Source organism: Camellia sinensis, chromosome 10, assembly GCF_055761805.1.
Source record: "Camellia sinensis isolate YWXY chromosome 10, ASM5576180v1, whole genome shotgun sequence".
In the NCBI taxonomy this organism is placed as follows: Eukaryota; Viridiplantae; Streptophyta; class Magnoliopsida; order Ericales; family Theaceae; genus Camellia; species Camellia sinensis.
Genome location: NC_138970.1, coordinates 188,465,404 through 188,537,492, shown reverse-complemented (window position 1 = coordinate 188,537,492; position 72,089 = coordinate 188,465,404).

The following is a 72,089-nucleotide window of genomic DNA, read 5'->3' as shown; positions in this document are numbered from 1 at the left end:
TTTACATATCTGCCGCTGTGCAGGAGAATCCGTATAGGTGTTCGAGTGTTCGAACCGTAATGCGCAAGAAATGGTATGGAAACCCCGTATTTACATATCTGCCACTGTGCAGGAGAATCCGTATTGGTGTTCGAGTGTTCGAACCGTAATGCGCAAGAAATGGTATGCAAACCCCGTATTTACATATCTGCCACTGTGCAGGAAAATCCGTATAGGTGTTCGAGTGTTCGAACCGTAATGCGCAAGAAATGGTATGTAAACCCCGTATTTACATATCTGCCACTGTGCAGGAAAATCCGTATAGGTGTTCGAGTGTTCGAACCGTAATGCGCAAGAAATGGTATGGAAACCCCGTATTTACATATCTGCCACTGTGCAGGAAAATCCGTATAGTTGTTCGAGTGTTCGAACCGTATTGCGCAAGAAATGGTATGTAAACCCCGTATTTACATATCTGCCACTGTGCAGGAGAATCCGTATAGGTGTTCGAGTGTTCGAACCGTGTTTCGCAAGAAATGGTATGTAAACCCCGTATTTACATATCTGCCACTGTGCAGGAGAATCCGTATAGGTGTTCGAGTGTTCGAACCGTAATGCGCAAGAAATGGTATGTAAACCCCGTATTTACATATCTGCCACTGTGCAGGAAAATCCGTATAGGTGTTCGAGTGTTCGAACCGGATTGCGCAAGAAATGGTATGTAAATCCCGTATTTACATATCTGCCACTGTGCAGGAGAATCCGCATAGGTGTTCGAGTGTTCGAACCGTAATGCGCAAGAAATGGTATGGAAACCCCGTATTTACATATCTGCCACTGTGCAGGAGAATCCGGATTGGTGTTCGAGTGTTCGAACCGTAATGCGCAAGAAATGGTATGTAAACCCCGTATTTACATATCTGCCACTGTGCAGGAGAATCCGTATAGGTGTTTGAGTGTTCGAACCGTGTTGCGCAAGAAATGGTATGTAAACCCCGTATTTACATATCTGCCACTGTGGAGGAGAATCCGTATAGGTGTTCGAGTGTTCGAACCGTAATGCGCAAGAAATGGTATGGAAACCCCGTATTTACATATCTGCCACTGTGCAGGAAAATCCGCATAGGTGTTCGATTGTTCGAACCGTATTGCGCAAGAAATGGTATGTAAATCCCGTATTTACATATCTGCCACTGTGCAGGAGAATCCGCATAGGTGTTTGAGTGTTCGAACCGTAATGCGCAAGAAAGGGTATGGAAACCCCGTATTTACATATCTGCCACTGTGCAGGAAAATCCGTATAGGTGTTCGAGTGTTCGAACCGTATTGCGCAAGAAATGGTATGTAAACCCCGTATTTACATATCTGCCACTGTGCAGGAGAATCCGTATAGGTGTTCGAGTGTTCGAACCGTGTTGCGGAAGAAATGGTATGTAAACCCCGTATTTACATATCTGCCACTGTGTAGGAGAATCCGTATAGGTGTTCAAGTGTTCGAACCGTGTTGCGCAAGAAATGGTATGTAAACCCCGTATTTACATATCTGCCGCTGTGCAGGAGAATCCGTATAGGTGTTCGAGTGTTCGAACCGTAATGCGCAAGAAATGGTATGGAAACCCCGTATTTACATATCTGCCACTGTGCAGGAGAATCCGTATAGGTGTTCGAGTGTTCGAACCGTAATGCGCAAGAAATGGTATGTAAACCCCGTATTTACATATCTGCCACTGTGCAGGAAAATCCGTATAGGTGTTCGAGTGTTCGAACCGTAATGCGCAAGAAATGGTATGGAAACCCCGTATTTACATATCTGCCACTGTGCAGGAAAATCCGTATAGTTGTTCGAGTGTTCGAACCGTATTGCGCAAGAAATGGTATGTAAACCCCGTATTTACATATCTGCCACTGTGCAGGAGAATCCGTATAGGTGTTCGAGTGTTCGAACCGTGTTTCGCAAGAAATGGTATGTAAACCCCGTATTTACATATCTGCCACTGTGCAGGAGAATCCGTATAGGTGTTCGAGTGTTCGAACCGTAATGCGCAAGAAATGGTGTAGAAACCCCGTATTTACATATCTGCCACTTTGCAGGAAAATCCGTATAGGTGTTCGAGTGTTCGAACCGTATTGCGCAAGAAATGGTATGTAAATCCCGTATTTACATATCTGCCACTGTGCAGGAGAATCCGTATAGGTGTTCGAGTTTTCGAACCGTGTTGCGCAAGAAATGGTATGTAAACCCCGTATTTACATATCTGCCACTGTGTAGGAGAATCCGTATAGGTGTTCGAGTGTTCGAACCGTAATGCGCAAGAAATGGTATGGAAACCCCGTATTTACATATCTGCCACTGTGCAGGAAAATCCGCATAGGTGTTCGAGTGTTCGAACCGTATTGCGCAAGAAATGGTATGTAAATCCCGTATTTACATATCTGCCACTGTGCAGGAGAATCCGCATAGGTGTTTGAGTGTTCGAACCGTAATGCGCAAGAAATGGTATGGAAACCCCGTATTTACATATCTGCCACTGTGCAGGAAAATCCGTATAGGTGTTCGAGTGTTCGAACCGTATTGCTCAAGAAATGGTATGTAAACCCCGTATTTACATATCTGCCACTGTGCAGGAGAATCCGTATAGGTGTTCGAGTGTTCGAACCGTGTTGCGCAAGAAATGGTATGTAAACCCCGTATTTACATATCTGCCGCTGTGCAGGAGAATCCGTATAGGTGTTCGAGTGTTCGAACCGTAATGCGCAAGAAATGGTATGGAAACCCCGTATTTACATATCTGCCACTGTGCAGGAGAATCCGTATTGGTGTTCGAGTGTTCGAACCGTAATGCGCAAGAAATGGTATGCAAACCCCGTATTTACATATCTGCCACTGTGCAGGAAAATCCGTATAGGTGTTCGAGTGTTCGAACCGTAATGCGCAAGAAATGGTATGTAAACCCCGTATTTACATATCTGCCACTGTGCAGGAAAATCCGTATAGGTGTTCGAGTGTTCGAACCGTAATGCGCAAGAAATGGTATGGAAACCCCGTATTTACATATCTGCCACTGTGCAGGAAAATCCGTATAGTTGTTCGAGTGTTCGAACCGTATTGCGCAAGAAATGGTATGTAAACCCCGTATTTACATATCTGCCACTGTGCAGGAGAATCCGTATAGGTGTTCGAGTGTTCGAACCGTGTTTCGCAAGAAATGGTATGTAAACCCCGTATTTACATATCTGCCACTGTGCAGGAGAATCCGTATAGGTGTTCGAGTGTTCGAACCGTAATGCGCAAGAAATGGTATGTAAACCCCGTATTTACATATCTGCCACTGTGCAGGAAAATCCGTATAGGTGTTCGAGTGTTCGAACCGGATTGCGCAAGAAATGGTATGTAAATCCCGTATTTACATATCTGCCACTGTGCAGGAGAATCCGCATAGGTGTTCGAGTGTTCGAACCGTAATGCGCAAGAAATGGTATGGAAACCCCGTATTTACATATCTGCCACTGTGCAGGAGAATCCGGATTGGTGTTCGAGTGTTCGAACCGTAATGCGCAAGAAATGGTATGTAAACCCCGTATTTACATATCTGCCACTGTGCAGGAGAATCCGTATAGGTGTTTGAGTGTTCGAACCGTGTTGCGCAAGAAATGGTATGTAAACCCCGTATTTACATATCTGCCACTGTGGAGGAGAATCCGTATAGGTGTTCGAGTGTTCGAACCGTAATGCGCAAGAAATGGTATGGAAACCCCGTATTTACATATCTGCCACTGTGCAGGAAAATCCGCATAGGTGTTCGATTGTTCGAACCGTATTGCGCAAGAAATGGTATGTAAATCCCGTATTTACATATCTGCCACTGTGCAGGAGAATCCGCATAGGTGTTTGAGTGTTCGAACCGTAATGCGCAAGAAAGGGTATGGAAACCCCGTATTTACATATCTGCCACTGTGCAGGAAAATCCGTATAGGTGTTCGAGTGTTCGAACCGTATTGCGCAAGAAATGGTATGTAAACCCCGTATTTACATATCTGCCACTGTGCAGGAGAATCCGTATAGGTGTTCGAGTGTTCGAACCGTGTTGCGGAAGAAATGGTATGTAAACCCCGTATTTACATATCTGCCACTGTGTAGGAGAATCCGTATAGGTGTTCAAGTGTTCGAACCGTGTTGCGCAAGAAATGGTATGTAAACCCCGTATTTACATATCTGCCGCTGTGCAGGAGAATCCGTATAGGTGTTCGAGTGTTCGAACCGTAATGCGCAAGAAATGGTATGGAAACCCCGTATTTACATATCTGCCACTGTGCAGGAGAATCCGTATAGGTGTTCGAGTGTTCGAACCGTAATGCGCAAGAAATGGTATGTAAACCCCGTATTTACATATCTGCCACTGTGCAGGAAAATCCGTATAGGTGTTCGAGTGTTCGAACCGTAATGCGCAAGAAATGGTATGGAAACCCCGTATTTACATATCTGCCACTGTGCAGGAAAATCCGTATAGTTGTTCGAGTGTTCGAACCGTATTGCGCAAGAAATGGTATGTAAACCCCGTATTTACATATCTGCCACTGTGCAGGAGAATCCGTATAGGTGTTCGAGTGTTCGAACCGTGTTTCGCAAGAAATGGTATGTAAACCCCGTATTTACATATCTGCCACTGTGCAGGAGAATCCGTATAGGTGTTCGAGTGTTCGAACCGTAATGCGCAAGAAATGGTGTAGAAACCCCGTATTTACATATCTGCCACTTTGCAGGAAAATCCGTATAGGTGTTCGAGTGTTCGAACCGTATTGCGCAAGAAATGGTATGTAAATCCCGTATTTACATATCTGCCACTGTGCAGGAGAATCCGTATAGGTGTTCGAGTTTTCGAACCGTGTTGCGCAAGAAATGGTATGTAAACCCCGTATTTACATATCTGCCACTGTGTAGGAGAATCCGTATAGGTGTTCGAGTGTTCGAACCGTAATGCGCAAGAAATGGTATGGAAACCCCGTATTTACATATCTGCCACTGTGCAGGAAAATCCGCATAGGTGTTCGAGTGTTCGAACCGTATTGCGCAAGAAATGGTATGTAAATCCCGTATTTACATATCTGCCACTGTGCAGGAGAATCCGCATAGGTGTTTGAGTGTTCGAACCGTAATGCGCAAGAAATGGTATGGAAACCCCGTATTTACATATCTGCCACTGTGCAGGAAAATCCGTATAGGTGTTCGAGTGTTCGAACCGTATTGCTCAAGAAATGGTATGTAAACCCCGTATTTACATATCTGCCACTGTGCAGGAGAATCCGTATAGGTGTTCGAGTGTTCGAACCGTGTTGCGCAAGAAATGGTATGTAAACCCCGTATTTACATATCTGCCGCTGTGCAGGAGAATCCGTATAGGTGTTCGAGTGTTCGAACCGTAATGCGCAAGAAATGGTATGGAAACCCCGTATTTACATATCTGCCACTGTGCAGGAGAATCCGTATTGGTGTTCGAGTGTTCGAACCGTAATGCGCAAGAAATGGTATGCAAACCCCGTATTTACATATCTGCCACTGTGCAGGAAAATCCGTATAGGTGTTCGAGTGTTCGAACCGTAATGCGCAAGAAATGGTATGTAAACCCCGTATTTACATATCTGCCACTGTGCAGGAAAATCCGTATAGGTGTTCGAGTGTTCGAACCGTAATGCGCAAGAAATGGTATGGAAACCCCGTATTTACATATCTGCCACTGTGCAGGAAAATCCGTATAGTTGTTCGAGTGTTCGAACCGTATTGCGCAAGAAATGGTATGTAAACCCCGTATTTACATATCTGCCACTGTGCAGGAGAATCCGTATAGGTGTTCGAGTGTTCGAACCGTGTTTCGCAAGAAATGGTATGTAAACCCCGTATTTACATATCTGCCACTGTGCAGGAGAATCCGTATAGGTGTTCGAGTGTTCGAACGTAATGCGCAAGAAATGGTATGTAAACCCCGTATTTACATATCTGCCACTGTGCAGGAAAATCCGTATAGGTGTTCGAGTGTTCGAACCGGATTGCGCAAGAAATGGTATGTAAATCCCGTATTTACATATCTGCCACTGTGCAGGAGAATCCGCATAGGTGTTCGAGTGTTCGAACCGTAATGCGCAAGAAATGGTATGCAAACCCCGTATTTACATATCTGCCACTGTGCAGGAAAATCCGTATAGGTGTTCGAGTGTTCGAACCGTAATGCGCAAGAAATGGTATGTAAACCCCGTATTTACATATCTGCCACTGTGCAGGAAAATCCGTATAGGTGTTCGAGTGTTCGAACCGTAATGCGCAAGAAATGGTATGGAAACCCCGTATTTACATATCTGCCACTGTGCAGGAAAATCCGTATAGTTGTTCGAGTGTTCGAACCGTATTGCGCAAGAAATGGTATGTAAACCCCGTATTTACATATCTGCCACTGTGCAGGAGAATCCGTATAGGTGTTCGAGTGTTCGAACCGTGTTTCGCAAGAAATGGTATGTAAACCCCGTATTTACATATCTGCCACTGTGCAGGAGAATCCGTATAGGTGTTCGAGTGTTCGAACCGTAATGCGCAAGAAATGGTATGTAAACCCCGTATTTACATATCTGCCACTGTGCAGGAAAATCCGTATAGGTGTTCGAGTGTTCGAACCGGATTGCGCAAGAAATGGTATGTAAATCCCGTATTTACATATCTGCCACTGTGCAGGAGAATCCGCATAGGTGTTCGAGTGTTCGAACCGTAATGCGCAAGAAATGGTATGGAAACCCCGTATTTACATATCTGCCACTGTGCAGGAGAATCCGGATTGGTGTTCGAGTGTTCGAACCGTAATGCGCAAGAAATGGTATGTAAACCCCGTATTTACATATCTGCCACTGTGCAGGAGAATCCGTATAGGTGTTTGAGTGTTCGAACCGTGTTGCGCAAGAAATGGTATGTAAACCCCGTATTTACATATCTGCCACTGTGGAGGAGAATCCGTATAGGTGTTCGAGTGTTCGAACCGTAATGCGCAAGAAATGGTATGGAAACCCCGTATTTACATATCTGCCACTGTGCAGGAAAATCCGCATAGGTGTTCGATTGTTCGAACCGTATTGCGCAAGAAATGGTATGTAAATCCCGTATTTACATATCTGCCACTGTGCAGGAGAATCCGCATAGGTGTTTGAGTGTTCGAACCGTAATGCGCAAGAAAGGGTATGGAAACCCCGTATTTACATATCTGCCACTGTGCAGGAAAATCCGTATAGGTGTTCGAGTGTTCGAACCGTATTGCGCAAGAAATGGTATGTAAACCCCGTATTTACATATCTGCCACTGTGCAGGAGAATCCGTATAGGTGTTCGAGTGTTCGAACCGTGTTGCGGAAGAAATGGTATGTAAACCCCGTATTTACATATCTGCCACTGTGTAGGAGAATCCGTATAGGTGTTCAAGTGTTCGAACCGTGTTGCGCAAGAAATGGTATGTAAACCCCGTATTTACATATCTGCCGCTGTGCAGGAGAATCCGTATAGGTGTTCGAGTGTTCGAACCGTAATGCGCAAGAAATGGTATGGAAACCCCGTATTTACATATCTGCCACTGTGCAGGAGAATCCGTATAGGTGTTCGAGTGTTCGAACCGTAATGCGCAAGAAATGGTATGTAAACCCCGTATTTACATATCTGCCACTGTGCAGGAAAATCCGTATAGGTGTTCGAGTGTTCGAACCGTAATGCGCAAGAAATGGTATGGAAACCCCGTATTTACATATCTGCCACTGTGCAGGAAAATCCGTATAGTTGTTCGAGTGTTCGAACCGTATTGCGCAAGAAATGGTATGTAAACCCCGTATTTACATATCTGCCACTGTGCAGGAGAATCCGTATAGGTGTTCGAGTGTTCGAACCGTGTTTCGCAAGAAATGGTATGTAAACCCCGTATTTACATATCTGCCACTGTGCAGGAGAATCCGTATAGGTGTTCGAGTGTTCGAACCGTAATGCGCAAGAAATGGTGTAGAAACCCCGTATTTACATATCTGCCACTTTGCAGGAAAATCCGTATAGGTGTTCGAGTGTTCGAACCGTATTGCGCAAGAAATGGTATGTAAATCCCGTATTTACATATCTGCCACTGTGCAGGAGAATCCGTATAGGTGTTCGAGTTTTCGAACCGTGTTGCGCAAGAAATGGTATGTAAACCCCGTATTTACATATCTGCCACTGTGTAGGAGAATCCGTATAGGTGTTCGAGTGTTCGAACCGTAATGCGCAAGAAATGGTATGGAAACCCCGTATTTACATATCTGCCACTGTGCAGGAAAATCCGCATAGGTGTTCGAGTGTTCGAACCGTATTGCGCAAGAAATGGTATGTAAATCCCGTATTTACATATCTGCCACTGTGCAGGAGAATCCGCATAGGTGTTTGAGTGTTCGAACCGTAATGCGCAAGAAATGGTATGGAAACCCCGTATTTACATATCTGCCACTGTGCAGGAAAATCCGTATAGGTGTTCGAGTGTTCGAACCGTATTGCTCAAGAAATGGTATGTAAACCCCGTATTTACATATCTGCCACTGTGCAGGAGAATCCGTATAGGTGTTCGAGTGTTCGAACCGTGTTGCGCAAGAAATGGTATGTAAACCCCGTATTTACATATCTGCCGCTGTGCAGGAGAATCCGTATAGGTGTTCGAGTGTTCGAACCGTAATGCGCAAGAAATGGTATGGAAACCCCGTATTTACATATCTGCCACTGTGCAGGAGAATCCGTATTGGTGTTCGAGTGTTCGAACCGTAATGCGCAAGAAATGGTATGCAAACCCCGTATTTACATATCTGCCACTGTGCAGGAAAATCCGTATAGGTGTTCGAGTGTTCGAACCGTAATGCGCAAGAAATGGTATGTAAACCCCGTATTTACATATCTGCCACTGTGCAGGAAAATCCGTATAGGTGTTCGAGTGTTCGAACCGTAATGCGCAAGAAATGGTATGGAAACCCCGTATTTACATATCTGCCACTGTGCAGGAAAATCCGTATAGTTGTTCGAGTGTTCGAACCGTATTGCGCAAGAAATGGTATGTAAACCCCGTATTTACATATCTGCCACTGTGCAGGAGAATCCGTATAGGTGTTCGAGTGTTCGAACCGTGTTTCGCAAGAAATGGTATGTAAACCCCGTATTTACATATCTGCCACTGTGCAGGAGAATCCGTATAGGTGTTCGAGTGTTCGAACGTAATGCGCAAGAAATGGTATGTAAACCCCGTATTTACATATCTGCCACTGTGCAGGAAAATCCGTATAGGTGTTCGAGTGTTCGAACCGGATTGCGCAAGAAATGGTATGTAAATCCCGTATTTACATATCTGCCACTGTGCAGGAGAATCCGCATAGGTGTTCGAGTGTTCGAACCGTAATGCGCAAGAAATGGTATGGAAACCCCGTATTTACATATCTGCCACTGTGCAGGAGAATCCGTATAGGTGTTCGAGTGTTCGAACCGTAATGCGCAAGAAATGGTATGGAAACCCCGTATTTACATATCTGCCACTGTGCAGGAAAATCCGTATAGGTGTTCGAGTGTTCGAACCGTATTGCGCAAGAAATGGTATGTAAACCCCGTATTTACATATCTGCCACTGTGCAGGAGAATCCGTATAGGTGTTCGAGTGTTCGAACCGTGTTTCGCAAGAAATGGTATGTAAACCCCGTATTTACATATCTGCCACTGTGCAGGAGAATCCGTATAGGTGTTCGAGTGTTCGAACCGTAATGCGCAAGAAATGGTATGGAAACCCCGTATTTACATATCTGCCACTGTGCAGGAGAATCCGTATAGGTGTTCGAGTGTTCGAACCGTAATGCGTAAGAAATGGTATGTAAACCCCGTATTTACATATCTGCCACTGTGCAGGAAAATCCGTATAGGTGTTCGAGTGTTCGAACCGGATTGCGCAAGAAATGGTATGTAAATCCCGTATTTACATATCTGCCACTGTGCAGGAGAATCCGCATAGGTGTTCGAGTGTTCGAACCGTAATGCGCAAGAAATGGTATGGAAACCCCGTATTTACATATCTGCCACTGTGCAGGAGAATCCGTATAGGTGTTCGAGTGTTCGAACCGTAATGCGCAAGAAATGGTATGTAAACCCCGTATTTACATATCTGCCACTGTGCAGGAAAATCCGTATAGGTGTTCGAGTGTTCGAACCGGATTGCGCAAGAAATGGTATGTAAATCCCGTATTTACATATCTGCCACTGTGCAGGAGAATCCGCATAGGTGTTCGAGTGTTCGAACCGTAATGCGCAAGAAATGGTATGGAAACCCCGTATTTACATATCTGCCACTGTGCAGGAGAATCCGTATAGGTGTTCGAGTGTTCGAACCGTAATGCGCAAGAAATGGTATGGAAACCCCATATTTACATATCTGCCACTGTGCAGGAAAATCCATATAGGTGTTCGAGTGTTCGAACCGTAATGCGCAAGAAATGGTATGGAAACCCCGTATTTACATATCTGCCACTGTGCAGGAGAATCCGTATAGGTGTTCGAGTGTTCGAACCGTAATGCGCAAGAAATGGTATAGAAACCCCGTATTTACATATCTGCCACTGTGCAGGAAAATCCGTATAGGTGTTCGAGTGTTCGAACCGTATTGCGCAAGAAATGGTATGTAAACCCCGTATTTACATATCTGCCACTGTGCAGAAGAATCCGTATAGGTGTTCGAAGTGTTCGAACCGTGTTGCGCAAGAAATGGTATGTAAACCCCGTATTTACATATCTGCCACTGTGCAGGAGAATCCGTATAGGTGTTCGAGTGTTCGAACCGTAATGCGCAAGAAATGGTATGGAAACCCCGTAATTACATATCTGCCACTGTGCAGGAGAATCCGTATAGGTGTTCGAGTGTTCGAACCGTAATGCGCAAGAAATGGTATGGAAACCCCGTATTTACATATCTGCCACTGTGCAGGAGAATCCGTATAGGTGTTCGAGTGTTCGAACCGTAATGCGCAAGAAACGGTATGGAAACCCCGTATTTACATATCTGCCACTGTGTAGGAGAATCCGTATAGGTGTTCGAATGTTCGAACCGTATTGCGCAAGAAATGGTATGTAAATCCCGTATTTACATATCTGCCACTGTGCAAGAGAATCCGCATAGGTGTTCGAGTGTTCGAACCGTAATGCGCAAGAAATGGTATGGAAACCCCGTATTTACATATCTGCCACTGTGCAGGAGAATCCGTATAGGTGTTCGAGTGTTCGAAACGTAATGCACAAGAAATGGTATGGAAACCCCGTATTTACATATCTGCCACTGTGTAGGAGAATCCGTATAGGGGTTCGAGTGTTCGAACCGTATTGCGCAAGAAATGGTATGTAAATCCCGTATTTACATATCTGCCACTGTGCAGGAGAATCCGCATAGGTGTTCGAGTGTTCGAACCGTAATGCGCAAGAAATGGTATGGAAACCCCGTATTTACATATCTGCCACTGTGCAGGAGAATCCGGATAGGTGTTCGAGTGTTCGAACCGTAATGCGCAAGAAATGGTATAGAAACCCCGTATTTACATATCTGCCACTTTGCAGGAAAATCCGTATTGGTGTTCGAGTGTTCGAACCGTATTGCGCAAGAAATGGTATGTAAACCCCGTATTTACATATCTGCCACTGTGCAGGAGAATCCGTATAGGTGTTCGAGTGTTCGAACCGTGTTGCGCAAGAAATGGTATGTAAATCCCGTATTTACATATCTGCCACTGTGTAGGAGAATCCGTATAGGTGTTCAAGTGTTCGAACCGTAATGCGCAAGAAATGGTATGGAAATCCCGTATTTACATATCTGCCACTCTGCAGGAAAATCCGTATAGGTGTTCGAGTGTTCGAACCGTATTGCGCAAGAAATGGTATGTAAATCCCGTATTTACATATCTGCCACTGTGCAGGAGAATCCGCATAGGTGTTTGAGTGTTCGAACCGTAATGCGCAAGAAATGGTATGGAAACCCCGTATTTACATATCTGCCACTGTGCAGGAGAATCCGTATAGGTGTTCGAGTGTTCGAACCGTAATGCGCAAGAAATGGTATGGAAACCCCGTATTTACATATCTGCCACTGTGCAGGAAAATCCGTATAGGTGTTCGAGTGTTCGAACTGTATTGCGCAAGAAATGGTATGTAAACCCCGTATTTACATATCTGCCACTGTGCAGAAGAATCCGTATAGGTGTTCAAAGTGTTCGAACCGTGTTGCGCAAGAAATGGTATAGAAACCCCGTATTTACATATCTGCCACTGTGCAGGAGAATCCGTATAGGTGTTCGAGTGTTCGAACCGTAATGCGCAAGAAATGGTATGGAAACCCCGTATTTACATATCTGCCACTGTGCAGGAAAATCCGTATAGGTGTTCGAGTTTTCGAACCGTATTGCGCAAGAAATGGTATGTAAACCCCGTATTTACATATCTACCACTGTGCAGGAGAATCCGTATAGGTGTTCGAGTGTTCGAACCGTGTTTCGCAAGAAATGGTATGTAAACCCCGTATTTACATATCTGCCACTGTGTAGGAGAATCCGTATAGGTGTTCGAGTGTTCGAACCGTAATGCGCAAGAAATGGTATGGAAACCCCGTATTTACATATCTGCCACTGTGCAGGAAAATCCGTATAGGTGTTCGAACCGTATTGCGCAAGAAATGGTATGTAAATCCCGTATTTACATATCTGCCACTGTGCAGGAGAATCCGCATAGGTGTTTGAGTGTTCGAACCGTAATGCGCAAGAAATGGTATGGAAACCCCGTATTTACATATCTGCCACTGTGCAGGAGAATCCGTATAGGTGTTCGAGTGTTCGAACCGTAATGCGCAAGAAATGGTATGGAAACCCCGTATTTACATATCTGCCACTGTGCAGGAGAATCCGTATAGGTGTTCGAGTGTTCGAACCGTAATGCGCAAGAAATGGTATGGAAACCCCGTATTTACATATCTGCCACTGTGCAGGAAAATCCGTATAGGTGTTCGAGTGTTCGAACCGTATTGCGCAAGAAATGGTATGTAAACCCCGTATTTACATATCTGCCACTGTGCAGGAGAATCCGTATAGGTGTTCGAGTGTTCGAACCGTGTTTCGCAAGAAATGGTATGTAAACCCCGTATTTACATATCTGCCACTGTGCAGGAGAATCCGTACAGGTGTTCGAGTGTTCGAACCGTAATGCGCAAGAAATGGTATGGAAACCCCGTATTTACATATCTGCCACTGTGCAGGAGAATCCGTATAGGTGTTCGAGTGTTCGAACCGTAATGCGCAAGAAATGGTATGTAAACCCCGTATTTACATATCTGCCACTGTGCAGGAGAATCCGTATAGGTGTTCGAGTGTTCGAACCAGATTGCGCAAGAAATGGTATGTAAATCCCGTATTTACATATCTGCCACTGTGCAGGAGAATCCGCATAGGTGTTCGCGTGTTCGAACCGTAATGCGCAAGAAATGGTATGGAAACCCCGTATTTACATATCTGCCACGGTGTGGGAGAATCCGTATAGGGGTTCGAGTGTTCGAACCGTATTGCGCAAGAAATGGTATGTAAATCCCGTATTTACATATCTGCCACTGTGCAGGAGAATCCGCATAGGTGTTCGAGTGTTCGAACTGTAATGCGCAAGAAATGGTATGGAAACCCCGTATTTACATATCTGCCACTGTGCAGGAGAATCCGGATAGGTGTTCGAGTGTTCGAACCGTAATGCGCAAGAAATGGTATAGAAACCCCGTATTTACATATCTGCCACTTTGCAGGAAAATCCGTATAGGTGTTCGAGTGTTCGAACCGTATTGCGCAAGAAATGGTATGTAAACCCCGTATTTATATATCTGCCACTGTGCAGGAGAATCCGTATAGGTGTTCGAGTGTTCGAACCGTGTTACGCAAGAAATGGTATGTAAACCCCGTATTTACATATCTGCCACTGTGTAGGAGAATCCGTATAGGTGTTCGAGTGTTCGAACCGTAATGCGCAAGAAATGGTATGGAAACCCCGTATTTACATATCTGCCACTGTGCAGGAAAATCCGTATAGGTGTTCGAGTGTTCGAACCGTATTGCGCAAGAAATGGTATGTAAATCCCGTATTTACATATCTGCCACTGTGCAGGAGAATCCGCATAGGTGTTTGAGTGTTCGAACCGTAATGCGCAAGAAATTGTATGGAAACCCCGTATTTAAATATCTGCCACTGTGCAGGAGAATCCGTATAGGTGTTCGAGTGTTCGAACCGTAATGCGCAAGAAATGGTATGGAAACCTCGTATTTACATATCTGCCACTGTGCAGGAAAATCCGTATAGGTGTTCGAGTGTTCGAACTGTATTGCGCAAGAGATGGTATGTAAACCCCGTATTTACATATCTGCCACTGTGCAGAAGAATCCGTATAGGTGTTCGAAGTGTTCGAACCGTGTTGCGCAAGAAATGGTATGTAAACCCCGTATTTACATATCTGCCACTGTGCAAGAGAATCCGTATAGGTGTTCGAGTGTTCGAACCGTAATGCGCAAGAAATGGTATGGAAACCCCGTATTTACATATCTGCCACTGTGCAGGAGAATCCGTATAGGTGTTCTAGTGTTCGAACCGTAATGCGCAAGAAATGGCATGGAAACCCCGTATTTACATATCTGCCACTATGCAGGAAAATCCGTATAGGTGTTCGAGTGTTCGAACCGTATTGCTCAAGAAATGGAATGTAAACCCCGTATTTACATATCTGCCACTGTGCAGGAGAATCCGTATAGGTGTTCGAGTGTTCGAACCGTGTTGCGCAAGAAATGGTATGTAAACCCCGTATTTACATATCTGCCGCGGTGCAGGAGAATCCGTATAGGTGTTCGAGTGTTCGAACCGTAATGCGCAAGAATTGGTATGGAAACCCCGTATTTACATATCTGCCACTGTGCAGGAGAATCCGTATAGGTGTTCGAGTGTTCGAACCGTAATGCGCAAGAAATGGTATGTAAACCCCGTATTTACATATCTGCCACTGTGCAGGAAAATCCGTATAGGTGTTCGAGTGTTCGAACCGGATTGCGCAAGAAATGGTATGTAAATCCCGTATTTACATATCTGCCACTGTGCAGGAGAATCCGCATAGGTGTTCGAGTGTTCGAACCGTAATGCGCAAGAAATGGTATGGAAACCCCGTATTTACATATCTGCCACTGTGCAGGAGAATCCGTATAGGTGTTCGAGTGTTCGAACCGTAATGCGCAAGAAATGGTATGGAAACCCCGTATTTACATATCTGCCACTGTGCAGGAAAATCCGTATAGGTGTTCGAGTTTTCGAACCGTATTGCGCAAGAAATGGTATGTAAACCCCGTATTTACATATCTACCACTGTGCAGGAGAATCCGTATAGGTGTTCGAGTGTTCGAACCGTGTTTCGCAAGAAATGGTATGTAAACCCCGTATTTACATATCTGCCACTGTGTAGGAGAATCCGTATAGGTGTTCGAGTGTTCGAACCGTAATGCGCAAGAAATGGTATGGAAATCCCGTATTTACATATCTGCCACTGTGCAGGAAAATCCGTATAGGTGTTCGAGTGTTCGAACCGTATTGCGCAAGAAATGGTATGTAAATCCCGTATTTACATATCTGCCACTGTGCAGGAGAATCCGCATAGGTGTTTGAGTGTTCGAACCGTAATGCGCAAGAAATGGTATGGAAACCCCGTATTTACATATCTGCCACTGTGCAGGAGAATCCGTATAGGTGTTCGAGTGTTCGAACCGTAATGCGCAAGAAATGGTATGGAAACCCCGTATTTACATATCTGCCACTGTGCAGGAGAATCCGTATAGGTGTTCGAGTGTTCGAACCGTAATGCGCAAGAAATGGTATGGAAACCCCGTATTTACATATCTGCCACTGTGCAGGAAAATCCGTATAGGTGTTCGAGTGTTCGAACCGTATTGCGCAAGAAATGGTATGTAAACCCCGTATTTACATATCTGCCACTGTGCAGGAGAATCCGTATAGGTGTTCGAGTGTTCGAACCGTGTTTCGCAAGAAATGGTATGTAAACCCCGTATTTACATATCTGCCACTGTGCAGGAGAATCCGTACAGGTGTTCGAGTGCTCGAACCGTAATGCGCAAGAAATGGTATGGAAACCCCGTATTTACATATCTGCCACTGTGCAGGAGAATCCGTATAGGTGTTCGAGTGTTCGAACCGTAATGCGCAAGAAATGGTATGTAAACCCCGTATTTACATATCTGCCACTGTGCAGGAAAATCCGTATAGGTGTTCGAGTGTTCGAACCGGATTGCGCAAGAAATGGTATGTAAATCCCGTATTTACATATCTGCCACTGTGCAGGAGAATCCGCATAGGTGTTCGAGTGTTCGAACCGTAATGCGCAAGAAATGGTATGGAAACCCCGTATTTACATATCTGCCACGGTGTAGGAGAATCCGTATAGGGGTTCGAGTGTTCGAACCGTATTGCGCAAGAAATGGTATGTAAATCCCGTATTTACATATCTGCCACTGTGCAGGAGAATCCGCATAGGTATTCGAGTGTTCGAACCGTAATGCGCAAGAAATGGTATGGAAACCCCGTATTTACATATCTGCCACTGTGCAGGAGAATCCGGATAGGTGTTCGAGTGTTCGAACCGTAATGCGCAAGAAATGGTATAGAAACCCCGTATTTACATATCTGCCACTTTGCAGGAAAATCCGTATAGGTGTTCGAGTGTTCGAACCGTATTGCGCAAGAAATGGTATGTAAACCCCGTATTTACATATCTGCCACTGTGCAGGAGAATCCGTATAGGTGTTCGAGTGTTCGAACCGTGTTACGCAAGAAATGGTATGTAAACCCCGTATTTACATATCTGCCACTGTGTAGGAGAATCCGTATAGGTGTTCGAGTGTTCGAACCGTAATGCGCAAGAAATGGTATGGAAACCCCGTATTTACATATCTGCCACTGTGCAGGAAAATCCGTATAGGTGTTCGAGTGTTCGAACCGTATTGCGCAAGAAATGGTATGTAAATCCCGTATTTACATATCTGCCACTGTGCAGGAGAATCCGCATAGGTGTTTGAGTGTTCGAACCGTAATGTGCAAGAAATGGTATGGAAACCCCGTATTTACATATCTGCCACTGTGCAGAAGAATCCGTATAGGTGTTCGAAGTGTTCGAACCGTGTTGCGCAAGAAATGGTATGTAAACCCCGTATTTACATATCTGCCACTGTGCAGGAGAATCCGTATAGGTGTTCGAGTGTTCGAACCGTAATGCGCAAGAAATGGTATGGAAACCCCGTATTTACATATCTGCCACTGTGCAGGAGAATCCGTATAGGTGTTCTAGTGTTCGAACCGTAATGCGCAAGAAATGGTATGGAAACCCCGTATTTACATATCTGCCACTATGCAGGAAAATCCGTATAGGTGTTCGAGTGTTCGAACCGTATTGCTCAAGAAATGGTATGTAAACCCCGTATTTACATATCTGCCACTGTGCAGGAGAATCCGTATAGGTGTTCGAGTGTTCGAACCGTGTTGCGCAAGAAATGGTATGTAAACCCCGTATTTACATATCTGCCGCGGTGCAGGAGAATCCGTATAGGTGTTCGAGTGTTCGAACCGTAATGCGCAAGAAATGGTATGGAAACCCCGTATTTACATATCTGCCACTGTGCAGGAGAATCCGTATAGGTGTTCGAGTGTTCGAACCGTAATGCGCAAGAAATGGTATGTAAACCCCGTATTTACATATCTGCCACTGTGCAGGAAAATCCGTATAGGTGTTCGAGTGTTCGAACCGGATTGCGCAAGAAATGGTATGTAAATCCCGTATTTACATATCTGCCACTGTGCAGGAGAATCCGCATAGGTGTCCGAGTGTTCGAACCGTAATGCGCAAGAAATGGTATGGAAACCCCGTATTTACATATCTGCCACTGTGCAGGAGAATCCGTATAGGTGTTCGAGTGTTCGAACCGTAATGCGCAAGAAATGGTATGGAAACCCCGTATTTACATATCTGCCACTGTGCAGGAAAATCCGTATAGGTGTTCGAGTGTTCGAACCGTATTGCGCAAGAAATGGTATGTAAACCCCGTATTTACATATCTGCCACTGTGCAGGAGAATCCGTATAGGTGTTCGAGTGTTCGAACCGTGTTTCGCAAGAAATGGTATGTAAATCCCGTATTTACATATCTGCCACTGTGTACGAGAATCCGTATAGGTGTTCGAGTGTTCGAACCGTAATGCGCAAGAAATGGTATGGAAACCCCGTATTTACATATCTGCCACTGTGCAGGAAAATCCGTATAGGTGTTCGAGTGTTCGAACCGTATTGCGCAAGAAATGGTATGTAAATCCCGTATTTACATATCTGCCACTGTGCAGGAGAATCCGCATAGGTGTTTGAGTGTTCGAACCGAAATGTGCAAGAAATGGTATGGAAACCCCGTATTTACATATCTGCCACTGTGCAGGAGAATCCGTATAGGTGTTCGAGTGTTCGAACCGTAATGCGCAAGAAATGGCATGGAAACCCCGTATTTACATATCTGCCACTGTGCAGGAAAATCCGTATAGGTGTTCGAGTGTTCGAACTGTATTGCGCAAGAAATGGTATGTAAACCCCGTATTTACATATCTGCCACTGTGCGGAAGAATCCGTATAGGTGTTCGAAGTGTTCGAACCGTGTTGCGCAAGAAATGGTATGTAAACCCCGTATTTACATATCTGCCACTGTGCAGGAGAATCCGTATAGGTGTTCGAGTGTTCGAACCGTGTTGCGCAAGAAATGGTATGTAAACCCCGTATTTACATATCTGCCGCGGTGCAGGAGAATCCGTATAGGTGTTCGAGTGTTCGAACCGTAATGCGCAAGAATTGGTATGGAAACCCCGTATTTACATATCTGCCACTGTGCAGGAGAATCCGTATAGGTGTTCGAGTGTTCGAACCGTAATGCGCAAGAAATGGCATGTAAACCCCGTATTTACATATCTGCCGCTGTGCAGGAAAATCCGTATAGGTGTTCGAGTGTTCGAACCGGATTGCGCAAGAAATGGTATGTAAATCCCGTATTTACATATCTGCCACTGTGCAGGAGAATCCGCATAGGTGTTCGAGTGTTCGAACCGTAATGCGCAAGAAATGGTATGGAAACCCCGTATTTACATATCTGCCACTGTGCAGGAGAATCCGTATAGGTGTTCGAGTGTTCGAACCGTAATGCGCAAGAAATGGTATGGAAACCCCGTATTTACATATCTGCCACTGTGCAGGAAAATCCGTATAGGTGTTCGAGTGTTCGAACCGTATTGCGCAAGAAATGGTATGTAAACCCCGTATTTACATATCTGCCACTGTGCAGGAGAATCCGTATAGGTGTTCGAGTGTTCGAACCGTGTTTCGCAAGAAATGGTATGTAAACCCCGTATTTACATATCTGCCACTGTGTAGGAGAATCCGTATAGGTGTTCGAGTGTTCGAACCGTAATGCGCAAGAAATGGTATGGAAACCCCGTATTTACATATCTGCCACTGTGCAGGAAAATCCGTATAGGTGTTCGAGTGTTCGAACCGTATTGCGCAAGAAATGGTATGTAAATCCCGTATTTACATATCTGCCACAGTGCAGGAGAATCCGCATAGGTGTTTGAGTGTTCGAACCGTAATGCGCAAGAAATGGTATGGAAACCCCGTATTTACATATCTGCCACTGTGCAGGAGAATCCGTATAGGTGTTCGAGTGTTCGAACCGTAATGCGCAAGAAATGGTATGGAAACCCCGTATTTACATATCTGCCACTGTGCAGGAAAATCCGTATAGGTGTTCGAGTGTTCGAACTGTATTGCGCAAGAAATGGTATGTAAACCCCGTATTTACATATCTGCCACTGTGCAGAAGAATCCGTATAGGTGTTCGAAGTGTTCGAACTGTGTTGCGCAAGAAATGGTATGTAAACCCCGTATTTACATATCTGCCACTGTGTAGGAGAATCCGTATAGGTGTTCGAGCGTTCGAACCGTAATGCGCAAGAAATGGTATGGAAACCCTGTATTTACATATCTGCCACTGTGCAGGAAAATCCGTATAGGTGTTCGAGTGTTCGAACCGTATTGCGCAAGAAATGGTATGTAAATCCCGTATTTACATATCTGCCACAGTGCAGGAGAATCCGCATAGGTGTTTGAGTGTTCGAACCGTAATGCGCAAGAAATGGTATGGAAACCCCGTATTTACATATCTGCAACTGTGCAGGAGAATCCGTATAGGTGTTCGAGTGTTCGAACCGTAATGCGCAAGAAATGGTATGGAAACCCCGTATTTACATATCTGCCACTGTGCAGGAAAATCCGTATAGGTGTTCGAGTGTTCGAACTGTATTGCGCAAGAAATGGTATGTAAACCCCGTATTTACATATCTGCCACTGTGCAGAAGAATCCGTATAGGTGTTCGAAGTGTTCGAACCGTGTTGCGCAAGAAATGGTATGTAAACCCCGTATTTACATATCTGCCACTGTGCAGGAGAATCCGTATAGGTGTTCGAGTGTTCGAACCGTAATGCGCAAGAAATGGTATGGAAACCCCGTATTTACATATCTGCCACTGTGCAGGAGAATCCGTATAGGTGTTCTAGTGTTCGAACCGTAATGCGCAAGAAATGGTATGGAAACCCCGTATTTACATATCTGCCACTATGCAGGAAAATCCGTATAGGTGTTCGAGTGTTCGAACCGTATTGCTCAAGAAATGGTATGTAAACCCCGTATTTACATATCTGCCACTGTGCAGGAGAATCCGTATAGGTGTTCGAGTGTTCGAACCGTGTTGCGCAAGAAATGGTATGTAAACCCCGTATTTACATATCTGCCGCGGTGCAGGAGAATCCGTATAGGTGTTCGAGTGTTCGAACCGTAATGCGCAAGAAATGGTATGGAAACCCCGTATTTACATATCTGCCACTGTGCAGGAGAATCCGTATAGGTGTTCGAGTGTTCGAACCGTAATGCGCAAAATATGGTATGTAAACCCCGTATTTACATATCTGCCACTGTGCAGGAAAATCCGTATAGGTGTTCGAGTGTTCGAACCGGATTGCGCAAGAAATGGTATGTAAATCCCGTATTTACATATCTGCCACTGTGCAGGAGAATCCGCATAGGTGTCCGAGTGTTCGAACCGTAATGCGCAAGAAATGGTATGGAAACCCCGTATTTACATATCTGCCACTGTGCAGGAGAATCCGTATAGGTGTTCGAGTGTTCGAACCGTAATGCGCAAGAAATGGTATGGAAACCCCGTATTTACATATCTGCACTGTGCAGGAAAATCCGTATAGGTGTTCGAGTGTTCGAACCGTATTGCGCAAGAAATGGTATGTAAACCCCGTATTTACATATCTGCCACTGTGCAGGAGAATCCGTATAGGTGTTCGAGTGTTCGAACCGTGTTTCGCAAGAAATGGTATGTAAACCCCGTATTTACATATCTGCCACTGTGTAGGAGAATCCGTATAGGTGTTCGAGTGTTCGAACCGTAATGCGCAAGAAATGGTATGGAAACCCCGTATTTACATATCTGCCACTGTGCAGGAAAATCCGTATAGGTGTTCGAGTGTTCGAACCGTATTGCGCAAGAAATGGTATGTAAATCCCGTATTTACATATCTGCCACTGTGCAGGAGAATCCGCATAGGTGTTTGAGTGTTCGAACCGTAATGTGCAAGAAATGGTACGGAAACCCCGTATTTACATAGCTGCCACTGTGCAGGAGAATCCGTATAGGTGTTCGAGTGTTCGAACCGTAATGCGCAAGAAATGGCATGGAAACCCCGTATTTACATATCTGCCACTGTGCAGGAAAATCCGTATAGGTGTTCGAGTGTTCGAACTGTATTGCGCAAGAAATGGTATGTAAACCCCGTATTTACATATCTGCCACTGTGCGGAAGAATCCGTATAGGTGTTCGAAGTGTTCGAACCGTGTTGCGCAAGAAATGGTATGTAAACCCCGTATTTACATATCTGCCACTGTGCAGGAGAATCCGTATAGGTGTTCGAGTGTTCGAACCGTGTTGCGCAAGAAATGGTATGTAAACCCCGTATTTACATATCTGCCGCGGTGCAGGAGAATCCGTATAGGTGTTCGAGTGTTCGAACCGTAATGCGCAGGAATTGGTATGGAAACCCCGTATTTACATATCTGCCACTGTGCAGGAGAATCCGTATAGGTGTTCGAGTGTTCGAACCGTAATGCGCAAGAAATGGCATGTAAACCCCGTATTTACATATCTGCCGCTGTGCAGGAAAATCCGTATAGGTGTTCGAGTGTTCGAACCGGATTGCGCAAGAAATGGTATGTAAATCCCGTATTTACATATCTGCCACTGTGCAGGAGAATCCGCATAGGTGTTCGATTGTTCGAACCGTAATGCGCAAGAAATGGTATGGAAACCCCGTATTTACATATCTGCCACTGTGCAGGAGAATCCGTATAGGTGTTCGAGTGTTCGAACCGTAATGCGCAAGAAATGGTATGGAAACCCCGTATTTACATATCTGCCACTGTGCAGGAAAATCCGTATAGGTGTTCGAGTGTTCGAACCGTATTGCGCAAGAAATGGTATGTAAACCCCGTATTTACATATCTGCCACTGTGCAGGAGAATCCGTATAGGTGTTCGAGTGTTCGAACCGTGTTTCGCAAGAAATGGTATGTAAACCCCGTATTTACATATCTGCCACTGTGTAGGAGAATCCGTATAGGTGTTCGAGTGTTCGAACCGTAATGCGCAAGAAATGGTATGGAAACCCCGTATTTACATATCTGCCACTGTGCAGGAAAATCCGTATAGGTGTTCGAGTGTTCGAACCGTATTGCGCAAGAAATGGTATGTAAATCCCGTATTTACATATCTGCCACAGTGCAGGAGAATCCGCATAGGTGTTTGAGTGTTCGAACCGTAATGCGCAAGAAATGGTATGGAAACCCCGTATTTACATATCTGCCACTGTGCAGGAGAATCCGTATAGGTGTTCGAGTGTTCGAACCGTAATGCGCAAGAAATGGTATGGAAACCCCGTATTTACATATCTGCCACTGTGCAGGAAAATCCGTATAGGTGTTCGAGTGTTCGAACTGTATTGCGCAAGAAATGGTATGTAAACCCCGTATTTACATATCTGCCACTGTGGAGAAGAATCCGTATAGGTGTTCGAAGTGTTCGAACTGTGTTGCGCAAGAAATGGTATGTAAACCCCGTATTTACATATCTGCCACTGTGTAGGAGAATCCGTATAGGTGTTCGAGCGTTCGAACCGTAATGCGCAAGAAATGGTATGGAAACCCTGTATTTACATATCTGCCACTGTGCAGGAAAATCCGTATAGGTGTTCGAGTGTTCGAACCGTATTGCGCAAGAAATGGTATGTAAATCCCGTATTTACATATCTGCCACAGTGCAGGAGAATCCGCATAGGTGTTTGAGTGTTCGAACCGTAATGCTAAAGAAATGGTATGGAAACCCCGTATTTACATATCTGCAACTGTGCAGGAGAATCCGTATAGGTGTTCGAGTGTTCGAACCGTAATGCGCAAGAAATGGTATGGAAACCCCGTATTTACATATCTGCCACTGTGCAGGAAAATCCGTATAGGTGTTCGAGTGTTCGAACTGTATTGCGCAAGAAATGGTATGTAAACCCCGTATTTACATATCTGCCACTGTGCAGAAGAATCCGTATAGGTGTTCGAAGTGTTCGAACCGTGTTGCGCAAGAAATGGTATGTAAACCCCGTATTTACATATCTGCCACTGTGCAGGAGAATCCGTATAGGTGTTCGAGTGTTCGAACCGTAATGCGCAAGAAATGGTATGGAAACCCCGTATTTACATATCTGCCACTGTGCAGGAGAATCCGTATAGGTGTTCTAGTGTTCGAACCGTAATGCGCAAGAAATGGTATGGAAACCCCGTATTTACATATCTGCCACTGTGCAGGAAAATCCGTATAGGTGTTCGAGTGTTCGAACCGTATTGCGCAAGAAATGGTATGGAAACCCCGTATTTACATATCTGCCACTGTGCAGGAGAATCCGTATAGGTGTTCTAGTGTTCGAACCGTAATGCGCAAGAAATGGTATGGAAACCCCGTATTTACATATCTGCCACTATGCAGGAAAATCCGTATAGGTGTTCGAGTGTTCGAACCGTATTGCTCAAGAAATGGTATGTAAACCCCGTATTTACATATCTGCCACTGTGCAGGAGAATCCGTATAGGTGTTCGAGTGTTCGAACCGTGTTGCGCAAGAAATGGTATGTAAACCCCGTATTTACATATCTGCCGCGGTGCAGGAGAATCCGTATAGGTGTTCGAGTGTTCGAACCGTAATGCGCAAGAAATGGTATGGAAACCCCGTATTTACATATCTGCCACTGTGCAGGAGAATCCGTATAGGTGTTCGAGTGTTCGAACCGTAATGCGCAAAATATGGTATGTAAACCCCGTATTTACATATCTGCCACTGTGCAGGAAAATCCGTATAGGTGTTCGAGTGTTCGAACCGGATTGCGCAAGAAATGGTATGTAAATCCCGTATTTACATATCTGCCACTGTGCAGGAGAATCCGCATAGGTGTCCGAGTGTTCGAACCGTAATGCGCAAGAAATGGTATGGAAACCCCGTATTTACATATCTGCCACTGTGCAGGAGAATCCGTATAGGTGTTCGAGTGTTCGAACCGTAATGCGCAAGAAATGGTATGGAAACCCCGTATTTACATATCTGCACTGTGCAGGAAAATCCGTATAGGTGTTCGAGTGTTCGAACCGTATTGCGCAAGAAATGGTATGTAAACCCCGTATTTACATATCTGCCACTGTGCAGGAGAATCCGTATAGGTGTTCGAGTGTTCGAACCGTGTTTCGCAAGAAATGGTATGTAAACCCCGTATTTACATATCTGCCACTGTGTAGGAGAATCCGTATAGGTGTTCGAGTGTTCGAACCGTAATGCGCAAGAAATGGTATGGAAACCCCGTATTTACATATCTGCCACTGTGCAGGAAAATCCGTATAGGTGTTCGAGTGTTCGAACCGTATTGCGCAAGAAATGGTATGTAAATCCCGTATTTACATATCTGCCACTGTGCAGGAGAATCCGCATAGGTGTTTGAGTGTTCGAACCGTAATGTGCAAGAAATGGTACGGAAACCCCGTATTTACATAGCTGCCACTGTGCAGGAGAATCCGTATAGGTGTTCGAGTGTTCGAACCGTAATGCGCAAGAAATGGCATGGAAACCCCGTATTTACATATCTGCCACTGTGCAGGAAAATCCGTATAGGTGTTCGAGTGTTCGAACTGTATTGCGCAAGAAATGGTATGTAAACCCCGTATTTACATATCTGCCACTGTGCGGAAGAATCCGTATAGGTGTTCGAAGTGTTCGAACCGTGTTGCGCAAGAAATGGTATGTAAACCCCGTATTTACATATCTGCCACTGTGCAGGAGAATCCGTATAGGTGTTCGAGTGTTCGAACCGTGTTGCGCAAGAAATGGTATGTAAACCCCGTATTTACATATCTGCCGCGGTGCAGGAGAATCCGTATAGGTGTTCGAGTGTTCGAACCGTAATGCGCAGGAATTGGTATGGAAACCCCGTATTTACATATCTGCCACTGTGCAGGAGAATCCGTATAGGTGTTCGAGTGTTCGAACCGTAATGCGCAAGAAATGGCATGTAAACCCCGTATTTACATATCTGCCGCTGTGCAGGAAAATCCGTATAGGTGTTCGAGTGTTCGAACCGGATTGCGCAAGAAATGGTATGTAAATCCCGTATTTACATATCTGCCACTGTGCAGGAGAATCCGCATAGGTGTTCGATTGTTCGAACCGTAATGCGCAAGAAATGGTATGGAAACCCCGTATTTACATATCTGCCACTGTGCAGGAGAATCCGTATAGGTGTTCGAGTGTTCGAACCGTAATGCGCAAGAAATGGTATGGAAACCCCGTATTTACATATCTGCCACTGTGCAGGAAAATCCGTATAGGTGTTCGAGTGTTCGAACCGTATTGCGCAAGAAATGGTATGTAAACCCCGTATTTACATATCTGCCACTGTGCAGGAGAATCCGTATAGGTGTTCGAGTGTTCGAACCGTGTTTCGCAAGAAATGGTATGTAAACCCCGTATTTACATATCTGCCACTGTGTAGGAGAATCCGTATAGGTGTTCGAGTGTTCGAACCGTAATGCGCAAGAAATGGTATGGAAACCCCGTATTTACATATCTGCCACTGTGCAGGAAAATCCGTATAGGTGTTCGAGTGTTCGAACCGTATTGCGCAAGAAATGGTATGTAAATCCCGTATTTACATATCTGCCACAGTGCAGGAGAATCCGCATAGGTGTTTGAGTGTTCGAACCGTAATGCGCAAGAAATGGTATGGAAACCCCGTATTTACATATCTGCCACTGTGCAGGAGAATCCGTATAGGTGTTCGAGTGTTCGAACCGTAATGCGCAAGAAATGGTATGGAAACCCCGTATTTACATATCTGCCACTGTGCAGGAAAATCCGTATAGGTGTTCGAGTGTTCGAACTGTATTGCGCAAGAAATGGTATGTAAACCCCGTATTTACATATCTGCCACTGTGGAGAAGAATCCGTATAGGTGTTCGAAGTGTTCGAACTGTGTTGCGCAAGAAATGGTATGTAAACCCCGTATTTACATATCTGCCACTGTGTAGGAGAATCCGTATAGGTGTTCGAGCGTTCGAACCGTAATGCGCAAGAAATGGTATGGAAACCCTGTATTTACATATCTGCCACTGTGCAGGAAAATCCGTATAGGTGTTCGAGTGTTCGAACCGTATTGCGCAAGAAATGGTATGTAAATCCCGTATTTACATATCTGCCACAGTGCAGGAGAATCCGCATAGGTGTTTGAGTGTTCGAACCGTAATGCGCAAGAAATGGTATGGAAACCCCGTATTTACATATCTGCAACTGTGCAGGAGAATCCGTATAGGTGTTCGAGTGTTCGAACCGTAATGCGCAAGAAATGGTATGGAAACCCCGTATTTACATATCTGCCACTGTGCAGGAAAATCCGTATAGGTGTTCGAGTGTTCGAACTGTATTGCGCAAGAAATGGTATGTAAACCCCGTATTTACATATCTGCCACTGTGCAGAAGAATCCGTATAGGTGTTCGAAGTGTTCGAACCGTGTTGCGCAAGAAATGGTATGTAAACCCCGTATTTACATATCTGCCACTGTGCAGGAGAATCCGTATAGGTGTTCGAGTGTTCGAACCGTAATGCGCAAGAAATGGTATGGAAACCCCGTATTTACATATCTGCCACTGTGCAGGAGAATCCGTATAGGTGTTCTAGTGTTCGAACCGTAATGCGCAAGAAATGGTATGGAAACCCCGTATTTACATATCTGCCACTATGCAGGAAAATCCGTATAGGTGTTCGAGTGTTCGAACCGTATTGCTCAAGAAATGGTATGTAAACCCCGTATTTACATATCTGCCACTGTGCAGGAGAATCCGTATAGGTGTTCGAGTGTTCGAACCGTGTTGCGCAAGAAATGGTATGTAAACCCCGTATTTACATATCTGCCGCGGTGCAGGAGAATCCGTATAGGTGTTCGAGTGTTCGAACCGTAATGCGCAAGAAATGGTATGGAAACCCCGTATTTACATATCTGCCACTGTGCAGGAGAATCCGTATAGGTGTTCGAGTGTTCGAACCGTAATGCGCAAAATATGGTATGTAAACCCCGTATTTACATATCTGCCACTGTGCAGGAAAATCCGTATAGGTGTTCGAGTGTTCGAACCGGATTGCGCAAGAAATGGTATGTAAATCCCGTATTTACATATCTGCCACTGTGCAGGAGAATCCGCATAGGTGTCCGAGTGTTCGAACCGTAATGCGCAAGAAATGGTATGGAAACCCCGTATTTACATATCTGCCACTGTGCAGGAGAATCCGTATAGGTGTTCGAGTGTTCGAACCGTAATGCGCAAGAAATGGTATGGAAACCCCGTATTTACATATCTGCACTGTGCAGGAAAATCCGTATAGGTGTTCGAGTGTTCGAACCGTATTGCGCAAGAAATGGTATGTAAACCCCGTATTTACATATCTGCCACTGTGCAGGAGAATCCGTATAGGTGTTCGAGTGTTCGAACCGTGTTTCGCAAGAAATGGTATGTAAACCCCGTATTTACATATCTGCCACTGTGTAGGAGAATCCGTATAGGTGTTCGAGTGTTCGAACCGTAATGCGCAAGAAATGGTATGGAAACCCCGTATTTACATATCTGCCACTGTGCAGGAAAATCCGTATAGGTGTTCGAGTGTTCGAACCGTATTGCGCAAGAAATGGTATGTAAATCCCGTATTTACATATCTGCCACTGTGCAGGAGAATCCGCATAGGTGTTTGAGTGTTCGAACCGTAATGTGCAAGAAATGGTACGGAAACCCCGTATTTACATATCTGCCACTGTGCAGGAGAATCCGTATAGGTGTTCGAGTGTTCGAACCGTAATGCGCAAGAAATGGCATGGAAACCCCGTATTTACATATCTGCCACTGTGCAGGAAAATCCGTATAGGTGTTCGAGTGTTCGAACTGTATTGCGCAAGAAATGGTATGTAAACCCCGTATTTACATATCTGCCACTGTGCGGAAGAATCCGTATAGGTGTTCGAAGTGTTCGAACCGTGTTGCGCAAGAAATGGTATGTAAACCCCGTATTTACATATCTGCCACTTTGCAGGAGAATCCGTATAGGTGTTCGAGTGTTCGAACCGTGTTGCGCAAGAAATGGTATGTAAACCCCGTATTTACATATCTGCCGCGGTGCAGGAGAATCCGTATAGGTGTTCGAGTGTTCGAACCGTAATGCGCAAGAATTGGTATGGAAACCCCGTATTTACATATCTGCCACTGTGCAGGAGAATCCGTATAGGTGTTCGAGTGTTCGAACCGTAATGCGCAAGAAATGGCATGTAAACCCCGTATTTACATATCTGCCGCTGTGCAGGAAAATCCGTATAGGTGTTCGAGTGTTCGAACCGGATTGCGCAAGAAATGGTATGTAAATCCCGTATTTACATACCTGCCACTGTGCAGGAGAATCCGCATAGGTGTTCGAGTGTTCGAACCGTAATGCGCAAGAAATGGTATGGAAACCCCGTATTTACATATCTGCCACTGTGCAGGAGAATCCGTATAGGTGTTCGAGTGTTCGAACCGTAATGCGCAAGAAATGGTATGGAAACCCCGTATTTACATATCTGCCACTGTGCAGGAAAATCCGTATAGGTGTTCGAGTGTTCGAACCGTATTGCGCAAGAAATGGTATGTAAACCCCGTATTTACATATCTGCCACTGTGCAGGAGAATCCGTATAGGTGTTCGAGTGTTCGAACCGTGTTTCGCAAGAAATGGTATGTAAACCCCGTATTTACATATCTGCCACTGTGTAGGAGAATCCGTATAGGTGTTCGAGTGTTCGAACCGTAATGCGCAAGAAATGGTATGGAAACCCCGTATTTACATATCTGCCACTGTGCAGGAAAATCCGTATAGGTGTTCGAGTGTTCGAACCGTATTGCGCAAGAAATGGTATGTAAATCCCGTATTTACATATCTGCCACTGTGCAGGAGAATCCGCATAGGTGTTTGAGTGTTCGAACCGTAATGCGCAAGAAATGGTATGGAAACCCCGTATTTACATATCTGCCACTGTGCAGGAGAATCCGTATAGGTGTTCGAGTGTTCGAACCGTAATGCGCAAGAAATGGTATGGAAACCCCGTATTTACATATCTGCCACTGTGCAGGAAAATCCGTATAGGTGTTCGAGTGTTCGAACTGTATTGCGCAAGAAATGGTATGTAAACCCCGTATTTACATATCTGCCACTGTGCAGAAGAATCCGTATAGGTGTTCGAAGTGTTCGAACCGTGTTGCGCAAGAAATGGTATGTAAACCCCGTATTTACATATCTGCCACTGTGTAGGAGAATCCGTATAGGTGTTCGAGCGTTCGAACCGTAATGCGCAAGAAATGGTATGGAAACCCTGTATTTACATATCTGCCACTGTGCAGGAAAATCCGTATAGGTGTTCGAGTGTTCGAACCGTATTGCGCAAGAAATGGTATGTAAATCCCGTATTTACATATCTGCCACTGTGCAGGAGAATCCGCATAGGTGTTTGAGTGTTCGAACCGTAATGCGCAAGAAATGGTATGGAAACCCCGTATTTACATATCTGCAACTGTGCAGGAGAATCCGTATAGGTGTTCGAGTGTTCGAACCGTAATGCCCAAGAAATGGTATGGAAACCCCGTATTTACATATCTGCCACTGTGCAGGAAAATCCGTATAGGTGTTCGAGTGTTCGAACTGTATTGCGCAAGAAATGGTATGTAAACCCCGTATTAACATATCTGCCACTGTGCAGAAGAATCCGTATAGGTGTTCGAAGTGTTCGAACCGTGTTGCGCAAGAAATGGTATGTAAACCCCGTATTTACATATCTGCTACTGTGCAGGAGAATCCGTATAGGTGTTCGAGTGTTCGAACCGTAATGCGCAAGAAATGGTATGGAAACCCCGTATTTACATATCTGCCACTGTGCAGGAGAATCCGTATAGGTGTTCTTGTGTTCGAACCGTAATGCGCAAGAAATGGTATGGAAACCCCGTATTTACATATCTGCCACTATGCAGGAAAATCCGTATAGGTGTTCGAGTGTTCGAACCGTATTGCTCAAGAAATGGTATGTAAACCCCGTATTTACATATCTGCCACTGTGCAGGAGAATCCGTATAGGTGTTCGAGTGTTCGAACCGTGTTGCGCAAGAAATGGTATGTAAACCCCGTATTTACATATCTGCCGCGGTGCAGGAGAATCCGTATAGGTGTTCGAGTGTTCGAACCGTAATGCGCAAGAAATGGTATGGAAACCCCGTATTTACATATCTGCCACTGTGCAGGAGAATCCGTATAGGTGTTCGAGTGTTCGAACCGTAATGCGCAAAATATGGTATGTAAACCCCGTATTTACATATCTGCCACTGTGCAGGAAAATCCGTATAGGTGTTCGAGTGTTCGAACCGGATTGCGCAAGAAATGGTATGTAAATCCCGTATTTACATATCTGCCACTGTGCAGGAGAATCCGCATAGGTGTCCGAGTGTTCGAACCGTAATGCGCAAGAAATGGTATGGAAACCCCGTATTTACATATCTGCCACTGTGCAGGAGAATCCGTATAGGTGTTCGAGTGTTCGAACCGTAATGCGCAAGAAATGGTATGGAAACCCCGTATTTACATATCTGCCACTGTGCAGGAAAATCCGTATAGGTGTTCGAGTGTTCGAACCGTATTGCGCAAGAAATGGTATGTAAACCCCGTATTTACATATCTGCCACTGTGCAGGAGAATCCGTATAGGTGTTCGAGTGTTCGAACCGTGTTTCGCAAGAAATGGTATGTAAACCCCGTATTTACATATCTGCCACTGTGTAGGAGAATCCGTATAGGTGTTCGAGTGTTCGAACCGTAATGCGCAAGAAATGGTATGGAAACCCCGTATTTACATATCTGCCACTGTGCAGGAAAATCCGTATAGGTGTTCGAGTGTTCGAACCGTATTGCGCAAGAAATGGTATGTAAATCCCGTATTTACATATCTGCCACTGTGCAGGAGAATCCGCATAGGTGTTTGAGTGTTCGAACCGTAATGTGCAAGAAATGGTACGGAAACCCCGTATTTACATATCTGCCACTGTGCAGGAGAATCCGTATAGGTGTTCGAGTGTTCGAACCGTAATGCGCAAGAAATGGCATGGAAACCCCGTATTTACATATCTGCCACTGTGCAGGAAAATCCGTATAGGTGTTCGAGTGTTCGAACTGTATTGCGCAAGAAATGGTATGTAAACCCCGTATTTACATATCTGCCACTGTGCGGAAGAATCCGTATAGGTGTTCGAAGTGTTCGAACCGTGTTGCGCAAGAAATGGTATGTAAACCCCGTATTTACATATCTGCCACTGTGCAGGAGAATCCGTATAGGTGTTCGAGTGTTCGAACCGTGTTGCGCAAGAAATGGTATGTAAACCCCGTATTTACATATCTGCCGCGGTGCAGGAGAATCCGTATAGGTGTTCGAGTGTTCGAACCGTAATGCGCAAGAATTGGTATGGAAACCCCGTATTTACATATCTGCCACTGTGTAGGAGAATCCGTATAGGTGTTCGAGTGTTCGAACCGTAATGCGCAAGAAATGGTATGTAAACCCCGTATTTACATATCTGTCACTGTGCAGTAAAATCCGTATAGGTGTTCGAGTGTTCGAACCGGATTGCGCAAGAAATGGTATGTAAATCCCGTATTTACATATCTGCCACTGTGCAGGAGAATCCGCATAGGTGTTCGAGTGTTCGAACCGTAATGCGCAAGAAATGGTATGGAAACCCCGTATTTACATATCTGCCACTGTGCAGGAGAATCCGTATAGGTGTTCGAGTGTTCGAACCGTAATGCGCAAGAAATGGTATGGAAACCCCGTATTTACATATCTGCCACTGTGCAGGAAAATCCGTATAGGTGTTCGAGTGTTCGAACCGTATTGCGCAAGAAATGGTATGTAAACCCCGTATTTACATATCTGCCACTGTGCAGGAGAATCCGTATAGGTGTTCGAGTGTTCGAACCGTGTTTCGGAAGAAATGGTATGTAAACCCCGTATTTACATATCTGCCACTGTGTAGGAGAATCCGTATAGGTGTTCGAGTGTTCGAACCGTAATGCGCAAGAAATGGTATGGAAATCCCGTATTTACATATCTGCCACTGTGCAGGAAAATCCGTATAGGTGTTCGAGTGTTCGAACCGTATTGCGCAAGAAATGGTATGTAAATCCCGTATTTACATATCTGCCACTGTGCAGGAGAATCCGCATAGGTGTTTGAGTGTTCGAACCGTAATGCGCAAGAAATGGTATGGAAACCCCGCATTTACATATCTGCCACTGTGCAGGAGAATCCGTATAGGTGTTCGAGTTTTCGAACCGTAATGCGCAAGAAATGGTATGGAAACCCCGTATTTACATATCTGCCACTGTGCAGGAAAATCCGTATAGGTGTTCGAGTGTTCGAACTGTATTGCGCAAGAAATGGTATGTAAACCCCGTATTTACATATCTGCCTCTGTGCAGAAGAATCCGTATAGGTGTTCGAAGTGTTCGAACCGTGTTGCGCAAGAAATGGTATGTAAACCCCGTATTTACATATCTGCCACTGTGCAGGAGAATCCGTATAGGTGCTCGAGTGTTCGAACCGTAATGCGCAAGAAATGGTATGGAAACCCCGTATTTACATATCTGCCACTGTGCAGGAGAATCCGTATAGGTGTTCTAGTGTTCGAACCGTAATGCGCAAGAAATGGTATGGAAACCCCGGATTTACATATCTGCCACTATGCAGGAAAATCCGTATAGGTGTTCGAGTGTTCGAACCGTATTGCTCAAGAAATGGTATGTAAACCCCGTATTTACATATCTGCCACTGTGCAGGAGAAGCCGTATAGGTGTTCGAGTGTTCGAACCGTGTTGCGCAAGAAATGGTATGTAAACCCCGTATTTACATATCTGCCGCGGTGCAGGAGAATCCGTATAGGTGTTCGAGTGTTCGAACCGTAATGCGCAAGAAATGGTATGGAAACCCCGTATTTACATATCTGCCACTGTGCAGGAGAATCCGTATAGGTTTTCGAGTGTTCGAACCGTAATGCGCAAGAAATGGTATATAAACCCCGTATTTACATATCTGCCACTGTGCAGGAAAATCCGTATAGGTGTTCGAGTGTTCGAACCGGATTGCGCAAGAAATGGTATGTAAATCCCGTATTTACATATCTGCCACTGTGCAGGAGAATCCGCATAGGTGTCCGAGTGTTCGAACCGTAATGCGCAAGAAATGGTATGGAAACCCCGTATTTACATATCTGCCACTGTGCAGGAGAATCCGTATTGGTGTTCGAGTGTTCGAACCGTAATGCGCAAGAAATGGTATGGAAACCCCGTATTTACATATCTGCCACTGTGCAGGAAAATCCGTATAGGTGTTCGAGTGTTCGAACCGTATTGCGCAAGAAATGGTATGTAAACCCCGTATTTACATATCTGCCACTGTGCAGGAGAATCCGTATAGGTGTTCGAGTGTTCGAACCGTGTTTCGCAAGAAATGGTATGTAAACCCCGTATTTACATATCTGCCACTGTGTAGGAGAATCCGTATAGGTGTTCGAGTGTTCGAACCGTAATGCGCAAGAAATGGTATGGAAACCCCGTATTTACATATCTGCCACTGTGCAGGAAAATCCGTATAGGTGTTCGAGTGTTCGAACCGTATTGCGCAAGAAATGGTATGTAAATCCCGTATTTACATATCTGCCACTGTGCAGGAGAATCCGCATAGGTGTTTGAGTGTTCGAACCGTAATGTGCAAGAAATGGTATGGAAACCCCGTATTTACATATCTGCCACTGTGCAGGAGAATCCGTATAGGTGTTCGAGTGTTCGAACCGTAATGCGCAAGAAATGGCATGGAAACCCCGTATTTACATATCTGCCACTGTGCAGGAAAATCCGTATAGGTGTTCGAGTGTTCGAACTGTATTGCGCAAGAAATGGTATGTAAACCCCGTATTTACATATCTGCCACTGTGCGGAAGAATCCGTATAGGTGTTCGAAGTGTTCGAACCGTGTTGCGCAAGAAATGGCATGTAAACCCCGTATTTAAATATCTGCCACTGTGCAGGAGAATCCGTATAGGTGTTCGAGTGTTCGAACCGTAATGCGCAAGAAATGGTATGGAAACCCCGTATTTACATATCTGCCACTGTGCAGGAGAATCCGTATAGGTGTTCTAGTGTTCGAACCGTAATGCGCAAGAAATGGTATGGAAACCCCGTATTTACATATCTGCCACTATGCAGGAAAATCCGTATAGGTGTTCGAGTGTTCGAACCGTATTGCACAAGAAATGGTATGTAAACCCCGTATTTACATATCTGCCACTGTGCAGGAGAATCCGTATAGGTGTTCGAGTGTTCGAACCGTAATGCGCAAGAAATGGTATGTAAACCCCATATTTACATATCTGCCGCGGTGCAGGAGAATCCGTATAGGTGTTCGAGTGTTCGAACCGTAATGTGCAAGAAATGGTATGGAAACCCCGTATTTACATATCTGCCACTGTGCAGGAAAATCCGTATAGGTGTTCGAGTGTTCGAACTGTATTGCGCAAGAAATGGTATGTAAACCCAGTATTTACATATCTGCCACTGTGCAGAAGAATCCGTATAGGTGTTCGAAGTGTTCGAACCGTGTTGCGCGAGAAATGGATGTAAACCCCGTATTTACATATCTGCCACTGTGCAGGAGAATCCGTATAGGTGTTCGAGTGTTCGAACCGTGTTGCGCAAGAAATGGTATGTAAACCCCGTATTTACATATCTGCCACTGTGTAGGAGAATCCGTATAGGTGTTCGAGTGTTCGAACCGTAATGCGCAAGAAATGGTATGGAAACCCCGTATTTACATATCTGCCACTGTGCAGGAGAATCCGTATAGGTGTTCTAGTGTTCGAACCGTAATGCGCAAGAAATGGTATGTAAACCCCGTATTTACATATCTGCCACTGTGCAGGAAAATCCGTATAGGTGTTCGAGTGTTCGAACCGGATTGCGCAAGAAATGGTATGTAAATCCCGTATTTACATATCTGCCACTGTGCAGGAGAATCCGTATAGGTGTTCGAGTGTTCGAACCGTAATGCGCAAGAAATGGCATGGAAACCCCGTATTTACATATCTGCCACTGTGCAGGAAAATCCGTATAGGTGTTCGAGTGTTCGAACCGTATTGCTCAAGAAATGGTATGTAAACCCCGTATTTACATATCTGCCACTGTGCAGGAGAATCCGTATAGGTGTTCGAGTGTTCGAACCGTGTTGCGCAAGAAATGGTATGTAAACCCCGTATTTACATATCTGCCGCTGTGCAGGAGAATCCGTATAGGTGTTCGAGTGTTCGAACCGTTATGCGCAAGAAATGTTATGGAAACCCCGTATTTACATATCTGCCACTGTGCAGGAGAATCCGTATAGGTGTTCGAGTGTTCGAACCGTAATGCGCAAGAAATGGTATGTAAACCCCGTATTTACATATCTGCCACTGTGCAGGAAAATCCGTATAGGTGTTCGAGTGTTCGAACCGGATTGCGCAAGAAATGGTATGTAAATCCCGTATTTACATATCTGCCACTGTGCAGGAGAATCCGTATAGGTGTTCGAGTGTTCGAACCGTAATGCGCAAGAAATGGCATGGAAACCCCGTATTTACATATCTGCCACTGTGCAGGAAAATCCGTATAGGTGTTCGAGTGTTCGAACTGTATTGCGCAAGAAATGGTATGTAAACCCCGGATTTACATATCTGCCACTGTGCGGAAGAATCCGTATAGGTGTTCGAAGTGTTCGAACCGTGTTGCGCAAGAAATGGTATGTAAACCCCGTATTTACATATCTGCCACTGTGCAGGAGAATCCGTATAGGTGTTCGAGTGTTCGAACCGTAATGCGCAAGAAATGGTATGGAAACCCCGTATTTACATATCAGCCACTGTGCAGGAGAATCCGTATAGGTGTTCAAGTGTTCGAACCGTAATGCGCAAGAAATGGTATGGAAACCCCGTATTTACATATCTGCCACTATGCAGGAAAATCCGTATAGGTGTTCGAGTGTTCGAACCGTATTGCTCAAGAAATGGTATGTAAACCCCGTATTTACATATCTGCCACTGTACAGGAGAATCCGTATAGGTGTTCGAGTGTTCGAACCGTAATGCGCAAGAAATGGTATGTAAACCCCGTATTTACATATCTGCCGCGGTGCAGGAGAATCCGTATAGGTGTTCGAGTGTTCGAACCGTAATGTGCAAGAAATGGTATGGAAACCCCGTATTTACATATCTGCCACTGTGCAGGAAAATCCGTATAGGTGTTCGAGTGTTCGAACTGTATTGCGCAAGAAATGGTATGTAAACCCCGTATTTACATATCTGCCACTGTGCAGAAGAATCCGTATAGGTGTTCGAAGTGTTCGAACCGTGTTGCGCAAGAAATGGTATGTAAACCCCGTATTTACATATCTGCCACTGTGCAGGAGAATCCGTATAGGTGTTCGAGTGTTCGAACCGTGTTGCGCAAGAAATGGTATGTAAACCCCGTATTTACATATCTGCCACTGTGCAGGAGAATCCGTATAAGTGTTCGAGTGTTCGAACCGTGTTGCGCAAGAAATCGTATGTAAACCCCGTTTTTACATATCTGCCGCTGTGCAGGAGAATCCGTATAGGTGTTCGAGTGTTCGAACCGTAATGCGCAAGAAATGGTATGGAAACCCCGTATTTACATATCTGCCACTGTGCAGGAGAATCCGTATAGGTGTTCGAGTGTTCGAACCGTAATGCGCAAGAAATGGTATGTAAACCCCGTATTTACATATCTGCCACTGTGCAGGAGAATCCGTATAGGTGTTCGAGTGTTCGAACCGTAATGCGCAAGAAATGGTATGGAAACCCCGTATTTACATATCTGCCACTGTGCAGGAAAATCCGTATAGGTGTTCGAGTGTTCGAACCGTATTGCGCAAGAAATGGTATGTAAATCCCGTATTTACATATCTGCCACAGTGCAGGAAAATCCGTATAGGTGTTCGAGTGTTCGAACCGGATTGCGCAAGAAATGGTATGTAAATCCCGTATTTACATATCTGCTACTGTGCAGGAGAATCCGTATAGGTGTTCGAGTGTTCGAACCGTAATGCGCAAGAAATGGTATGGAAACCCCGTATTTACATATCTGCCACTGTGCAGGAGAATCCGTATAGGTGCTCGAGTGTTCGAACCGTAATGCGCAAGAAATGGTATGGAAACCCCGTATTTACATATCTGCCACTGTGCAGGAGAATCCGTATAGGTGTTCTAGTGTTCGAACCGTAATGCGCAAGAAATGGTATGGAAACCCCGGATTTACATATCTGCCACTATGCAGGAAAATCCGTATAGGTGTTCGAGTGTTCGAACCGTATTGCTCAAGAAATGGTATGTAAACCCCGTATTTACATATCTGCCACTGTGCAGGAGAAGCCGTATAGGTGTTCGAGTGTTCGAACCGTGTTGCGCAAGAAATGGTATGTAAACCCCGTATTTACATATCTGCCGCGGTGCAGGAGAATCCGTATAGGTGTTCGAGTGTTCGAACCGTAATGCGCAAGAAATGGTATGGAAACCCCGTATTTACATATCTGCCACTGTGCAGGAGAATCCGTATAGGTTTTCGAGTGTTCGAACCGTAATGCGCAAGAAATGGTATATAAACCCCGTATTTACATATCTGCCACTGTGCAGGAAAATCCGTATAGGTGTTCGAGTGTTCGAACCGGATTGCGCAAGAAATGGTATGTAAATCCCGTATTTACATATCTGCCACTGTGCAGGAGAATCCGCATAGGTGTCCGAGTGTTCGAACCGTAATGCGCAAGAAATGGTATGGAAACCCCGTATTTACATATCTGCCACTGTGCAGGAGAATCCGTATTGGTGTTCGAGTGTTCGAACCGTAATGCGCAAGAAATGGTATGGAAACCCCGTATTTACATATCTGCCACTGTGCAGGAAAATCCGTATAGGTGTTCGAGTGTTCGAACCGTATTGCGCAAGAAATGGTATGTAAACCCCGTATTTACATATCTGCCACTGTGCAGGAGAATCCGTATAGGTGTTCGAGTGTTCGAACCGTGTTTCGCAAGAAATGGTATGTAAACCCCGTATTTACATATCTGCCACTGTGTAGGAGAATCCGTATAGGTGTTCGAGTGTTCGAACCGTAATGCGCAAGAAATGGTATGGAAACCCCGTATTTACATATCTGCCACTGTGCAGGAAAATCCGTATAGGTGTTCGAGTGTTCGAACCGTATTGCGCAAGAAATGGTATGTAAATCCCGTATTTACATATCTGCCACTGTGCAGGAGAATCCGCATAGGTGTTTGAGTGTTCGAACCGTAATGTGCAAGAAATGGTATGGAAACCCCGTATTTACATATCTGCCACTGTGCAGGAGAATCCGTATAGGTGTTCGAGTGTTCGAACCGTATTGCTCAAGAAATGGTATGTAAACCCCGTATTTACATATCTGCCACTGTGCAGGAGAATCCGTATAGGTGTTCGAGTGTTCGAACCGTGTTGCGCAAGAAATGGTATGTAAACCCCGTATTTACATATCTGCCGCTGTGCAGGAGAATCCGTATAGGTGTTCGAGTGTTCGAACCGTTATGCGCAAGAAATGTTATGGAAACCCCGTATTTACATATCTGCCACTGTGCAGGAGAATCCGTATAGGTGTTCGAGTGTTCGAACCGTAATGCGCAAGAAATGGTATGTAAACCCCGTATTTACATATCTGCCACTGTGCAGGAAAATCCGTATAGGTGTTCGAGTGTTCGAACCGGATTGCGCAAGAAATGGTATGTAAATCCCGTATTTACATATCTGCCACTGTGCAGGAGAATCCGTATAGGTGTTCGAGTGTTCGAACCGTAATGCGCAAGAAATGGCATGGAAACCCCGTATTTACATATCTGCCACTGTGCAGGAAAATCCGTATAGGTGTTCGAGTGTTCGAACTGTATTGCGCAAGAAATGGTATGTAAACCCCGGATTTACATATCTGCCACTGTGCGGAAGAATCCGTATAGGTGTTCGAAGTGTTCGAACCGTGTTGCGCAAGAAATGGTATGTAAACCCCGTATTTACATATCTGCCACTGTGCAGGAGAATCCGTATAGGTGTTCGAGTGTTCGAACCGTAATGCGCAAGAAATGGTATGGAAACCCCGTATTTACATATCAGCCACTGTGCAGGAGAATCCGTATAGGTGTTCAAGTGTTCGAACCGTAATGCGCAAGAAATGGTATGGAAACCCCGTATTTACATATCTGCCACTATGCAGGAAAATCCGTATAGGTGTTCGAGTGTTCGAACCGTATTGCTCAAGAAATGGTATGTAAACCCCGTATTTACATATCTGCCACTGTACAGGAGAATCCGTATAGGTGTTCGAGTGTTCGAACCGTAATGCGCAAGAAATGGTATGTAAACCCCGTATTTACATATCTGCCGCGGTGCAGGAGAATCCGTATAGGTGTTCGAGTGTTCGAACCGTAATGTGCAAGAAATGGTATGGAAACCCCGTATTTACATATCTGCCACTGTGCAGGAAAATCCGTATAGGTGTTCGAGTGTTCGAACTGTATTGCGCAAGAAATGGTATGTAAACCCCGTATTTACATATCTGCCACTGTGCAGAAGAATCCGTATAGGTGTTCGAAGTGTTCGAACCGTGTTGCGCAAGAAATGGTATGTAAACCCCGTATTTACATATCTGCCACTGTGCAGGAGAATCCGTATAGGTGTTCGAGTGTTCGAACCGTGTTGCGCAAGAAATGGTATGTAAACCCCGTATTTACATATCTGCCACTGTGCAGGAGAATCCGTATAAGTGTTCGAGTGTTCGAACCGTGTTGCGCAAGAAATCGTATGTAAACCCCGTTTTTACATATCTGCCGCTGTGCAGGAGAATCCGTATAGGTGTTCGAGTGTTCGAACCGTAATGCGCAAGAAATGGTATGGAAACCCCGTATTTACATATCTGCCACTGTGCAGGAGAATCCGTATAGGTGTTCGAGTGTTCGAACCGTAATGCGCAAGAAATGGTATGTAAACCCCGTATTTACATATCTGCCACTGTGCAGGAGAATCCGTATAGGTGTTCGAGTGTTCGAACCGTAATGCGCAAGAAATGGTATGGAAACCCCGTATTTACATATCTGCCACTGTGCAGGAAAATCCGTATAGGTGTTCGAGTGTTCGAACCGTATTGCGCAAGAAATGGTATGTAAATCCCGTATTTACATATCTGCCACAGTGCAGGAAAATCCGTATAGGTGTTCGAGTGTTCGAACCGGATTGCGCAAGAAATGGTATGTAAATCCCGTATTTACATATCTGCTACTGTGCAGGAGAATCCGTATAGGTGTTCGAGTGTTCGAACCGTAATGCGCAAGAAATGGTATGGAAACCCCGTATTTACATATCTGCCACTGTGCAGGAGAATCCGTATAGGTGCTCGAGTGTTCGAACCGTAATGCGCAAGAAATGGTATGGAAACCCCGTATTTACATATCTGCCACTGTGCAGGAGAATCCGTATAGGTGTTCTAGTGTTCGAACCGTAATGCGCAAGAAATGGTATGGAAACCCCGGATTTACATATCTGCCACTATGCAGGAAAATCCGTATAGGTGTTCGAGTGTTCGAACCGTATTGCTCAAGAAATGGTATGTAAACCCCGTATTTACATATCTGCCACTGTGCAGGAGAAGCCGTATAGGTGTTCGAGTGTTCGAACCGTGTTGCGCAAGAAATGGTATGTAAACCCCGTATTTACATATCTGCCGCGGTGCAGGAGAATCCGTATAGGTGTTCGAGTGTTCGAACCGTAATGCGCAAGAAATGGTATGGAAACCCCGTATTTACATATCTGCCACTGTGCAGGAGAATCCGTATAGGTTTTCGAGTGTTCGAACCGTAATGCGCAAGAAATGGTATATAAACCCCGTATTTACATATCTGCCACTGTGCAGGAAAATCCGTATAGGTGTTCGAGTGTTCGAACCGGATTGCGCAAGAAATGGTATGTAAATCCCGTATTTACATATCTGCCACTGTGCAGGAGAATCCGCATAGGTGTCCGAGTGTTCGAACCGTAATGCGCAAGAAATGGTATGGAAACCCCGTATTTACATATCTGCCACTGTGCAGGAGAATCCGTATTGGTGTTCGAGTGTTCGAACCGTAATGCGCAAGAAATGGTATGGAAACCCCGTATTTACATATCTGCCACTGTGCAGGAAAATCCGTATAGGTGTTCGAGTGTTCGAACCGTATTGCGCAAGAAATGGTATGTAAACCCCGTATTTACATATCTGCCACTGTGCAGGAGAATCCGTATAGGTGTTCGAGTGTTCGAACCGTGTTTCGCAAGAAATGGTATGTAAACCCCGTATTTACATATCTGCCACTGTGTAGGAGAATCCGTATAGGTGTTCGAGTGTTCGAACCGTAATGCGCAAGAAATGGTATGGAAACCCCGTATTTACATATCTGCCACTGTGCAGGAAAATCCGTATAGGTGTTCGAGTGTTCGAACCGTATTGCGCAAGAAATGGTATGTAAATCCCGTATTTACATATCTGCCACTGTGCAGGAGAATCCGCATAGGTGTTTGAGTGTTCGAACCGTAATGTGCAAGAAATGGTATGGAAACCCCGTATTTACATATCTGCCACTGTGCAGGAGAATCCGTATAGGTGTTCGAGTGTTCGAACCGTAATGCGCAAGAAATGGCATGGAAACCCCGTATTTACATATCTGCCACTGTGCAGGAAAATCCGTATAGGTGTTCGAGTGTTCGAACTGTATTGCGCAAGAAATGGTATGTAAACCCCGTATTTACATATCTGCCACTGTGCGGAAGAATCCGTATAGGTGTTCGAAGTGTTCGAACCGTGTTGCGCAAGAAATGGCATGTAAACCCCGTATTTAAATATCTGCCACTGTGCAGGAGAATCCGTATAGGTGTTCGAGTGTTCGAACCGTAATGCGCAAGAAATGGTATGGAAACCCCGTATTTACATATCTGCCACTGTGCAGGAGAATCCGTATAGGTGTTCTAGTGTTCGAACCGTAATGCGCAAGAAATGGTATGGAAACCCCGTATTTACATATCTGCCACTATGCAGGAAAATCCGTATAGGTGTTCGAGTGTTCGAACCGTATTGCACAAGAAATGGTATGTAAACCCCGTATTTACATATCTGCCACTGTGCAGGAGAATCCGTATAGGTGTTCGAGTGTTCGAACCGTAATGCGCAAGAAATGGTATGTAAACCCCATATTTACATATCTGCCGCGGTGCAGGAGAATCCGTATAGGTGTTCGAGTGTTCGAACCGTAATGTGCAAGAAATGGTATGGAAACCCCGTATTTACATATCTGCCACTGTGCAGGAAAATCCGTATAGGTGTTCGAGTGTTCGAACTGTATTGCGCAAGAAATGGTATGTAAACCCCGTATTTACATATCTGCCACTGTGCAGAAGAATCCGTATAGGTGTTCGAAGTGTTCGAACCGTGTTGCGCAAGAAATGGTATGTAAACCCCGTATTTACATATCTGCCACTGTGCAGGAGAATCCGTATAGGTGTTCGAGTGTTCGAACCGTGTTGCGCAAGAAATGGTATGTAAACCCCGTATTTACATATCTGCCACTGTGCAGGAGAATCCGTATAAGTGTTCGAGTGTTCGAACCGTGTTGCGCAAGAAATCGTATGTAAACCCCGTTTTTACATATCTGCCGCTGTGCAGGAGAATCCGTATAGGTGTTCGAGTGTTCGAACCGTAATGCGCAAGAAATGGTATGGAAACCCCGTATTTACATATCTGCCACTGTGCAGGAGAATCCGTATAGGTGTTCGAGTGTTCGAACCGTAATGCGCAAGAAATGGTATGTAAACCCCGTATTTACATATCTGCCACTGTGCAGGAGAATCCGTATAGGTGTTCGAGTGTTCGAACCGTAATGCGCAAGAAATGGTATGGAAACCCCGTATTTACATATCTGCCACTGTGCAGGAAAATCCGTATAGGTGTTCGAGTGTTCGAACCGTATTGCGCAAGAAATGGTATGTAAATCCCGTATTTACATATCTGCCACAGTGCAGGAAAATCCGTATAGGTGTTCGAGTGTTCGAACCGGATTGCGCAAGAAATGGTATGTAAATCCCGTATTTACATATCTGCTACTGTGCAGGAGAATCCGTATAGGTGTTCGAGTGTTCGAACCGTAATGCGCAAGAAATGGTATGGAAACCCCGTATTTACATATCTGCCACTGTGCAGGAGAATCCGTATAGGTGCTCGAGTGTTCGAACCGTAATGCGCAAGAAATGGTATGGAAACCCCGTATTTACATATCTGCCACTGTGCAGGAGAATCCGTATAGGAGTTCTAGTGTTCGAACCGTAATGCGCAAGAAATGGTATGGAAACCCCGGATTTACATATCTGCCACTATGCAGGAAAATCCGTATAGGTGTTCGAGTGTTCGAACCGTATTGCTCAAGAAATGGTATGTAAACCCCGTATTTACATATCTGCCACTGTGCAGGAGAAGCCGTATAGGTGTTCGAGTGTTCGAACCGTGTTGCGCAAGAAATGGTATGTAAACCCCGTATTTACATATCTGCCGCGGTGCAGGAGAATCCGTATAGGTGTTCGAGTGTTCGAACCGTAATGCGCAAGAAATGGTATGGAAACCCCGTATTTACATATCTGCCACTGTGCAGGAGAATCCGTATAGGTTTTCGAGTGTTCGAACCGTAATGCGCAAGAAATGGTATATAAACCCCGTATTTACATATCTGCCACTGTGCAGGAAAATCCGTATAGGTGTTCGAGTGTTCGAACCGGATTGCGCAAGAAATGGTATGTAAATCCCGTATTTACATATCTGCCACTGTGCAGGAGAATCCGCATAGGTGTCCGAGTGTTCGAACCGTAATGCGCAAGAAATGGTATGGAAACCCCGTATTTACATATCTGCCACTGTGCAGGAGAATCCGTATTGGTGTTCGAGTGTTCGAACCGTAATGCGCAAGAAATGGTATGGAAACCCCGTATTTACATATCTGCCACTGTGCAGGAAAATCCGTATAGGTGTTCGAGTGTTCGAACCGTATTGCGCAAGAAATGGTATGTAAACCCCGTATTTACATATCTGCCACTGTGCAGGAGAATCCGTATAGGTGTTCGAGTGTTCGAACCGTGTTTCGCAAGAAATGGTATGTAAACCCCGTATTTACATATCTGCCACTGTGTAGGAGAATCCGTATAGGTGTTCGAGTGTTCGAACCGTAATGCGCAAGAAATGGTATGGAAACCCCGTATTTACATATCTGCCACTGTGCAGGAAAATCCGTATAGGTGTTCGAGTGTTCGAACCGTATTGCGCAAGAAATGGTATGTAAATCCCGTATTTACATATCTGCCACTGTGCAGGAGAATCCGCATAGGTGTTTGAGTGTTCGAACCGTAATGTGCAAGAAATGGTATGGAAACCCCGTATTTACATATCTGCCACTGTGCAGGAGAATCCGTATAGGTGTTCGAGTGTTCGAACCGTAATGCGCAAGAAATGGCATGGAAACCCCGTATTTACATATCTGCCACTGTGCAGGAAAATCCGTATAGGTGTTCGAGTGTTCGAACTGTATTGCGCAAGAAATGGTATGTAAACCCCGTATTTACATATCTGCCACTGTGCGGAAGAATCCGTATAGGTGTTCGAAGTGTTCGAACCGTGTTGCGCAAGAAATGGCATGTAAACCCCGTATTTAAATATCTGCCACTGTGCAGGAGAATCCGTATAGGTGTTCGAGTGTTCGAACCGTAATGCGCAAGAAATGGTATGGAAACCCCGTATTTACATATCTGCCACTGTGCAGGAGAATCCGTATAGGTGTTCTAGTGTTCGAACCGTAATGCGCAAGAAATGGTATGGAAACCCCGTATTTACATATCTGCCACTATGCAGGAAAATCCGTATAGGTGTTCGAGTGTTCGAACCGTATTGCACAAGAAATGGTATGTAAACCCCGTATTTACATATCTGCCACTGTGCAGGAGAATCCGTATAGGTGTTCGAGTGTTCGAACCGTAATGCGCAAGAAATGGTATGGAAACCCCGTATTTACATATCTGCCACTGTGCAGGAGAATCCGTATAGGTGCTCGAGTGTTCGAACCGTAATGCGCAAGAAATGGTATGGAAACCCCGTATTTACATATCTGCCACTGTGCAGGAGAATCCGTATAGGTGTTCTAGTGTTCGAACCGTAATGCGCAAGAAATGGTATGGAAACCCCGGATTTACATATCTGCCACTATGCAGGAAAATCCGTATAGGTGTTCGAGTGTTCGAACCGTATTGCTCAAGAAATGGTATGTAAACCCCGTATTTACATATCTGCCACTGTGCAGGAGAAGCCGTATAGGTGTTCGAGTGTTCGAACCGTGTTGCGCAAGAAATGGTATGTAAACCCCGTATTTACATATCTGCCGCGGTGCAGGAGAATCCGTATAGGTGTTCGAGTGTTCGAACCGTAATGCGCAAGAAATGGTATGGAAACCCCGTATTTACATATCTGCCACTGTGCAGGAGAATCCGTATAGGTTTTCGAGTGTTCGAACCGTAATGCGCAAGAAATGGTATATAAACCCCGTATTTACATATCTGCCACTGTGCAGGAAAATCCGTATAGGTGTTCGAGTGTTCGAACCGGATTGCGCAAGAAATGGTATGTAAATCCCGTATTTACATATCTGCCACTGTGCAGGAGAATCCGCATAGGTGTCCGAGTGTTCGAACCGTAATGCGCAAGAAATGGTATGGAAACCCCGTATTTACATATCTGCCACTGTGCAGGAGAATCCGTATTGGTGTTCGAGTGTTCGAACCGTAATGCGCAAGAAATGGTATGGAAACCCCGTATTTACATATCTGCCACTGTGCAGGAAAATCCGTATAGGTGTTCGAGTGTTCGAACCGTATTGCGCAAGAAATGGTATGTAAACCCCGTATTTACATATCTGCCACTGTGCAGGAGAATCCGTATAGGTGTTCGAGTGTTCGAACCGTGTTTCGCAAGAAATGGTATGTAAACCCCGTATTTACATATCTGCCACTGTGTAGGAGAATCCGTATAGGTGTTCGAGTGTTCGAACCGTAATGCGCAAGAAATGGTATGGAAACCCCGTATTTACATATCTGCCACTGTGCAGGAAAATCCGTATAGGTGTTCGAGTGTTCGAACCGTATTGCGCAAGAAATGGTATGTAAATCCCGTATTTACATATCTGCCACTGTGCAGGAGAATCCGCATAGGTGTTTGAGTGTTCGAACCGTAATGTGCAAGAAATGGTATGGAAACCCCGTATTTACATATCTGCCACTGTGCAGGAGAATCCGTATAGGTGTTCGAGTGTTCGAACCGTAATGCGCAAGAAATGGCATGGAAACCCCGTATTTACATATCTGCCACTGTGCAGGAAAATCCGTATAGGTGTTCGAGTGTTCGAACTGTATTGCGCAAGAAATGGTATGTAAACCCCGTATTTACATATCTGCCACTGTGCGGAAGAATCCGTATAGGTGTTCGAAGTGTTCGAACCGTGTTGCGCAAGAAATGGCATGTAAACCCCGTATTTAAATATCTGCCACTGTGCAGGAGAATCCGTATAGGTGTTCGAGTGTTCGAACCGTAATGCGCAAGAAATGGTATGGAAACCCCGTATTTACATATCTGCCACTGTGCAGGAGAATCCGTATAGGTGTTCTAGTGTTCGAACCGTAATGCGCAAGAAATGGTATGGAAACCCCGTATTTACATATCTGCCACTATGCAGGAAAATCCGTATAGGTGTTCGAGTGTTCGAACCGTATTGCACAAGAAATGGTATGTAAACCCCGTATTTACATATCTGCCACTGTGCAGGAGAATCCGTATAGGTGTTCGAGTGTTCGAACCGTAATGCGCAAGAAATGGTATGTAAACCCCATATTTACATATCTGCCGCGGTGCAGGAGAATCCGTATAGGTGTTCGAGTGTTCGAACCGTAATGTGCAAGAAATGGTATGGAAACCCCGTATTTACATATCTGCCACTGTGCAGGAAAATCCGTATAGGTGTTCGAGTGTTCGAACTGTATTGCGCAAGAAATGGTATGTAAACCCAGTATTTACATATCTGCCACTGTGCAGAAGAATCCGTATAGGTGTTCGAAGTGTTCGAACCGTGTTGCGCGAGAAATGGATGTAAACCCCGTATTTACATATCTGCCACTGTGCAGGAGAATCCGTATAGGTGTTCGAGTGTTCGAACCGTGTTGCGCAAGAAATGGTATGTAAACCCCGTATTTACATATCTGCCACTGTGTAGGAGAATCCGTATAGGTGTTCGAGTGTTCGAACCGTAATGCGCAAGAAATGGTATGGAAACCCCGTATTTACATATCTGCCACTGTGCAGGAGAATCCGTATAGGTGTTCTAGTGTTCGAACCGTAATGCGCAAGAAATGGTATGTAAACCCCGTATTTACATATCTGCCACTGTGCAGGAAAATCCGTATAGGTGTTCGAGTGTTCGAACCGGATTGCGCAAGAAATGGTATGTAAATCCCGTATTTACATATCTGCCACTGTGCAGGAGAATCCGTATAGGTGTTCGAGTGTTCGAACCGTAATGCGCAAGAAATGGCATGGAAACCCCGTATTTACATATCTGCCACTGTGCAGGAAAATCCGTATAGGTGTTCGAGTGTTCGAACCGTATTGCTCAAGAAATGGTATGTAAACCCCGTATTTACATATCTGCCACTGTGCAGGAGAATCCGTATAGGTGTTCGAGTGTTCGAACCGTGTTGCGCAAGAAATGGTATGTAAACCCCGTATTTACATATCTGCCGCTGTGCAGGAGAATCCGTATAGGTGTTCGAGTGTTCGAACCGTTATGCGCAAGAAATGTTATGGAAACCCCGTATTTACATATCTGCCACTGTGCAGGAGAATCCGTATAGGTGTTCGAGTGTTCGAACCGTAATGCGCAAGAAATGGTATGTAAACCCCGTATTTACATATCTGCCACTGTGCAGGAAAATCCGTATAGGTGTTCGAGTGTTCGAACCGGATTGCGCAAGAAATGGTATGTAAATCCCGTATTTACATATCTGCCACTGTGCAGGAGAATCCGTATAGGTGTTCGAGTGTTCGAACCGTAATGCGCAAGAAATGGCATGGAAACCCCGTATTTACATATCTGCCACTGTGCAGGAAAATCCGTATAGGTGTTCGAGTGTTCGAACTGTATTGCGCAAGAAATGGTATGTAAACCCCGGATTTACATATCTGCCACTGTGCGGAAGAATCCGTATAGGTGTTCGAAGTGTTCGAACCGTGTTGCGCAAGAAATGGTATGTAAACCCCGTATTTACATATCTGCCACTGTGCAGGAGAATCCGTATAGGTGTTCGAGTGTTCGAACCGTAATGCGCAAGAAATGGTATGGAAACCCCGTATTTACATATCAGCCACTGTGCAGGAGAATCCGTATAGGTGTTCAAGTGTTCGAACCGTAATGCGCAAGAAATGGTATGGAAACCCCGTATTTACATATCTGCCACTATGCAGGAAAATCCGTATAGGTGTTCGAGTGTTCGAACCGTATTGCTCAAGAAATGGTATGTAAACCCCGTATTTACATATCTGCCACTGTACAGGAGAATCCGTATAGGTGTTCGAGTGTTCGAACCGTAATGCGCAAGAAATGGTATGTAAACCCCGTATTTACATATCTGCCGCGGTGCAGGAGAATCCGTATAGGTGTTCGAGTGTTCGAACCGTAATGTGCAAGAAATGGTATGGAAACCCCGTATTTACATATCTGCCACTGTGCAGGAAAATCCGTATAGGTGTTCGAGTGTTCGAACTGTATTGCGCAAGAAATGGTATGTAAACCCCGTATTTACATATCTGCCACTGTGCAGAAGAATCCGTATAGGTGTTCGAAGTGTTCGAACCGTGTTGCGCAAGAAATGGTATGTAAACCCCGTATTTACATATCTGCCACTGTGCAGGAGAATCCGTATAGGTGTTCGAGTGTTCGAACCGTGTTGCGCAAGAAATGGTATGTAAACCCCGTATTTACATATCTGCCACTGTGCAGGAGAATCCGTATAAGTGTTCGAGTGTTCGAACCGTGTTGCGCAAGAAATCGTATGTAAACCCCGTTTTTACATATCTGCCGCTGTGCAGGAGAATCCGTATAGGTGTTCGAGTGTTCGAACCGTAATGCGCAAGAAATGGTATGGAAACCCCGTATTTACATATCTGCCACTGTGCAGGAGAATCCGTATAGGTGTTCGAGTGTTCGAACCGTAATGCGCAAGAAATGGTATGTAAACCCCGTATTTACATATCTGCCACTGTGCAGGAGAATCCGTATAGGTGTTCGAGTGTTCGAACCGTAATGCGCAAGAAATGGTATGGAAACCCCGTATTTACATATCTGCCACTGTGCAGGAAAATCCGTATAGGTGTTCGAGTGTTCGAACCGTATTGCGCAAGAAATGGTATGTAAATCCCGTATTTACATATCTGCCACAGTGCAGGAAAATCCGTATAGGTGTTCGAGTGTTCGAACCGGATTGCGCAAGAAATGGTATGTAAATCCCGTATTTACATATCTGCTACTGTGCAGGAGAATCCGTATAGGTGTTCGAGTGTTCGAACCGTAATGCGCAAGAAATGGTATGGAAACCCCGTATTTACATATCTGCCACTGTGCAGGAGAATCCGTATAGGTGTTCGAGTGTTCGAACCGTAATGCGCAAGAAATGGTATGTAAACCCCGTATTTACATATCTGCCACTGTGCAGGAAAATCCGTATAGGTGTTCGAGTGTTCGAACCGTAATGCGCAAGAAATGGTATGTAAACCCCGTATTCACATATCTGCCACTGTGCAGGAGAATCCGTATAGGTGTTCGAAGTGTTCGAAGCGTGTTGCGCAAGAAATGGTATGGAAACCCCGTATTTACATATCTGCCACTGTGCAGGAGAATCCGTATAGGTGTTCGAGTGTTCGAACCGTAATGCGCAAGAAATGGTATGGAAACCCCGTAATTACATATCTGCCACTGTGCAGGAGAATCCGTATAGGTGTTCGAGTGTTCGAACCGTAATGCGCAAGAAATGGTATGGAAACCCCGTATTTACATATCTGCCACTGTGCAGGAAAATCCGTATAGGTGTTCGAGTGTTCGAACCGTAATGCGCAAGAAATGGTATGGAAACCCCGTAATTACATATCTGCCACTGTGTAGGAGAATCCGTATAGGTGTTCGAGTGTTTGAACCGTATTGCGCAAGAAATGGTATGTAAATCCCGTATTTACATATCTGCCACTGTGCAGGAGAATCCGCATAGGTGTTCGAGTGTTCGAACCGTAATGCGCAAGAAATGGTATGGAAACCCCGTATTTACATATCTGCCACTGTGCAGGAAAATCCGTATAGGTGTTCGAGTGTTCGAACCGTGTTGCGCAAGAAATGGTATGTAAACCCCGTATTTACATATCTGCCACTGTGCAGGAGAATCCGTATAGGTGTTCGAGTGTTCGAACCGTAATGCGCAAGAAATGGTATGGAAACCCCGTATTTACATATCTGCCACTGTGCAGGAAAATCCGTATAGGTGTTCGAGTGTTCGAACCGTATTGCGCATGAAATGGTATGTAAATCCCGTATTTACATATTTGCCACTGTGCAGGAAAATCCGTATAGGTGTTCGAGTGTTCGAACCGGATTGCGCAAGAAATGGTATGTAAATCCCGTATTTACATATCTGCCACTGTGCAGGAGAATCCGTATAGGTGTTCGAGTGTTCGAACCGTAATGCGCAAGAAATGGTATGGAAACCCCGTATTTACATATCTGCCACTGTGCAGGAAAATCCGTATAGGTGTTCGAGTGTTCGAACCGTATTGTGCAAGAAATGGTATGTAAACCCAGTATTTACGTATCTGCCACTGTGCAGAAGAATCCGTATAGGTGTTCGAGTGTTCGAACCGTGTTGCGCAAGAAATGGTATGTAAACCCCGTATTTACATATCTGCCACTGTGCAGGAGAATCCGTATAGGTGTTCGAGTGTTCGAACCGTAATGCGCAAGAAATGGTATGGAAACCCCGTATTTACATATCTGCCACTGTGCAGGAGAATCCGTATAGGTGTTCGAGTGTTCGAACCGTAACGCGCAAGAAATGGTATGGAAACCCCGTATTTACATATCTGCCACTGTGCAGTAAAATCCGTATAGGTGTTCGAGTGTTCGAACCGTATTGCGCAAGAAATGGTATGTAAACCTCGTATTTACATATCTGCCACTGTGCAGGAGAATCCGTACAGGTGTTCGAGTGTTCAAACCGTGTTGCGCAAGAAATGGTATGTAAACCCCGTATTTACATATCTGCCACTGTGCAGGAGAATCCGTATAGGTGTTCGAGTGTTCGAACCGTAATGCGCAAGAAATGGTATGGAAACCCCGTATTTACATATCTGCCACTGTGCAGGAGAATCCGTATAGGTGTTCGAGTGTTCGAACCGTAATGCGCAAGAAATGGTATGTAAACCCCGTATTTACATATCTGCCACTGTGCAGGAAAATCCGTATAGGTGTTCGAGTGTTCGAACCGTATTGCGCAAGAAATGGTATGGAAACCCCGTATTTACATATCTGCCACTGTGCAGGAGAATCCGTATAAGTGTTCGAGTGTTCGAACCGTGTTGCGCAAGAAATGGTATGTAAACCCCGTATTTACATATCTGCCACTGTGCAGGAGAATCCGTATAGGTGTTCGAGTGTTGGAACCGTATTGCGCAAGAAATGGTATGGAAACCCCGTATTTACATATCTGCCACTGTGCAGGAGAATCCGTATAGGTGTTCGAGTGTTCGAACCGTGTTGCGCAAGAAATGGTATGTAAACCCCGTATTTACATATCTGCCACTGTGCAGGAGAATCCGTATAAGTGTTCGAGTGTTCGAACCGTGTTGCGCAAGAAATGGTATGTAAACCCCGTTTTTACATATCTGCCGCTGTGCAGGAGAATCCGTATAGGTGTTCGAGTGTTCGAACCGTAATGCGCAAGAAATGGTATGGAAACCCCGTATTTACATATCTGCCACTGTGCAGGAGAATCCGTATAGGTGTTCGAGTGTTCGAACCGTAATGCGCAAGAAATGGTATGTAAACCCCGTATTTACATATCTGCCACTGTGCAGGAGAATCCGTATAGGTGTTCGAGTGTTCGAACCGTAATGCGCAAGAAATGGTATGGAAACCCCGTATTTACATATCTGCCACTGTGCAGGAAAATCCGTATAGGTGTTCGAGTGTTCGAACCGTATTGCGCAAGAAATGGTATGTAAATCCCGTATTTACATATCTGCCACAGTGCAGGAAAATCCGTATAGGTGTTCGAGTGTTCGAACCGGATTGCGCAAGAAATGGTATGTAAATCCCGTATTTACATATCTGCTACTGTGCAGGAGAATCCGTATAGGTGTTCGAGTGTTCGAACCGTAATGCGCAAGAAATGGTATGGAAACCCCGTATTTACATATCTGCCACTGTGCAGGAGAATCCGTATAGGTGTTCGAGTGTTCGAACCGTAATGCGCAAGAAATGGTATGTAAACCCCGTATTTACATATCTGCCACTGTGCAGGAAAATCCGTATAGGTGTTCGAGTGTTCGAACCGTAATGCGCAAGAAATGGTATGTAAACCCCGTATTCACATATCTGCCACTGTGCAGGAGAATCCGTATAGGTGTTCGAAGTGTTCGAAGCGTGTTGCGCAAGAAATGGTATGGAAACCCCGTATTTACATATCTGCCACTGTGCAGGAGAATCCGTATAGGTGTTCGAGTGTTCGAACCGTAATGCGCAAGAAATGGTATGGAAACCCCGTAATTACATATCTGCCACTGTGCAGGAGAATCCGTATAGGTGTTCGAGTGTTCGAACCGTAATGCGCAAGAAATGGTATGGAAACCCCGTATTTACATATCTGCCACTGTGCAGGAGAATCCGTATAGGTGTTCGAGTGTTCGAACCGTAATGCGCAAGAAATGGTATGTAAACCCCGTATTTACATATCTGCCACTGTGCAGGAAAATCCGTATAGGTGTTCGAGTGTTCGAACCGTATTGCGCAAGAAATGGTATGGAAACCCCGTATTTACATATCTGCCACTGTGCAGGAGAATCCGTATAAGTGTTCGAGTGTTCGAACCGTGTTGCGCAAGAAATGGTATGTAAACCCCGTATTTACATATCTGCCACTGTGCAGGAGAATCCGTATAGGTGTTCGAGTGTTCGAACCGTAATGCGCAAGAAATGGTATGGAAACCCCGTATTTACATATCTGCCACTGTGCAGGAAAATCCGTATAGGTGTTCGAGTGTTCGAACCGTATTGCGCATGAAATGGTATGTAAATCCCGTATTTACATATTTGCCACTGTGCAGGAAAATCCGTATAGGTGTTCGAGTGTTCGAACCGGATTGCGCAAGAAATGGTATGTAAATCCCGTATTTACATATCTGCCACTGTGCAGGAGAATCCGTATAGGTGTTCGAGTGTTCGAACCGTAATGCGCAAGAAATGGTATGGAAACCCCGTATTTACATATCTGCCACTGTGCAGGAAAATCCGTATAGGTGTTCGAGTGTTCGAACCGTATTGTGCAAGAAATGGTATGTAAACCCAGTATTTACGTATCTGCCACTGTGCAGAAGAATCCGTATAGGTGTTCGAGTGTTCGAACCGTGTTGCGCAAGAAATGGTATGTAAACCCCGTATTTACATATCTGCCACTGTGCAGGAGAATCCGTATAGGTGTTCGAGTGTTCGAACCGTAATGCGCAAGAAATGGTATGGAAACCCCGTATTTACATATCTGCCACTGTGCAGGAGAATCCGTATAGGTGTTCGAGTGTTCGAACCGTAACGCGCAAGAAATGGAATGGAAACCCCGTATTTACATATCTGCCACTGTGCAGTAAAATCCGTATAGGTGTTCGAGTGTTCGAACCGTATTGCGCAAGAAATGGTATGTAAACCTCGTATTTACATATCTGCCACTGTGCAGGAGAATCCGTACAGGTGTTCGAGTGTTCAAACCGTGTTGCGCAAGAAATGGTATGTAAACCCCGTATTTACATATCTGCCACTGTGCAGGAGAATCCGTATAGGTGTTCGAGTGTTCGAACCGTAATGCGCAAGAAATGGTATGGAAACCCCGTATTTACATATCTGCCACTGTGCAGGAGAATCCGTATAGGTGTTCGAGTGTTCGAACCGTAATGCGCAAGAAATGGTATGTAAACCCCGTATTTACATATCTGCCACTGTGCAGGAAAATCCGTATAGGTGTTCGAGTGTTCGAACCGTATTGCGCAAGAAATGGTATGGAAACCCCGTATTTACATATCTGCCACTGTGCAGGAGAATCCGTATAAGTGTTCGAGTGTTCGAACCGTGTTGCGCAAGAAATGGTATGTAAACCCCGTATTTACATATCTGCCACTGTGCAGGAGAATCCGTATAGGTGTTCGAGTGTTCGAACCGTAATGCGCAAGAAATGGTATGGAAACCCCGTATTTACATATCTGCCACTGTGCAGGAGAATCCGTATAGGTGTTCGAGTGTTCGAACCGTGTTGCGCAAGAAATGGTATGTAAACCCCGTATTTACATATCTGCCACTGTGCAGGAGAATCCGTATAAGTGTTCGAGTGTTCGAACCGTGTTGCGCAAGAAATGGTATGTAAACCCCGTTTTTACATATCTGCCGCTGTGCAGGAGAATCCGTATAGGTGTTCGAGTGTTCGAACCGTAATGCGCAAGAAATGGTATGGAAACCCCGTATTTACATATCTGCCACTGTGCAGGAGAATCCGTATAGGTGTTCGAGTGTTCGAACCGTAATGCGCAAGAAATGGTATGTAAACCCCGTATTTACATATCTGCCACTGTGCAGGAGAATCCGTATAGGTGTTCGAGTGTTCGAACCGTAATGCGCAAGAAATGGTATGGAAACCCCGTATTTACATATCTGCCACTGTGCAGGAAAATCCGTATAGGTGTTCGAGTGTTCGAACCGTATTGCGCAAGAAATGGTATGTAAATCCCGTATTTACATATCTGCCACAGTGCAGGAAAATCCGTATAGGTGTTCGAGTGTTCGAACCGGATTGCGCAAGAAATGGTATGTAAATCCCGTATTTACATATCTGCTACTGTGCAGGAGAATCCGTATAGGTGTTCGAGTGTTCGAACCGTAATGCGCAAGAAATGGTATGGAAACCCCGTATTTACATATCTGCCACTGTGCAGGAGAATCCGTATAGGTGTTCGAGTGTTCGAACCGTAATGCGCAAGAAATGGTATGTAAACCCCGTATTTACATATCTGCCACTGTGCAGGAAAATCCGTATAGGTGTTCGAGTGTTCGAACCGTAATGCGCAAGAAATGGTATGTAAACCCCGTATTCACATATCTGCCACTGTGCAGGAGAATCCGTATAGGTGTTCGAAGTGTTCGAAGCGTGTTGCGCAAGAAATGGTATGGAAACCCCGTATTTACATATCTGCCACTGTGCAGGAGAATCCGTATAGGTGTTCGAGTGTTCGAACCGTAATGCGCAAGAAATGGTATGGAAACCCCGTAATTACATATCTGCCACTGTGCAGGAGAATCCGTATAGGTGTTCGAGTGTTCGAACCGTAATGCGCAAGAAATGGTATGGAAACCCCGTATTTACATATCTGCCACTGTGCAGGAGAATCCGTATAGGTGTTCGAGTGTTCGAACCGTAATGCGCAAGAAATGGTATGGAAACCCCGTATTTACATATCTGCCACTGTGCAGGAGAATCCGTATAGGTGTTCGAGTGTTCGAACCGTAACGCGCAAGAAATGGTATGGAAACCCCGTATTTACATATCTGCCACTGTGCAGTAAAATCCGTATAGGTGTTCGAGTGTTCGAACCGTATTGCGCAAGAAATGGTATGTAAACCTCGTATTTACATATCTGCCACTGTGCAGGAGAATCCGTACAGGTGTTCGAGTGTTCAAACCGTGTTGCGCAAGAAATGGTATGTAAACCCCGTATTTACATATCTGCCACTGTGCAGGAGAATCCGTATAGGTGTTCGAGTGTTCGAACCGTAATGCGCAAGAAATGGTATGGAAACCCCGTATTTACATATCTGCCACTGTGCAGGAGAATCCGTATAGGTGTTCGAGTGTTCGAACCGTAATGCGCAAGAAATGGTATGTAAACCCCGTATTTACATATCTGCCACTGTGCAGGAAAATCCGTATAGGTGTTCGAGTGTTCGAACCGTATTGCGCAAGAAATGGTATGGAAACCCCGTATTTACATATCTGCCACTGTGCAGGAGAATCCGTATAAGTGTTCGAGTGTTCGAACCGTGTTGCGCAAGAAATGGTATGTAAACCCCGTATTTACATATCTGCCACTGTGCAGGAGAATCCGTATAGGTGTTCGAGTGTTCGAACCGTATTGCGCAAGAAATGGTATGGAAACCCCGTATTTACATATCTGCCACTGTGCAGGAGAATCCGTATAGGTGTTCGAGTGTTCGAACCGTGTTGCGCAAGAAATGGTATGTAAACCCCGTATTTACATATCTGCCACTGTGCAGGAGAATCCGTATAAGTGTTCGAGTGTTCGAACCGTGTTGCGCAAGAAATGGTATGTAAACCCCGTTTTTACATATCTGCCGCTGTGCAGGAGAATCCGTATAGGTGTTCGAGTGTTCGAACCGTAATGCGCAAGAAATGGTATGGAAACCCCGTATTTACATATCTGCCACTGTGCAGGAGAATCCGTATAGGTGTTCGAGTGTTCGAACCGTAATGCGCAAGAAATGGTATGTAAACCCCGTATTTACATATCTGCCACTGTGCAGGAGAATCCGTATAGGTGTTCGAGTGTTCGAACCGTAATGCGCAAGAAATGGTATGGAAACCCCGTATTTACATATCTGCCACTGTGCAGGAAAATCCGTATAGGTGTTCGAGTGTTCGAACCGTATTGCGCAAGAAATGGTATGTAAATCCCGTATTTACATATCTGCCACAGTGCAGGAAAATCCGTATAGGTGTTCGAGTGTTCGAACCGGATTGCGCAAGAAATGGTATGTAAATCCCGTATTTACATATCTGCTACTGTGCAGGAGAATCCGTATAGGTGTTCGAGTGTTCGAACCGTAATGCGCAAGAAATGGTATGGAAACCCCGTATTTACATATCTGCCACTGTGCAGGAGAATCCGTATAGGTGTTCGAGTGTTCGAACCGTAATGCGCAAGAAATGGTATGTAAACCCCGTATTTACATATCTGCCACTGTGCAGGAAAATCCGTATAGGTGTTCGAGTGTTCGAACCGTAATGCGCAAGAAATGGTATGTAAACCCCGTATTCACATATCTGCCACTGTGCAGGAGAATCCGTATAGGTGTTCGAAGTGTTCGAAGCGTGTTGCGCAAGAAATGGTATGGAAACCCCGTATTTACATATCTGCCACTGTGCAGGAGAATCCGTATAGGTGTTCGAGTGTTCGAACCGTAATGCGCAAGAAATGGTATGGAAACCCCGTAATTACATATCTGCCACTGTGCAGGAGAATCCGTATAGGTGTTCGAGTGTTCGAACCGTAATGCGCAAGAAATGGTATGGAAACCCCGTATTTACATATCTGCCACTGTGCAGGAGAATCCGTATAGGTGTTCGAGTGTTCGAACCGTAATGCGCAAGAAATGGTATGTAAACCCCGTATTTACATATCTGCCACTGTGCAGGAAAATCCGTATAGGTGTTCGAGTGTTCGAACCGTATTGCGCAAGAAATGGTATGGAAACCCCGTATTTACATATCTGCCACTGTGCAGGAGAATCCGTATAAGTGTTCGAGTGTTCGAACCGTGTTGCGCAAGAAATGGTATGTAAACCCCGTATTTACATATCTGCCACTGTGCAGGAGAATCCGTATAGGTGTTCGAGTGTTCGAACCGTATTGCGCAAGAAATGGTATGGAAACCCCGTATTTACATATCTGCCACTGTGCAGGAGAATCCGTATAGGTGTTCGAGTGTTCGAACCGTGTTGCGCAAGAAATGGTATGTAAACCCCGTATTTACATATCTGCCACTGTGCAGGAGAATCCGTATAAGTGTTCGAGTGTTCGAACCGTGTTGCGCAAGAAATGGTATGTAAACCCCGTTTTTACATATCTGCCGCTGTGCAGGAGAATCCGTATAGGTGTTCGAGTGTTCGAACCGTAATGCGCAAGAAATGGTATGGAAACCCCGTATTTACATATCTGCCACTGTGCAGGAGAATCCGTATAGGTGTTCGAGTGTTCGAACCGTAATGCGCAAGAAATGGTATGTAAACCCCGTATTTACATATCTGCCACTGTGCAGGAGAATCCGTATAGGTGTTCGAGTGTTCGAACCGTAATGCGCAAGAAATGGTATGGAAACCCCGTATTTACATATCTGCCACTGTGCAGGAAAATCCGTATAGGTGTTCGAGTGTTCGAACCGTATTGCGCAAGAAATGGTATGTAAATCCCGTATTTACATATCTGCCACAGTGCAGGAAAATCCGTATAGGTGTTCGAGTGTTCGAACCGGATTGCGCAAGAAATGGTATGTAAATCCCGTATTTACATATCTGCTACTGTGCAGGAGAATCCGTATAGGTGTTCGAGTGTTCGAACCGTAATGCGCAAGAAATGGTATGGAAACCCCGTATTTACATATCTGCCACTGTGCAGGAGAATCCGTATAGGTGTTCGAGTGTTCGAACCGTAATGCGCAAGAAATGGTATGTAAACCCCGTATTTACATATCTGCCACTGTGCAGGAAAATCCGTATAGGTGTTCGAGTGTTCGAACCGTAATGCGCAAGAAATGGTATGTAAACCCCGTATTCACATATCTGCCACTGTGCAGGAGAATCCGTATAGGTGTTCGAAGTGTTCGAAGCGTGTTGCGCAAGAAATGGTATGGAAACCCCGTATTTACATATCTGCCACTGTGCAGGAGAATCCGTATAGGTGTTCGAGTGTTCGAACCGTAATGCGCAAGAAATGGTATGGAAACCCCGTAATTACATATCTGCCACTGTGCAGGAGAATCCGTATAGGTGTTCGAGTGTTCGAACCGTAATGCGCAAGAAATGGTATGGAAACCCCGTATTTACATATCTGCCACTGTGCAGGAAAATCCGTATAGGTGTTCGAGTGTTCGAACCGTAATGCGCAAGAAATGGTATGGAAACCCCGTAATTACATATCTGCCACTGTGTAGGAGAATCCGTATAGGTGTTCGAGTGTTCGAACCGTATTGCGCAAGAAATGGTATGTAAATCCCGTATTTACATATCTGCCACTGTGCAGGAGAATCCGCATAGGTGTTCGAGTGTTCGAACCGTAATGCGCAAGAAATGGTATGGAAACCCCGTATTTACATATCTGCCACTGTGCAGGAAAATCCGTATAGGTGTTCGAGTGTTCGAACCGTGTTGCGCAAGAAATGGTATGTAAACCCCGTATTTACATATCTGCCACTGTGCAGGAGAATCCGTATAGGTGTTCGAGTGTTCGAACCGTAATGCGCAAGAAATGGTATGGAAACCCCGTATTTACATATCTGCCACTGTGCAGGAAAATCCGTATAGGTGTTCGAGTGTTCGAACCGTATTGCGCATGAAATGGTATGTAAATCCCGTATTTACATATTTGCCACTGTGCAGGAAAATCCGTATAGGTGTTCGAGTGTTCGAACCGGATTGCGCAAGAAATGGTATGTAAATCCCGTATTTACATATCTGCCACTGTGCAGGAGAATCCGTATAGGTCTTCGAGTGTTCGAACCGTAATGCGCAAGAAATGGTATGGAAACCCTGTATTTACATATCTGCCACTGTGCAGGAGAATCCGTATAGGTGTTCGAGTGTTCGAACCGTAATGCGCAAGAAATGGTATGTAAACCCCGTATTTACATATCTGCCACTGTGCAGGAAAATCCGTATAGGTGTTCGAGTGTTCGAACCGTAATGCGCAAGAAATGGTATGTAAACCCCGTATTCACATATCTGCCACTGTGCAGGAGAATCCGTATAGGTGTTCGAAGTGTTCGAAGCGTGTTGCGCAAGAAATGGTATGGAAACCCCGTATTTACATATCTGCCACTGTGCAGGAGAATCCGTATAGGTGTTCGAGTGTTCGAACCGTAATGCGCAAGAAATGGTATGGAAACCCCGTAATTACATATCTGCCACTGTGCAGGAGAATCCGTATAGGTGTTCGAGTGTTCGAACCGTAATGCGCAAGAAATGGTATGGAAACCCCGTATTTACATATCTGCCACTGTGCAGGAAAATCCGTATAGGTGTTCGAGTGTTCGAACCGTAATGCGCAAGAAATGGTATGGAAACCCCGTAATTACATATCTGCCACTGTGTAGGAGAATCCGTATAGGTGTTCGAGTGTTCGAACCGTATTGCGCAAGAAATGGTATGTAAATCCCGTATTTACATATCTGCCACTGTGCAGGAGAATCCGCATAGGTGTTCGAGTGTTCGAACCGTAATGCGCAAGAAATGGTATGGAAACCCCGTATTTACATATCTGCCACTGTGCAGGAAAATCCGTATAGGTGTTCGAGTGTTCGAACCGTGTTGCGCAAGAAATGGTATGTAAACCCCGTATTTACATATCTGCCACTGTGCAGGAGAATCCGTATAGGTGTTCGAGTGTTCGAACCGTAATGCGCAAGAAATGGTATGGAAACCCCGTATTTACATATCTGCCACTGTGCAGGAAAATCCGTATAGGTGTTCGAGTGTTCGAACCGTATTGCGCATGAAATGGTATGTAAATCCCGTATTTACATATTTGCCACTGTGCAGGAAAATCCGTATAGGTGTTCGAGTGTTCGAACCGGATTGCGCAAGAAATGGTATGTAAATCCCGTATTTACATATCTGCCACTGTGCAGGAGAATCCGTATAGGTCTTCGAGTGTTCGAACCGTAATGCGCAAGAAATGGTATGGAAACCCCGTATTTACATATCTGCCACTGTGCAGGAAAATCCGTATAGGTGTTCGAGTGTTCGAACCGTATTGTGCAAGAAATGGTATGTAAACCCAGTATTTACGTATCTGCCACTGTGCAGAAGAATCCGTATAGGTGTTCGAGTGTTCGAACCGTGTTGCGCAAGAAATGGTATGTAAACCCCGTATTTACATATCTGCCACTGTGCAGGAGAATCCGTATAGGTGTTCGAGTGTTCGAACCGTAATGCGCAAGAAATGGTATGGAAACCCCGTATTTACATATCTGCCACTGTGCAGAAGAATCCGTATAGGTGTTCGAGTGTTCGAACCGTAACGCGCAAGAAATGGTATGGAAACCCCGTATTTACATATCTGCCACTGTGCAGTAAAATCCGTATAGGTGTTCGAGTGTTCGAACCGTATTGCACAAGAAATGGTATGTAAACCTCGTATTTACATATCTGCCACTGTGCAGGAGAATCCGTACAGGTGTTCGAGTGTTCAAACCGTGTTGCGCAAGAAATGGTATGTAAACCCCGTATTTACATATCTGCCACTGTGCAGGAGAATCCGTATAGGTGTTCGAGTGTTCGAACCGTAATGCGCAAGAAATGGTATGGAAACCCCGTATTTACATATCTGCCACTGTGCAGGAGAATCCGTATAGGTGTTCGAGTGTTCGAACCGTAATGCGCAAGAAATGGTATGTAAACCCCGTATTTACATATCTGCCACTGTGCAGGAAAATCCGTATAGGTGTTCGAGTGTTCGAACCGTATTGCGCAAGAAATGGTATGGAAACCCCGTATTTACATATCTGCCACTGTGCAGGAGAATCCGTATAAGTGTTCGAGTGTTCGAACCGTGTTGCGCAAGAAATGGTATGTAAACCCCGTATTTACATATCTGCCACTGTGCAGGAGAATCCGTATAGGTGTTCGAGTGTTCGAACCGTATTGCGCAAGAAATGGTATGGAAACCCCGTATTTACATATCTGCCACTGTGCAGGAGAATCCGTATACGTGTTCGAGTGTTCGAACCGTGTTGCGCAAGAAATGGTATGTAAACCCCGTATTTACATATCTGCCACTGTGCAGGAGAATCCGTATAGGTGTTCGAGTGTTCGAACCGTAATGCGCAAGAAATGGTATGGAAACCCCGTATTTACATATCTGCCACTGTGCAGGAGAATCCTTATAGGTGTTCGAGTGTTCGAACCGTAATGCGCAAGGAATGGTATGTAAACCCTGTATTTACATATCTGCCACTGTGCAGGAAAATCCGTATAGGTGTTCGAGTGTTCGAACCGGATTGCGCAAGAAATGGTATGTAAATCCCGTATTTACATATCTGCCACTGTGTAGGAGAATCCGCATACGTGTTCGAGTGTTTGAACCGTAATGCGCAAGAAATGGTATGGAAACCCCGTATTTACATATCTGCCACTGTGCAGGAGAATCCGTATAGGTGTTCGAGTGTTCGAACCGTATTGCGCAAGAAATGGTATGTAAATCCCGTATTTACATATCTGCCACTGTGCAGGAGAATCCGCATAGGTGTTCGAGTGTTCGAACCGTAATGCGCAAGAAATGGTATGGAAACCCCGTATTTACATATCTGCCACTGTGCAGGAAAATCCGTATAGGTGTTCGAGTGTTCGAACCGTGATGCGCAAGAAATGGTATGTAAACCCCGTATTTACATATCTGCCACTGTGCAGGAGAATCCGTATAGGTGTTCGAACCGTAATGCGCAAGAAATGGTATGGAAACCCCGTCTTTACATATCTGCCACTGTGCAGGAGAATCCGTATAGGTGTTCGAGTGTTCGAACCGTAATGCGCAAGAAATGGTATGTAAACCCCGTATTTACATATCTGCCACTGTGCAGGAAAATCCGTATAGGTGTTCGAGTGTTCGAACCGGATTGCGCAAGAAATGGTATGTAAATCCCGTATTTACATATCTGCCACTGTGCAGGAGAATCCGCATAGGTGTTCGAGTGTTCGAACCGTAATGCGCAAGAAATGGTATGGAAATCCCGTATTTACATATCTGCCACTGTGCAGGAGAATCCGGATAGGTGTTCGAGTGTTCGAACCGTAATGCGCAAGAAATGGTATGGAAACCCCGTATTTACATATCTGCCACTGTGCAGGAGAATCCGTATAGGTGTTCGAGTGTTCGAACCGTAATGCGCAAGAAATGGTATGTAAACCCCGTATTTACAAATCTGCCACTGTGCAGGAAAATCCGTATAGGTGTTCGAGTGTTCGAACCGTAATGCGCAAGAAATGGTATGTAAACCCCGTATTTACATATCTGCCACTGTGCAGGAGAATCCGTATAGGTGTTCGAAGTGTTCGAACCGTGTTGCGCAAGAAATGGTATGGAAACCCCGTATTTACATATCTGCCACTGTGCAGGAGAATCCGTATAGGTGTTCGAGTGTTCGAACCGTAATGCGCAAGAAATGGTATGGAAACCCCGTAATTACATATCTGCCACTGTGCAGGAGAATCCGTATAGGTGTTCGAGTGTTCGAACTGTAATGCGCAAGAAATGGTATGGAAACCCCGTATTTACATATCTGCCACTGTGCAGGAAAATCCGTATAGGTGTTCGAGTGTTCGAACCGTAATGCGCAAGAAATGGTATGGAAACCCCGTAATTACATATCTGCCACTGTGTAGGAGAATCCGTATAGGTGTTCGAGTGTTCGAACCGTATTGCGCAAGAAATGGTATGTAAATCCCGTATTTACATATCTGCCACTGTGCAGGAGAATCCGCATAGGTGTTCGATTGTTCGAACCGTAATGCGCAAGAAATGGTATGGAAACCCCGTATTTACATATCTGCCACTGTGCAGGAAAATCCGTATAGGTGTTCGAGTGTTCGAACCGTGTTGCGCAAGAAATGGTATGTAAACCCCGTATTTACATATCTGCCACTGTGCAGGAGAATCCGTATAGGTGTTCGAGTGTTCGAACCGTAATGCGCAAGAAATGGTATGGAAACCCCGTATTTACATATCTGCCACTGCGCAGGAAAATCCGTATAGGTGTTCGAGTGTTCGAACCGTATTGCGCAAGAAATGGTATGTAAATCCCGTATTTACATATCTGCCACAGTGCAGGAAAATCCGTATAGGTGTTCGAGTGTTCGAACCGGATTGCGCAAGAAATGGTATGTAAATCCCGTATTTACATATCTGCTACTGTGGAGGAGAATCCGTATAGGTGTTCGAGTGTTCGAACCGTAATGCGCAAGAAATGGTATGGAAACCCCGTATTTACATATCTGCCACTGTGCAGGAGAATCCGTATAGGTGTTCGAGTGTTCGAACCGTAATGCGCAAGAAATGGTATGTAAACCCCGTATTTACATATCTGCCACTGTGCAGGAAAATCCGTATAGGTGTTCGAGTGTTCGAACCGTAATGCGCAAGAAATGGTATGTAAACCCCGTATTCACATATCTGCCACTGTGCAGGAGAATCCGTATAGGTGTTCGAAGTGTTCGAACCGTGTTGCGCAAGAAATGGTATGGAAACCCCGTACTTACATATCTGCCACTGTGCAGGAGAATCCGTATAGGTGTTCGAGTGTTCGAACCGTAATGCGCAAGAAATGGTATGGAAACCCCGTAATTACATATCTGCCACTGTGCAGGAGAATCCGTATAGGTGTTCGTGTGTTCGAACCGTAATGCGCAAGAAATGGTATGGAAACCCCGTATTTACATATCTGCCACTGTGCAGGAAAATCCGTATAGGTGTTCGAGTGTTCGAACCGTAATGCGCAAGAAATGGTATGGAAACCCCGTAATTACATATCTGCCACTGTGTAGGATAATCCGTATAGGTGTTCGAGTGTTCGAACCGTATTGCGCAAGAAATGGTATGTAAATCCCGTATTTACATATCTGCCACTGTGCAGGAGAATCCGCATAGGTGTTCGAGTGTTCGAACCGTAATGCGCAAGAAATGGTATGGAAACCCCGTATTTACATATCTGCCACTGTGCAGGAAAATCCGTATAGGTGTTCGAGTGTTCGAACCGTGTTGCGCAAGAAATGGTATGTAAACCCCGTATTTACATATCTGCCACTGTGCAGGAGAATCCGTATAGGTGTTCGAGTGTTCGAACCGTAATGCGCAAGAAATGGTATGGAAACCCCGTATTTACATATCTGCCACTGTGCAGGAAAATCCGTATAGGTGTTCGAGTGTTCGAACCGTATTGCGCAAGAAATGGTATGTAAATCCCGTATTTACATATCTGCCACTGTGCAGGAAAATCCGTATAGGTGTTCGAGTGTTCGAACCGGATTGCGCAAGAAATGGTATGTAAATCCCGTATTTACATATCTGCCACTGTGCAGGAGAATCCGTATAGGTGTTCGAGTGTTCGAACCGTAATGCGCAAGAAATGGTATGGAAACCCCGTATTTACATATCTGCCACTGTGCAGGAAAATCTGTATAGGTGTTCGAGTGTTCGAACCGTATTGTGCAAGAAATGGTATGTAAACCCAGTATTTACGTATCTGCCACTGTGCAGAAGAATCCGTATAGGTGTTCGAGTGTTCGAACCGTGTTGCGCAAGAAATGGTATGTAAACCCCGTATTTACATATCTGCCACTGTGCAGGAGAATCCGTATAGGTGTTCGAGTGTTCGAACCGTAATGCGCAAGAAATGGTATGAAAACCCCGTATTTACATATCTGCCACTGTGCAGGAGAATCCGTATAGGTGTTCGAGTGTTCGAACCGTAACGCGCAAGAAATGGTATGGAAACCACGTATTTACATATCTGCCACTGTGCAGTAAAATCCGTATAGGTGTTCGAGTGTTCGAACCGTATTGCGCAAGAAATGGTATGTAAACCTCGTATTTACATATCTGCCACTGTGCAGGAGAATCCGTACAGGTGTTCGAGTGTTCAAACCGTGTTGCGCAAGAAATGGTATGTAAACCCCGTATTTACATATCTGCCACTGTGCAGGAGAATCCGTATAGGTGTTCGAGTGTTCAAACCGTAATGCGCAAGAAATGGTATGGAAACCCCGTATTTACATATCTGCCACTGTGCAGGAGAATCCGTATAGGTGTTCGAGTGTTCGAACCGTAATGCGCAAGAAATGGTATGTAAACCCCGTATTTACATATCTGCCACTGTGCAGGAAAATCCGTATAGGTGTTCGAGTGTTCGAACCGTGTTGCGCAAGAAATGGTATGGAAACCCCGTATTTACATATCTGCCACTGTGCAGGAAAATCCGTATAGGTGTTCGAGTGTTCGAACCGTGATGCGCAAGAAATGGTATGTAAACCCCGTATTTACATATCTGCCACTGTGCAGGAGAATCCGTATAGGTGTTCGAACCGTAATGCGCAAGAAATGGTATGGAAACCCCGTCTTTACATATCTGCCACTGTGCAGGAGAATCCGTATAGGTGTTCGAGTGTTCGAACCGTAATGCGCAAGAAATGATATGTAAACCCCGTATTTACATATCTGCCACTGTGCAGGAAAATCCGTATAGGTGTTCGAGTGTTCGAACCGTATTGCGCAAGAAATGGTATGGAAACCCCGTATTTACATATCTGCCACTGTGCAGGAGAATCCGTATAAGTGTTCGAGTGTTCGAACCGTGTTGCGCAAGAAATGGTATGTAAACCCCGTATTTACATATCTGCCACTGTGCAGGAGAATCCGTATAGGTGTTCGAGTGTTCGAACCGTATTGCGCAAGAAATGGTATGGAAACCCCGTATTTACATATCTGCCACTGTGCAGGAGAATCCGTATAGGTGTTCGAGTGTTCGAACCGTAATGCGCAAGAAATGGTATGGAAACCCTGTAATTACATATCTGCCACTGTGCAGGAGAATCCGTATAGGTGTTCGAGTGTTCGAACTGTAATGCGCAAGAAATGGTATGGAAACCCCGTATTTACATATCTGCCACTGTGCAGGAAAATCCGTATAGGTGTTCGAGTGTTCGAACCGTAATGCGCAAGAAATGGTATGGAAACCCCGTAATTACATATCTGCCACTGTGTAGGAGAATCCGTTTAGGTGTTCGAGTGTTCGAACCGTATTGCGCAAGAAATGGTATGTAAATCCCGTATTTACATATCTGCCACTGTGCAGGAGAATCCGCATAGGTGTTCGATTGTTCGAACCGTAATGCGCAAGAAATGGTATGGAAACCCCGTATTTACATATCTGCCACTGTGCAGGAAAATCCGTATAGGTGTTCGAGTGTTCGAACCGTGTTGCGCAAGAAATGGTATGTAAACCCCGTATTTACATATCTGCCACTGTGCAGGATAATCCGTATAGGTGTTCGAGTGTTCGAACCGTAATGCGCAAGAAATGGTATGGAAACCCCGTATTTACATATCTGCCACTGTGCAGGAAAATCCGTATAGGTGTTCGAGTGTTCGAACCGTATTGCGCAAGAAATGGTATGTAAATCCCGTATTTACATATCTGCCACTGTGCAGGAAAATCCGTATAGGTGTTCGAGTGTTCGAACCGGATTGCGCAAGAAATGGTATGTAAATCCCGTATTTACATATCTGCCACTGTGCAGGAGAATCCGTATAGGTGTTCGAGTGTTCGAACCGTAATGCGCAAGAAATGGTATGGAAACCCCGTATTTACATATCTGCCACTGTGCAGGAAAATCTGTATAGGTGTTCGAGTGTTCGAACCGTATTGTGCAAGAAATGGTATGTAAACCCAGTATTTACGTATCTGCCACTGTGCAGAAGAATCCGTATAGGTGTTCGAGTGTTCGAACCGTGTTGCGCAAGAAATGGTATGTAAACCCCGTATTTACATATCTGCCACTGTGCAGGAGAATCCGTATAGGTGTTCGAGTGTTCGAACCGTAATGCGCAAGAAATGGTATGAAAACCCCGTATTTACATATCTGCCACTGTGCAGGAGAATCCGTATAGGTGTTCGAGTGTTCGAACCGTAACGCGCAAGAAATGGTATGGAAACCACGTATTTACATATCTGCCACTGTGCAGTAAAATCCGTATAGGTGTTCGAGTGTTCGAACCGTATTGCGCAAGAAATGGTATGTAAACCTCGTATTTACATATCTGCCACTGTGCAGGAGAATCCGTACAGGTGTTCGAGTGTTCAAACCGTGTTGCGCAAGAAATGGTATGTAAACCCCGTATTTACATATCTGCCACTGTGCAGGAGAATCCGTATAGGTGTTCGAGTGTTCAAACCGTAATGCGCAAGAAATGGTATGGAAACCCCGTATTTACATATCTGCCACTGTGCAGGAGAATCCGTATAGGTGTTCGAGTGTTCGAACCGTAATGCGCAAGAAATGGTATGTAAACCCCGTATTTACATATCTGCCACTGTGCAGGAAAATCCGTATAGGTGTTCGAGTGTTCGAACCGTGTTGCGCAAGAAATGGTATGGAAACCCCGTATTTACATATCTGCCACTGTGCAGGAAAATCCGTATAGGTGTTCGAGTGTTCGAACCGTGATGCGCAAGAAATGGTATGTAAACCCCGTATTTACATATCTGCCACTGTGCAGGAGAATCCGTATAGGTGTTCGAACCGTAATGCGCAAGAAATGGTATGGAAACCCCGTCTTTACATATCTGCCACTGTGCAGGAGAATCCGTATAGGTGTTCGAGTGTTCGAACCGTAATGCGCAAGAAATGATATGTAAACCCCGTATTTACATATCTGCCACTGTGCAGGAAAATCCGTATAGGTGTTCGAGTGTTCGAACCGTATTGCGCAAGAAATGGTATGGAAACCCCGTATTTACATATCTGCCACTGTGCAGGAGAATCCGTATAAGTGTTCGAGTGTTCGAACCGTGTTGCGCAAGAAATGGTATGTAAACCCCGTATTTACATATCTGCCACTGTGCAGGAGAATCCGTATAGGTGTTCGAGTGTTCGAACCGTATTGCGCAAGAAATGGTATGGAAACCCCGTATTTACATATCTGCCACTGTGCAGGAGAATCCGTATAGGTGTTCGAGTGTTCGAACCGTAATGCGCAAGAAATGGTATGGAAACCCCGTAATTACATATCTGCCACTGTGCAGGAGAATCCGTATAGGTGTTCGAGTGTTCGAACTGTAATGCGCAAGAAATGGTATGGAAACCCCGTATTTACATATCTGCCACTGTGCAGGAAAATCCGTATAGGTGTTCGAGTGTTCGAACCGTAATGCGCAAGAAATGGTATGGAAACCCCGTAATTACATATCTGCCACTGTGTAGGAGAATCCGTTTAGGTGTTCGAGTGTTCGAACCGTATTGCGCAAGAAATGGTATGTAAATCCCGTATTTACATATCTGCCACTGTGCAGGAGAATCCGCATAGGTGTTCGATTGTTCGAACCGTAATGCGCAAGAAATGGTATGGAAACCCCGTATTTACATATCTGCCACTGTGCAGGAAAATCCGTATAGGTGTTCGAGTGTTCGAACCGTGTTGCGCAAGAAATGGTATGTAAACCCCGTATTTACATATCTGCCACTGTGCAGGATAATCCGTATAGGTGTTCGAGTGTTCGAACCGTAATGCGCAAGAAATGGTATGGAAACCCCGTATTTACATATCTGCCACTGTGCAGGAAAATCCGTATAGGTGTTCGAGTGTTCGAACCGTATTGCGCAAGAAATGGTATGTAAATCCCGTATTTACATATCTGCCACAGTGCAGGAAAATCCGTATAGGTGTTCGAGTGTTCGAACCGGATTGCGCAAGAAATGGTATGTAAATCCCGTATTTACATATCTGCTACTGTGGAGGAGAATCCGTATAGGTGTTCGAGTGTTCGAACCGTAATGCGCAAGAAATGGTATGGAAACCCCGTATTTACATATCTGCCACTGTGCAGGAGAATCCGTATAGGTGTTCGAGTGTTCGAACCGTAATGCGCAAGAAATGGTATGTAAACCCCGTATTTACATATCTGCCACTGTGCGGGAAAATCCGTATAGGTGTTCGAGTGTTCGAACCGTAATGCGCAAGAAATGGTATGTAAACCCCGTATTCACATATCTGCCACTGTGCAGGAGAATCCGTATAGGTGTTCGAAGTGTTCGAACCGTGTTGCGCAAGAAATGGTATGGAAACCCCGTATTTACATATCTGCCACTGTGCAGGAGAATCCGTATAGGTGTTCGAGTGTTCGAACCGTAATGCGCAAGAAATGGTATGGAAACCCCGTAATTACATATCTGCCACTGTGCAGGAGAATCCGTATAGGTGTTCGAGTGTTCGAACCGTAATGCGCAAGAAATGGTATGGAAACCCCGTATTTACATATCTGCCACTGTGCAGGAAAATCCGTATAGGTGTTCGAGTGTTCGAACCGTAATGCGCAAGAAATGGTATGTAAACCCCGTATTCACATATCTGCCACTGTGCAGGAGAATCCGTATAGGTGTTCGAAGTGTTCGAACCGTGTTGCGCAAGAAATGGTATGGAAACCCCGTATTTACATATCTGCCACTGTGCAGGAGAATCCGTATAGGTGTTCGAGTGTTCGAACCGTAATGCGCAAGAAATGGTATGGAAACCCCGTAATTACATATCTGCCACTGTGCAGGAGAATCCGTATAGGTGTTCGAGTGTTCGAACCGTAATGCGCAAGAAATGGTATGGAAACCCCGTATTTACATATCTGCCACTGTGCAGGAAAATCCGTATAGGTGTTCGAGTGTTCGAACCGTAATGCGCAAGAAATGGTATGGAAACCCCGTAATTACATATCTGCCACTGTGTAGGAGAATCCGTATAGGTGTTCGAGTGTTCGAACCGTATTGCGCAAGAAATGGTATGTAAATCCCGTATTTACATATCTGCCACTGTGCCGGAGAATCCGCATAGGTGTTCGAGTGTTCGAACCGTAATGCGCAAGAAATGGTATGGAAACCCCGTATTTACATATCTGCCACTGTGCAGGAAAATCCGTATAGGTGTTCGAGTGTTCGAACCGTGTTGCGCAAGAAATGGTATGTAAACCCC